The 57184-nt window shown below is 47.8% G+C and overlaps 1 long non-coding RNA gene and 2 pseudogenes across 2 annotated transcripts; all 3 read right to left on the bottom strand.

The window, feature by feature from the left end:
- Window positions 1–21692: 21692 nt before the first annotated feature.
- Window positions 21693–21794, bottom strand: LOC130277851 (U2 spliceosomal RNA; annotated as a pseudogene).
- Window positions 21795–22592: 798 nt separating this feature from the next.
- LOC130277929 (U2 spliceosomal RNA) lies at window positions 22593–22702 on the bottom strand (annotated as a pseudogene).
- A 5948-nt stretch (window positions 22703–28650) lies between these two features.
- LOC130275370 (uncharacterized) lies at window positions 28651–47976 on the bottom strand. Of its 2 annotated transcripts, none has more exons than XR_008844747.1 (4): window positions 47880–47976; window positions 32937–33008; window positions 32617–32831; window positions 28651–29039 (listed from the first exon to the last, which is right to left on the bottom strand). It is a non-coding gene; the product is annotated as an uncharacterized LOC130275370 (long non-coding RNA). The 2 variants fall into 2 exon arrangements; XR_008844746.1 differs by having other exon boundaries at window positions 32617–32801.
- Between the last annotated feature and the right edge of the window lie 9208 nt (window positions 47977–57184).

Genomic DNA, 57184 nt, shown 5'->3' with positions numbered 1-57184 from the left:
GACTTTAGGACAGCCACGCTGACTATAGACTTGACTTGACTGTAGGTAGTGACAACAGACAGAGATGACTTGACTTACTGACATGTGGCTGTAGGTTAGGCTTGAGGCCTCCAGATGTGCTGGATACTGACCCTGAGACGTCTGAATCACAAGAGAGAGATTGTAATGGCTGCCCCTCTTATAAAGTGGGGGCTGAGCCAGAAGCCCATAGGTCAAGCTGCAGGTCAGCTGGTTAGCTGGTGCTCCCTGGGTAACAAACATGTGACAACAACATCATGTGACTAACTCATAGGTCCTCAAAGGTCCTTTATACCTAATACAGCTAATATACAGATAGCACAATGGGGGGAAACACTGCAGGAGGGCCCCTAGGACACAGAGGGACTCAACCTGACAGGGTCTAAGTACTATACAGGACTATATCCCGTACTGGGACATCACAATTATTTTTCTATAGGTCTCTTTAAAAATGAAAGAAACAATCTGATTGGTTGCCATGGGCAACTGCACCACTCTTCCTCTGCACAGTTTCTGATAAATCTTCCCCTATTAGAGAATTTCAGAGGCAAAGATTTCCACCAAATTTCACCTTTGAATCAAATTGGAGAAGGTGATAAAATGAATTTTATGGCAGACAGGAGGCTCGTATCAAATGCATATTCTTCCTTTATTAAACTCAATAGCAGAAAGAAACATGCAATGTGAACTTTGCAAACTTAAAGAAAAAATGTGCAGGGCACATAGCAACCCCCTGCACCTCCCACTTCCAACTAGCCCCTAAATCCAGTGGAACAACGCACAGTACTAAAAGACTCTAAATGCTAAAGTTCCAACCTTTGTCAATCTCCAAGGAAAGCTGTTGTTATGCTCAGAGACTGTTGTATTATTGAAGCTTGCAGAAAACCTTCAGTAAAAGTTAATGCTGTTTCAGAAACTCTCCGGTTGTGGACAATCTATTCTTATTATCTATCTCCCTATCGCTCTTGGGAAGGGTGGTGGTAGGAAAAGCATTATTGAGGGGTCCTCACCCTAGTAAGGGTTAACAAGCACCCTTTAATTACTGCACAGCTACACTCCCCATACCGTACATCCCCCAGGCTATCACATAGCTTTTTGGCGTCTTACGAACAGGATACAGGTGTGTGCCTCCAGCTGCTGCCACCAAGTAAAGTGTACTCCCCCGTATTAAGGACTGTACCAATGTGTTACGGAGCACCATATAATTGTAAGGAAGATTGAGTATGGTGCCGCGTGCAGAGAGCACTCGCAAAAAGTAAGGGAGGAGGCGAAAATGTTATTGCTGCAGGAATATGTAAAGTAAGGAATGAATGTATGTTACGATCCTCTGGTCCGGTCAGCAGTGCAAGAGTTAACCCGCTGCCGGAAAAGCGCGCAAAGAAAGCCTGCACTGCGCCACGACCCGCCCCTGGGCGTGGCTATCAAGTGAGCGTGTCACAGCCGAAAGGGAACTTAAAATCACAGTTGTTGTTTCCGAGGGGGACAGGAAGTCGGGGCTGCACCGATGACGTTCTTCCGGCCGGCAGCCATTTTGGCGAAGCCCAGCATAAAAGGTACCCTGCACAGCGACCTCTTCAGTCTGTACAAAGGAGAGCCGGAAGGTACAGATATGGCGGATAGCAGTGTTCCATGTGGCATGCGCACAAAGATGGCACCGGAACAAAGGAAAGTTGCGGCGGTCGCAGCCCAACTGTTCCACGATCTTGCCGACCGTTTGCAGCGGTTGTCATTGGATGAAGAGGGGGCCTGCAATCTTCCCCCACTGCTCAATGATGATGACGACTGGCAGGATACCCCTCCAGGGGACACTGCAGGGAAACCTGGAACTCCTTCACCGGTGAGATTGTCCCCTCATCACCGCACTTGGGGTTCGTGGGCTGAGATCCTGACGGAGGAATCCTCTGTAAGCACCCCATCAGAGGCAGCTTTCTCTTCCTCCACCAGCCCTGAGCCAGAAATACCCCTGTCCACCCTGCAGAATGCACGACCGTGCTCACCAAAATTGCCCCAATGGGTCTTTGGGGATGAACCTGACTTCATTCAATACATGTATGATGTGCTTCAACCCCGGCCTGGGAAGCCCCTTCCATTGGTTCCTAAGGCACAGCAAGAAAGGGCCCGTCAGGAGGCCGAAATAGCCGACTTGATGGACAAACTAAAGGCCCGACACCGAGAACTTCATGCCACCAAGCATGTACATCTGCCTCTGGAGGAAAGGATCCGCTATCAAGAGAACACCAGAGAGTTGGAGGCACTCTTCAATCGCAAGTGGGATCATCCCCGAGAAGGGGAGAAGCCCTTGGAACGTCGCAGAGCAACAGTGGCCAAGTTCGACAAGGTCAGAGGTTATGGTACCCTCATTGATTGCCACACCTGCTATACCATCCTCGTAAACCGGCGAGCTGTACAGAGGTCATATCTTCACAAAAAGTTCCATTCCCTGGAGGTGGGTGAGATAGTGGAATACACCCCCATCCGTGGCCTGCGAGGAGAGTGGGCGGCCGCAGTAACCAGGCCAGCCGCTCCAACCCAGTTGCCCTTCAAGTACTTTCCCTCTGATGATTGGGAAGAGGACCCCTTCCAGCTGAGGCCGAAATGGCCTGCTCCTGATGCCTCCACCAACGTACCCAAGGAGGAGGAGTCTCTACAGCAGCCGCCACTTCCTTCTGCCTTCAACAAAGTACCCTGGCCTACTCCTATCCAGGAGGTTTGGCCTTGACCGCGGGTACCAACCAAAGCACCTGGGCCTACTCCCGACAAGGAGGTTTGGTCAGCCCACCAGGTACCCACGAAAGTGCTGTGGCCCACTCCTGACGAAGAGGTGGGGCCGAATCAACCAGCACCAACTGTTAATCTCAATCCTTCAGTGTCACACTCTACCCTTACTAATGTGGTGTGGGAGAATTCTTTGGCTGCTCGTGATCCTGAGAGGGGTAGAAGCTCTAAGCGAGGAGCAGGATGACATTGCGAGAGTTTCATCTGAACTGTGAAACCCATCTTGCTTTAAAGTTTTTTTTGTTTTTTTCACAGACTTTTCTGCAACAGTTCAAGAAGTGTGCCTAGGACTATGCTAAGACTGTTCAAGTTGTAACGTAACCGTCAAGCTTTTGTGAATGGTCCTTAGACCAAGAGACTCCTAGCGGTAGGAGATTCGTAAGTGTGTGCCCGGCTAGAACTGGTAGCCGTGAAGTTTAGATTCTTAGTGCAGGTGGACTGCTGATCCTTGCATGCTTGTTTACGTATATATATACCTCAATAGTAACGTGACATTCTTTGTGAAAGTTGCACTTATCTGGTGACTGTGCCTGAACCCTGTTGGAGTATTTAATAAATGCTTATGCTAGATTAACTAAATGCAAGTGGTTATTGTACCCAGAAAAATTAGCCTTGTACATGTGTACATAGAAAATGTAAATAATAGGTGTGTAGTAATTACTAGTAGGTGGCTTCCTCGGCTCCTCTGAGGAATCACAGTTTTGTCGCCCATCACTAACACCTTCTCAAAGGTCCACTCAAGGGAAACTACCCCTAAGGTATCAAGACTGACTTTGTACATAGTACTACACACATAGTACCTCACAAAACAATCACTTAAGTGTACTTACCTCACATAAACTTAGTACACCGTCAAATAAACAAACAAACAAAAATATCTCACACTAAAGTAAATGCTTTGGGAATTGTAGCTAATGTCATTTTCTAATTCCAGCCACTGTCACGTACACAATTATCTCTTCTCTTATACGTGTGCAAGATGTTCTGCCTGGCCAGTAGATACTCTTGCTAGCTAAAAGTAATACACATAATTAAAGGTAACCTAGGTAAGGTTTATCTGTTGTGTTCTAGGGGTAAGAGCGTATAGCCAATGGACCCTAGTAGCCAGTCTTATTGGTAGAAAGCCTCAGGCAAGTCAATATACCCTCAGTGTACTAAACAGGTATTTAACATGGCAAAAATGTATAGTGAGATTCAAAAATGTATAGTGAGATTTGAATTGTCTAGTGAGCTTAGGAAAAATGTTAAGTAGGATGTATCTCATGTGAATAATATTATCCTGTTACTAAATTCATGAACCAATCCTGTTCGTGAGTTTACCCAAACTAATGTATGTACAGCAAATAAAATGTTAAGTAGCTTTTTATTGTTGTACCCGACCTTCACTTCGTCCCTCTGTCTTAGGGGACTGACGTCGAGGCCGACTTATCTCAAGTAAGGGGGTTTGTGGGGTCCCAGTACCGTATTGCATACCGTACCTAGTGTAGAGGTCCCCAAAGTCAGAGTAACTATGTTCAGGTAGGGTTCCTCAGGTGGGACAGCCCCTAGAGCCTCTCCTAAACTCTATCTTTAATAATAATAAATTCAACAACTATTGTTAAAACAAAATCCCAACTAGAAACTTGACCACAACCTAGTATCCCACTACTGACAAATCATGTTAGTTTTGATGGTCATATCCCTAGTTGGTATTTTGTCACTGTTCATATTTGTTGAATAAAGGGAAGAATCTTAAAGAAGATCCTGGTGCTGAACCATAATTTCTGAATTAAAGACTTGACATAAAGATAAAGGAGGCCATCATGGAGAACTGGTCCACCACCACCCAGATAACGGAACAGTCAGAAGAACTGGGTAAACAGACCCAAAGGTGTTTGGTGGGAGTACTTGTTTTATTTATGAATTTTGGATCTTTTAGCCTATGGCTCAGGGATGGCTCCTACACAATGGCTCATCAAAGAAAAGTAGGTGAGCCGACAAGTGTGTTTTAGCATGTTTTCTTCCTTAAAGGAGTACTCGGGTGCTTAAACATCTTATCCCCTATCCAAAGGATAGGAAATAAGATGCCTGATCGCGGGAGTCCCACAGCTGGGGACCCCCGTGATCTTGCACGCGGCACCCCGTTTATAATCAGTCCCCGGAGCATGTTCGCTCCGGGTCTGATTACCGGCGACCACAGGGCCGACGGCATGTGACGTCACGCCTCCGCCCCCGTGTGACATCACGCTCGGCCCCTTAATGCAAGCCTATGGGACAGATTATAAACGGGGTGCCGGGTGCAAGATCACGGGGGTCCCCAGCGGCGGGACTCCCGCGATCAGGCATTTTATCCCCTATCCTTTGGAGAGGGGATAAAATGTTTAAGCACCGGAGTACCCCTTTAAGTCTGTTTGGTTTCCTGGTTTATCAAGTATATCTTCTGTCTACATGGATTTCATCATCTCAGACTAGAGGTACGTTCACATGAGCAGATCTACAACATATTTTACGCTGAGGATCCGCCGCTGAAGGACCGCTGTATGGTGCCTTTACATGTGCCTGCTCGGAGCGGCAATATGCCACTACGAGCAGACACATGGCGATGTGCGAGTCGCAGCGCGCATGCGCAGATTACTCACACATCGCGGCAGCTCTCGGCCTAGCTCATAAAGCAGGGGGAGGCAGCTGCGATGCGTGCAAGTACACTGCGCATGCGCGGCGACTCGCACATCGCTTCAGTGTGTCTGCTCCTAGCAGCGTATTGCTGCTCCGATCAGGCACATGTGAAGGCACCATACATCGGTCCTTTAGCGGCGGATCCGCAGCGTAAAATATGCTGTGGATCCGCTCGTGTGAACGTACCTTAACCTCCTGAGCGGTATTCCCGAGCGTGACTCGGGGTTAATTTTCCCTGCCAGGATTGGTAACCCCGAGTCACGCTCGGGGTAGAATTACAGAGTTCCCGGCCGGGCTGCACGATATATCGCAAAAGCAGTGCGATATAGCGATGCGGCCCCCGGGAAAACTTGCGATTATCTGCTCTGGTCGGCTCCCGTTGCGGGGGCCGGCCAGAGCAGGTGAAGAATAATACTAAAAGTCAGTGTTTCCCTACCAGGGGGCCTCCAGCTGTTGCAAAACTACAACTCTCAGCATGCCCGAACAGCCAAAGGCTGTCCGGGCATGCTGGGAGTAGTAGTTTCACAACAGCTGGAGGCACCCTGTCAAAAAAACACTGAGCTAAATGTAAAAGGAAAAAGAAGTAAAATAAAAAAACCTTTTGCTCACCTAGTCCCGGTCCCTGCAGATGTCGTTCCCCTCCGTGCGCTCTGGTCCCTGCTCTATTCATCTTACAGGACCTTTCACTTTTCAGCCAATCACAGGCCGCAGTGGTGTAAAGCCTGTGATTGGCTGAAGGGGAAAGGGCTTGTTCTGCAGCAAATACACTAGGTTTGAAATCTGCCCGGCAAACCCAGTGTATCCTGCTGCAGGACAAGAAAAGGTGACAGAGGGGGGAATGTGACAGAGGGGGGGGGGGGGGGGGGGGGAATGTGACAGGGGGGAATGTGACAAGGGGGGGGGGAATGTAACAAGAGGGGGGAATGTGACAAGGGGGGGGGGGGTTGGATGTGACAAGGGGGGGAATGTAACAAGGGGGGGGAATGTAACAAGAGGGGGGAATGTGACAAGGGGGGGGGGAATGTAACAAGAGGGGGGAATGTGACAAGAGGGGGGAATGTGACAAGGGGGGGGGGGGGAATGTAACAAGAGGGGGGAATGTGACAAGGGGGGGGGGAATGTAACAAGAGGGGGGAATGTGACAAGGGGGGGGGGGAATGTAACAAGAGGGGGGAATGTGACAAGGGGGGGGGGAATGTAACAAGAGGGGGGAATGTGACATGAAGGGGGGGGAATGTGACAAGGGGGGGGGGAGAATGTGACGGGGGATGTGACAAGGGGGGGGGGAATGTGATGGGGGAGATGTGAAATGGGCGGGGGGGGGGGGGGGGAGATGTGAGATTCAGTGCAAAAAATTGTACCGCTTTTGGTACAAATTTCCAGAAAGAATCATACCGCCAGGGAGGTTAAGGAGTCCAGTTTATGTTGAGCTTCAAGCATGCGCTCTGCAATTGGATGGATATCTCTCTGGCCTGTCATTCACAATCCAGTCTTCAAGTTGAACGTGGCGATGAAATTTTAGACACCCCCAGTTTCTGCCATGATGCAGGAAAGAAAGGTAATACACGCTCCCCTTCTTTATGAACGATGGATGCAGTCCTAATTGCTTGAAACTAAGGTTTATTTTTGCAACAATAAGTTTCAAGTCCGGCACAGACTGCATCCACCGTTCATAAAGAGGGGGAGCACCAAAATTAAGGTCCTGTTTTTTCCGTGTATTACCTCACTTTACTGCATCTTGGACTGATTGACTTCGGGTCATTCAGAAAGGACCTCTGCAGCAGCTGACCTCGACCTCTGCAGCGAGTCTATGTGCCAGGACAACGGCATGTGGTAAGCCTCTCTCTTTTACTGTGGGGTACATTGTTACCTGGATCCCCTACACTAGAAGCACAACTGCTTTTTTATATATTTTTTTATATTTCTTATACAGTTTCTGCCATGAGACCAGGTTTTGCTCTCCTCTAAGTAAATCCATACGCCTTGCTACAGACTGGTTTTTGGATCCCTGTGCAGTTCTGGGATCAAGCAAGTGTTGTAAATGCATTTAAAGGGTAGCTCCCACCATCCTTTTTTTTTTTCTTCTATCTCTGCCTATTACCCATCTATCCCTAACCCCCTTCCTGCTCCTGCTTTTATTTTTTATTACAATGTTAAAAATGACTTTTTGTCTGCCTGGTAGTGTGCTCACTACCAGGCAGACTTCCCCAGCAGGCACCACATCACTGATGCCTGCTGGGGAGGGTGACTTCCGCCCTTAGTTCATCTATATAGGGTGCCTCCAGCTGTTTCACCACTACAACTCCCAGCTTGCCCTGACATCTATTGGCTGTCAGGGCAAGCTGGGAGTTGTAGTGTTGAAACAGCTGGAGGCACCCTGTGCAGAAAACAATTAGTTAGGGCCATGGGCGCTACCCCATTCCCTCCGTCTGTTCCCCGATCCCCCCCCCCCGTGTTAAAATGCCGAACCCTGCTCTCCCCCAACCCCCGCTCTCCCCTAAAACAGATCCATACATACTGCCAGACAGTCCAGCATGCAGGGGCAGCAGCGGCGGCGTCATGTGCAGGAGGAGTGGTCGGACGGCCAGGGAGCCAATGCGCACTCTATCTGCCTGTCTGATTGACAGGCAGGGAGTGAGCGCAGGCTGAATGAATTAGGACCGATGCCCGGCTGGCATTGGTCCGAATTCGGGCGTGACGTCACGCCAGCCTGCAGCTGGCCGCTAGGAGGGAGACCCCTAGGGGCCAGTTTTCAAACATTAATTAAAGCATTTTAATAAAAAAAAAAAAATAATGAAAATGTATTAGAGATAAGTTGTAGTACATATGTATTACAACATATAAAAAAAAATTCATGACAGTGCCCATTTAAACACTCTTGTGAATACCTGATTTCTTCCATGTCTTTTTCCACAAACCACTCATTCTTTTTCCTGAAGCACTCGTGCTATCTTTTGAGTCTGTGCCTTTTTCTTTTGCTAAGTTTGAGCCCCTTCCCTTTGTTTAACCACTTAGACTTTGCCGTCAGCATTGGTTGTGACATCCAAATGGTAAACAGCCAAGAATAATTTGCCACGCTTTGCTGCAAAATGGTAACAATGCCTTTGTGCATCCCTCTACATCACCGAAAGTACCAAAAATGGCATCAACATTCATCTTTGGAAGGTGATCAGATATAATGAAATATTTGTATGGATGACTGCGTGCAAAGCCTTGGGTCCTGGCATGTGGATGTTTCTTTGCCAGATACTACCTACCTAAACAATGTACAGACCAAGTCCCCCTTCTACGTGGCAGTAGTTTCCCCTAATGGCAGTGGCCTCCTTTAGCAGCATAATGTGCCCTGCCACAACGCAAAAGATACAATGGGCAACTGCTGTTGGGTCAATTAAGGAACTTAAAGGGGTACTCGGCTGCCCCAGCGTTCGGAACATTTAGTTCCAAACGCTTGGAGTGGGCAGCAGGGGTCGTGATTTTACAGCCACGCCCCTCGTGACATCACATCACGCTCCCTCAATGCAAGTATATGGGAGGAGGCGTGACGGACGCAGCAGCGGCCACGCTCTACTCGTGATGTCACGGCCATTCTCCCCTCAATGCAAGTCTATGGGAGGGGGTGTGACGGCCGTCACACCCCCTCCCATAGACTTGCACTGAGGGGGCACGGCCTTGACCTCACAAGCCTCCGCCCCGCATCGCCAGTCATCCGGCATGGAGCGAGGGATGTCTGGGGTGCCGCAGGTGAGATCGCGAGGGTCCCCAGTGGTGGGACCCCCACGATCAGACAGCTTATCCTTCGGATAGAGGATCAGATGTCTAGGGGTGGAGTCTCCTATAATGGGGAGTTCGGCAAACTCCCAATGTTTGGAAATACCTTACGCTGTTTTCCATTAACCTCTATGGGAGTCTTAACATTCTGTTCAGCTGTTTTCAGTTTCCGGATAAGGAAAGGATGGGGGGGGGAGGAGGTCTTCATCTTGAGATAGGTCTAAGAGGTGGATATCCTGTGGCTATGCCATAAATATGTCCCAGATAGGACATGTATTGCTGGAATATTGGGGGGTTCATATACAGAGAACAGCTTGTAGTTGTGTGAAATAATTAATAATATAAGTAGTATAGCAATTTTTCCATGTCCACCTGTGAACTACTATAAATCTCCATGGCTTATACTCGACTGTCTCTGCTCGGCTTACACATATGTCTCATTGAACTTTCACACTTCAGATTAACTTTGGCTAAAATTATCTGGTTAGCTCATACGTGAGTTACGGTATTATGTTTGCATCTCTTCAGACCCCCCCCCCCCCCCTTGGAAAGTTTCACTGAAGTCTCCGTAGACATTGCATCAAAACAAGTATGTTAAATATCGGCAGCGTCCCCGAGGGCTTCGGGATAATGGAGTACTGAGATAGCGGTTTGTGTTACATGCCCAACATATTATTATGTATCTACATGAATAGACGGCTGCTCTGTAGGGATATTGTGTCTATAATTCATGTGATGCAACGGCAAATGTTTATTGTAAATCTGTCTATTTTCCCTCGTGAGCCGAGATGATGTACAGTGGAGTAATGGCTGATTATTCTATTATATCTATGAATATACGTTATACAGATATACATTACATGACCCAAACTATGTAGGTTCTAATACATGGTATTCTTATAGGGCAGTAGCGTTTGATGGGCCCAAAGGCATCTCTAATACCAGAATTATCAGGGACAGGACATGCACAGACATTTTGGGGGGGGCAGGGGCTGAACTTGTTGGATAAGAACAGTTTTACTGTTTTATTGTTGCTATATATGTAGTATAGATACTATGTATATTTACTGTTCATGTTATATTGTGTACATGGGATGTTATATTATGTGATGATTGTACACCTTTAGGTCCTGGTTTGCTGGGTGATGCAGCACACATTAGTGCCACCATGCCCTGTCATGGCAATGGACCAGAGAAAAATGGCAATGGACCAGAGAAAAACACTGCAGCGGCGCTGCAGCGCCGCTGCAGTGTTTTTCTCCGGTCCATTGCCATATTACATCTACGGTCCCTGCTACAGGATTCTGTCTTCCCATTGCTGGCTTGCAATCTTTTGGGTCTCAAGGACCCAAGTGTTCTCACAGGTGAGAGACCATCTGCTAAAGGGCACCGTGGTTCCCTTTGTGGTGGTCCAGTATGGGAGATGTTGCCCCGTACCCTTGCTGCCCTGTCAGGCAGCGTCCTTCAGTATCCCCAGGGCCCCTTGCACCTGTTCCCTCCCTGTACATATGTTCTGCAGTGTATTGTATTATAAAATGTGTTGTATCTTTAAGAGTTATGTCATGTGATTGTTACCCAGGAGGTTCCAGTGACCAGGTGATCCCAAGAGTGACCTATGGGCTCCCTGCTAGTCTCCCCCATATAACCCCTGGGTGGAGCTTCTCTCTCTCTTCTGCTGAGGTCCAGTGCAGTCGCCTAGTGTGTGTGTCCAGAGTGTTGGAGACCTCAAAGCAGGGCTGGACTGGGGATTAAAACCAGCCCTGGAAATAATTGCAGACCAGCCCCACGTCAGCCATCGGTAGCCACGCCTAGATTTATCCCTTTACAGTACACTAATTTATATATATATATATATATATATATTTTTATTTTTTTATTTTTATTTCCTCGATATATATTTCGAAGAAATAAATTGCTACTGTATTTCACTATGGTGAAGCAATTTATATATGTGTCAATTTTCCATGCATTATAATATTGAATATGTCGATATAAGTCATACATTTACCAAGTAACAATAGTATGGGAGGAAAAAAAATTTTTTCACGGGGCACCCTGACCGAAGTTGACGAGCAAAAAAAAAAAAAAAAAAAATGTTTAAATGTTTAAAAAAAAGCTGCAATGCACACAAATTCCATTATCTATTTATCAGTGGGTATGTAGTTTAAAGTGCTGCGTTATACAGCAACTCACATGTGACGTCTTCTCTGATCAGCGTCATTCATCAGGTCAGGACTGTCCAGACCATTTCTTCCAGCCACAACTCTTCACCGTTAAACCTGCAAAACAAATCTATTAGGCTCCGCACTTAGCATTAGCCTCCAGATTCCCCTTTTACAAGTGAAGAGGAAAACAGGGGCATATAGGTGTAAAGGGGTAACAGAGGGGGTGTACATGGGAGACAGGTGTGTAGAGGAGTATACGGGGGAGACAGAGGGGTGTACATGGGAGACAGGTGTGTAGGAGTATATGGGGGTGACAGAGGGGTGTGGGGGGGGGTTTACAGTGGTGGCAGAGGGGTGTAGAAGAGTGTACAAGGGTGACAGAGGGGTGTACATGGGTGACAGGGGTGTAGAGGAGTGTATATGGGTGACAGAGGGGTGTACATGGGAGACAGGTGTGTAGAGGAGTATACGGGGGAGACAGAGGGGTGTACATAGGAGACAGGTGTGTAGAGGAGTATACGGGGGAGACAGAGGGGTGTACATAGGAGACAGGTGTGTAGGAGTATATGGGGGTGACAGAGGGGTGTAGGGGGGGGGGTTTACAGTGGTGGCAGAGGGGTGTAGAGGAGTGTACATGGGAGACAGAGGGGTGTACATGGGTGACAGGGGTGTAGAGGAGTGTATATGGGTGACAGATGGGTGTACATGGGAGACAGGTGTGTAGGAGTATATGGGGGTGACAGAGGGGTGTAGAGGAGTGTACATGGTTGACAGAGGGGTGTAGGAGTGTACATGGGTGACAGAGGGGTGTACATGGGAGACAGGTGTGTAGGAGTATATGGGGGTGACAGAGGGGTGTAGGGGGGGTTTACAGTGGTGGCAGAGGAGTGTACATGGGTGACAGTGGGGTGTACATGGGTGACAGGGGTGTAGAGGAGTGCACATGGGTGACAGAGGGGTGTACATGGGTGACAGGGGTGTAGAGGAGTGCACATGGGTGACAGAGGGGTGTAGAGGAGTTGACAGTGGTGACAGAGGATGTGTACAGTGGTAGCAGAGGGTGTATTAGTGTACATGGATGACAGAGGGGTGTAGAGGAGTGTACATGGGTTTCAGAGGGGTGTAGAGGAGTGTACAAGGGTGGCAGAGGGGTGTAGAGGAGTGTACATGGGTGGCAGAGGGGTGTAGGAGTGTACATGGGTGACAGAGGGGTGTACATGGGAGACAGGTGTGTAGGAGTATATGGGGGTGACAGAGGGGTGTAGGGGGGGGTTACAGTGGTGGCAGAGGAGTGTACATGGGTGACAGTGGGGTGTACATGGGTGACAGGGGTGTAGAGGAGTGCACATGGGTGACAGAGGGGTGTACATGGGTGACAGGGGTGTAGAGGAGTGCACATGGGTGACAGAGGGGTGTAGAGGAGTTGACAGTGGTGACAGAGGATGTGTACAGTGGTAGCAGAGGGTGTATTAGTGTACATGGATGACAGAGGGGTGTAGAGGAGTGTACATGGGTTTCAGAGGGGTGTAGAGGAGTGTACAAGGGTGGCAGAGGGGTGTAGAGGAGTGTACATGGGTGGCAGAGGGGTGTAGAAGAGTGTACATGGGTGGCAGAGGGGTGTAGAGGAGTGTACATGTGTTACAGAGGGGTGTAGAAGAGTGTACGTGGGTGATAGAGGGGTGTAGAGGAGTGTACATGGGTGACAGAGGGGTGTAGAGGAGTGTACATGGATGACAGAAGGGTGTAGAGGAGTGTACATGGGTGACAGAGGGGTGTAGAGGAGTGTATATGGATGACAGAGGGGTGTAGAGGAGTGTACATGGGTGACAGAGGGGTGTAGAGGAGTGTACATGGATGACAGAGGGGTGTAGAGGAGTGTACATGGGTGACAGAGGAGTGTACATGGGTGACAGAGGGGTGTAGAGGAGTGTACATGTGTGGCAGAGGGGTGTAGAGGAGTGTACATGGATGACAGAGGGGTATAGAGGAGTGTACATGGATGACAGAGGGGTGTAGAGGAGTGTATATGGATGACAGAGGGGTGTAGATGAGTGTACATGGATGACAGAGGGGTGTAGAGGAGTGTACATGGATGACAGAGGGGTGTAGAGGAGTGTACATGGATGACAGAGGGGTGTAGAGGAGTTTACATGGGTGACAGAGGGGTGTACATGGGTGACAGAGGGGTGTAGAGGAGTGTACATGTGTGGCAGAGGGGTGTAGAGGAGTGTACATGGATGACAGAGGGGTATAGAGGAGTGTACATGGGTGACAGGGGGGTGTACATGGGTGACAGAGGGGTGTAGAAGACTGTACATGGGTGACAGGGGGGCGTCAGGGATGACAAGGTGGTAACAGGGATGACAAAGGGACAGAGGGGTGTAAATGGGTGACAAGGATGTGGTCAGAGGGGTGGACAATGGGGGGTGAACATGGGTGACACAAGGATGGACAGGGATGACAGAGGGGTGGACAAGGGTGACAAGCAGTTAAAAGAGGGGTGGACAGGAGTGACAAAGAAGGGTGGACTGGGGTGACAGAGGGGTGAATGGGGGGGTGGACATAGGTGACAGGTGTAGAATGGGGTGTGGTCAGAGGGATGGAGAGGGGGGGGACATGGGTGACAGGGGGATGAACAGGGGTGACAGAGGGGTGGCCAAGGTGGACATGGATGACAGGAGGGTGGACACGGGAGATATGGGGGTAAACAGGGATGACAGAAGGGTGGACAAGGATAACAAGGGGGATAAAAGAGGGGGGGCAGAGGGGTGAATTGGGGGATGGACATGGGTGACAGGGATGGACAGGGGGTGGACAAAGTGGACATGAATGACAGGAGGATGGACATGGGTGGCGGGGGTGGACATGGGTGAGGGGGGGGTGGACATGGGTGAGGGGGGGGTGGACATGGGTGAGGGGGGGTGGACATGGGTGAGGGGGGGGTGGACATGGGTGAGGGGAGGAATGGACATGGGTGAGGGGGGGGATGGACATGGGTGAGGGGGGGATGGACATGGGTGAGGGAGGGGGGGTGGACATGTGATCAGTCACATGGAGGAGTCGGAGTCACATGATCAGGGGCTGCTGACGGTGACATCATCGCAGGTCCTGTGGCGCCGGGGAGGGAAATAAAAAAATCAGGGTTGGAAATCACTGCGCTCTGGATGAGCAGGTACTGCTGGGGTGAGTGGCGGGGCTGGGAGCCTACAGCTCATAGCTCCGCCTCTCTGTGGCCGCTTCACACAAGGTCCTGACTTAGTGTCAGCACCTTGTGTGAGTGAGCAGCCACTGTGTGGCCGCACACGGGCCGGCCTGTGTAGTGCAGAAAACCGGCCCACTGTGCGGTCGGCCCATCGGGAATCTTCCCGGTATGCCGCTAGGCCAGTCCGGCCCTGCCTCAAAGTCCAGTCCTGCAGCCACCATCAATTCAAGTAAGATAAAATCACAGCTTTGTGAGTCAAGTCAGTCCCTGTCATCTGTCAAGTCAGCGTGGTCTGCATTCAATTGTCCAGTCCTACTACAAGTCCCAGCAAGCCCTTAAGGTCTCTGTGTCACTGGTCACCTCCTTGGGCCCTGGCTGAACTGTACAGACTTTACCAACTGTCTACCCTCAATAAAGCTACCGTTGTCCGTAACTTGGCTTCAGAGTCTTTATTGCCCCCGAGCCTAGCCCAGGATCCAGCGGTATACCTTCGGATGATTTTAGGCTAAACCACACCCTGGTGTAACGAATACAAGGGGTTAATGCAATCTGCCCCTAGGATACAACATCTGCCCTCATCACACCCAGCTAACACAACTTTTGGCATCCTACGAACAGAATATGGGTGTGCGCCTTAAGCCACAAGTCCTCCCCTAGTCTGAACTGTGTCCAATATTGTCTGCAAAAACCGCATGCCAATGCGATTTAAGTCTGTGCCAGAAAGTGTATGGGACTTTGCAAATGAAAAGTGGTTTACTCGTGGCACTTGTGAAATAGAGGGGGAGGTAAAGAAAAGACTGTTATCTGCTAATGTCAACTGTATAGAGGTGGTACCTGAAAGGGTTAAGTTGGTCTGGTGTTTCCCGCGTCTACTATACCTAAAAGTGTTTTCTATCAGCATTGGGATGCTAGTTTATTGTGTGAGCCTGATGATGTTAACTTCCGTGTAGTTGTGGGTAATGGGCAACCAGTCCCCAGACATGGATACTGGGAGCCAACTATTCAGTTGGGAGAGCAAGTACTTACCGGTCAGGGAGTGATTGTAACTAATGTGACAGATAAGGGGTCTACTGAGTTTATATTGAGGATGAGCATGCCTCTCTTCCCCATATGTCCCCTTCAGGCCAGCGGGCGGCACAGCACCACTTGAAAGTCCTACAGGCGGAGCAGAAGTTTGCCAACAAGCAAGGTGAAATCTGCAGAGTACGAGTTCAAGACATCAGGTCGGTGACCTGACAACCCAACATGGAGACCATCATCTGGTGTTGCGCACGTCCCGGAGTCAAGAATAGGGACTATCAAGCCCTGCTGGAACCTATGCAATTGGAAGATCATCCTCTTGTTCGAGCTGCAAGAAGCCTTGTCACTGTCACCAACGGGAGAGTCCTGGTGCAGTTAGTAAGCCTGTCTGATTCTGCTACTGTCTTGCCCAAATACACTCCTGTATCCCAGCTGTACCTCCTAGAGTCGAAAGACATTGTGACAGAATATCTGGTGGCCCGACAGCATGCAGCTCAAGTGGCCGAAGAATCCAGTGTGAGCCCTCCAGAGCCCTGGTGGGCGCAACTCCAGGTTGGAGACGACACTACCCCAAGGGACCAAGTTAATGGAATCATCAATGTTGCCAAGAAGTACCATGAGGCTTTCAGCAAGCACCCCACAGACTTCAGGCAGACTTCAATGATTCAGCACCAAATCCTCACAGGTGACAGCCCACCTATCAAGGAAAGACACCGTCCAGTCGCACCTGGCATGTATCAAACTGTCAAGAAGATGCTGGCTGACATGAAAGAGGCAGACGTAATCCAGGAAAGTCAGAGCCCCTGGGCGGCACCACTTGTCTTAGTCAAGAAAAAGGACGGGACCATCCGCTTCTGTGTCGACTACAGGAAATTGAACAATGTCACACATAAGGAAGCTTATCCATTGCCAAGGATCGAGGAGTCACTCACCGCCCTCGAGTTAGCTGCTTACTTCTCCCGCCTGGACTTAACCAGTGGATATTGGCAAGTGCCCATGGCCATGGAGGATCGTGAAAAGACCACCTTCGTGACACCCACCTACTACCGCCGCTTCTTTCCCTACTTTGCCCAGATTGCGGAACCCCTCACAGCTCTCATACGGGGTACGGCGAAGGAGAACTACAATGGAAGACTACCTGTTGAATGGACCGAAGAGCAAGAGATAGTGTTTTGAGCTCTCAAAAGTCTGCTGACAGAACCACCCATCTTGGCATATCCAGACTACAGTCAGCCGTCCTGGCTGTATACTGATGCCAGTATTAAAGTTCTGGGAGCTGTCTTGTCCCAAGTCCAGGAAGGGCAAGAGCGAGTAATTGCCTATTCCAGTCATAACCTGCAAGGAGCAGAGAAGAACGATGCGAATTACAGCTCATTCAAGTTGGAACTTCTCGCCCTGGTATGGGCCGTGACCGAAAAGTTCAAAGACTATTTGTCCGCCACAACATTTACTGTCTACACTGATAATAACCCGTTGGCCAACCTGAGCATTGCCAAGTTGGGTGCCATCGAGTAACGTTGGGCTTCAAATACAGTTTCACTTACAGTTTCACCATCATGTACAGAAGCGGCAAGTCGAATTTAAGTGCCGACGTACTGTCTAGGATGACCCCCAGCGAAGGACCCCCTGTCGAAGACATGGAGATGCCCCCATTCTACCAACGGTTTGTGAACCAGAATGTTGTGACTGCCCTCATGGATGTTGAACCCAGGTCCGAAAAGGTTAAAGAACCTATACACCTGGAAGACTCTTCAGGATGAAAGTAGAGTCATGGGGGATCTGTTGGACTACCTTCTGGCGAAAAAGGTACCAACCCATCTACGCCAGACCCAGTGTGACTACGAGCTGAAACGTCTGTGGTGACAGAGGAAGCGACTGTTTGTGCACAAAGGACTGTTGGACCGAAATTCTTTGGATCCGACCTCTGGTGATCGACTTCATCAGATTCTGGTTCCGCAAAAGGGATGCAGCGATGGTCCTCAACGCATACCATGATCAGTCTGGACACTTTTTAGTCCACCAGACCGAAGCTAGGCGAAGATTTTATTGGATCGGAATGCGGCGCAACATTGAGAAATGGTGCAGTGAATGTGCAGTCTGCAACGTCACCAAGGACGCAAGAGCACCCCTCCATTCCATCCAGAGTTAAAGGCCTAACCAGTTGGTCATACTAGACCATGTCAAGTTGTCTCCTACCTGGTCCGGGTACACCTATGCTCTCACCATGGTGGATCACTACTCTAAATGGGGTGTTGTTGTCCCTGTCAAAGATCTCGCAGCCAAGACAGCGGCCCAGATGTTCTACTCCAATTGGGTGCAAACTCTTGGGTGTCCAGAGTTTGTCCTAACGGACTGCAGAATGGCCTTCGAGGCCCAACTCTTACAAGAGCTGTGTCAATTCCATGCCTGCAAGAAACTCTGGACTACTGCCTATCACCTCCAGGGGAACAGGCTCCGTGAGCGCATCAATCAAGTCTTTATCCACATGTTGCGAGCAGCCTCTGTGTCAAGACAAGAAGAGTGGCCCCAACTGCTGCCCGAACTATTGGAGATCTATAATAACACAGTCCACTGTTCTATCGGGTACAACCCTTTCTACTTGATGATGGGGCGACATGGACAGCTGCCTAAAGACTGAACATTTTGGCTCCAAGCCCCATACAACAACTCTCCACAAGCCTCCCTTGAGTGGGTCTCTGACCACCAGAGAAGCCAAAGAAATTCTCGGCAAGAAGATGAGCGAGGCTCAGCAAAGACAACGACAGAACTATAATCATCATGCCTCTGCCAAACCACTTCAATTGGGCGAAACATTGTGGCTGCGGAAGTTTCCAAGAACCCATAAGTTAGACTCTATCTGGGAGACAGAACCATACATGGTGACGGCCATACCCTATCCAGATTCTGATGTGTAGAAGTACAAAAGCCTGGGTATGAGCTGCAAGTTGTTCACCAAAACCGGATCAAGTTGTGTCTAAAGAAAGATCTGCCAGTGCTCCCAGCACCATCTCTTCCAGTCATCAGACCTGCAAGAGAGTACGTCCCAGGGAAGGAATCCATCCATCTATGGATTTCCCCATGTTTTCTCTGAGTCAGCCGGTGATCTTCTGTGTCTCACCAACCCCGATGCCAGTCCAACCGACACTAATCTCCATACCAGTCCCAGTCTTGTCACTGTTGGCTCCAGCTTATATCCCTGTCTCTAGAGTGCCGACCCTGTCACCAGTCTCTCCACCACTGCTGCCAGCGTCTCCGAATCCAACTAGTCCTGGACTAATATCAACTTGTGTGTATTATGGTCTAAAATGTGTTCCTAGAGCAGTTGCAAAGCTTGTTAATCCCACATGTTTACCAAACCAAAGAGCATGTATGGACATTTACAGTGCTACATCGACCTGTTACTACCTTGTTCTATAACCAGACCTGTGAAGGACATTTTGCATAATGCCCCAGGAACTGTCACCAGGCCCCAGTGGCCACTTGAGTCCTCCTACCTCCAGGACTGGGCGTCGAGGACGGCTGTATTTAAGAGGGGGAGTTTGGGTGGCCCAGTATGGGAGATGTTGCCCCATACCCTTGATGCCCTGTTAGGCAGCCTCCTTCAGTGTCCCCAGGGCCCCTTGGACCTGTTCCCCCCCAGTACATATGTTCTGCAGTGTATTGTATTATAAAATGTGTTGTATCTTTAAGAGTTATGTCATGTGATTGTTCCCCAGGAGGTACCAGTGACCAGGTGATCCCAAGAGTGACCTATGGGCTCTCTGCTAGTCTCCCCCATATAAGCCCTGGGTGGAGCTATCTTCTCTCTCTTGGAGCTTCTCTCTCTCTCTTCTGCTGAGGTCCAGTGCAGTCGCCTAGTGTGTGTGTCCAGAGTGTTGGAGGCCTCAAAGTCCAGTCCTGCAGCCACCATCAATTCAAGTAAGCTACAGTCACAGCTTTATGAGTCAAGTCAGTCCCTGTCATCTGTCAAGTCAGTGTGGTCTGCATTCAATTACCCAGTCCTACTACAAGTCCCAGCAAGCCCTTAAGGTCTCTGTGTCACTGGTCACCTCCTTGGGCCCTGGCTGAACTGTATAGACTTTACCAACTGTCTACCCTCAGTAAAGCTACCGTTATCCGTAACTTGGCGTTGGAGTCTTTATTGCCCCCCTTGCCTTGCCCAGGATCCAGCGGTATACCTTTGGGTGGTTTTATGCTAAACCACACCCTGGCATCACGAATGCAAGAGGTTAATGCCATCTGCCCCTAGGGTAACAACATCTGCCCTCATCACACCCCGCTACCACACCTTTATCTCTCAGGATTACACGGGGCGCCGACATCTTCTCTGTTTTTTCGTATCTGTTTCTTTTACTTTGTCATGTTAGATGGCAGTGAGAATGTTTGACTTTTTGGCACTCAGCAAATAGAATAGGAGGAGATGCCAGCTCCAGAGTAGGCCCAGGAAGAAGCTAATATGGGTATGCGGAACTCTGGGGGGCAGAGAGGAGCAAATATAGGGATGCATTTTGCCACCAAGGGGCTGGGTGTGAATAGTCCACACGTGGTATAAAGTAGACCTGAGATTGTCCTGTAAAAACTATTAGACCTGGGAACTATGGGGGAGATTTATCAAAACCAGTCTAGAGAAAAAGTTGCCCAGTTGCCCATAGCAACCAATCAGATCGCTTCTTTCATTTTTCACGGGCCTTTTAAAAAAATGAAAGTAGTAATCTGATTGGTTGCTATGGGCGACTCAGCAACTTTTCCTCTTCACAGGTTTTGATAATCTTCCCCTATGCCTCTAATTCAAGTCAGTAAAGTGGAGGCCAGAGTTGTTGTTTTTTTTTGTCAGGAAGCATTAGAGGCCGGAGGGGCAGAAAGTTCTGTTTGGGCTTATTCACTTCGGAGGAGTTGGTGGGATGGAGGCCCAGAATATAGTGTAATGTGGGGCCTGTGCAGATACTGCATAGAGGGGCACCCAGTGTGTTCTTGGGAACCCATTAGATGACATAATCTAGATAATGCCAAACATGACTTATTGCTTTTCATGGAATCCAGATGGCAAATTATTTTAGAAATTTAGCACGGAAGAGAAACTGATATCTGGCACTTCACTCGGAAGCACAATTCCCTTTAACATGCTCCATCAGTGGACACAGGCACCATAACTCTGGATGCAGTGGTGCGTCCCATAGAGGCGCCCCCTCATCTAAGACCGATGTACCTGCCGAACATGTTCCAATAAAGCAAGACTGGCATCAAGTGGTAAGTGCGGCTTTCTGTGATTTGCTTCAAAATTTACAGAAATCTATTGCAACTTGAGTGTAGTGGGTTGATCTAGTGTAGCTGCAGAAGAGGATAGCTTGCAGATTGCTTTATGGATGTAGCCCAAGCAGCATGGTCCAAGCACATGGGGGAGATTTATCAAAACCTGTCCAGAGGAAAAGTTTCCCAGTTTCCCATAGCAACCAATCAGATCGCTTCTTTAATTTTTAGCAAGGCCTCTAAAAAAATGAAAGAATCCATCCGATTTTTTATCTATGGGCAACTTAGCAACTTTTCCTCCGGACAGGTTTCAAATCTCCCCCATTGTCTTCCAGGGGAAGGGTCATTTCTAGGGAATTTGTTTCTCTGTGTTTACAGGGGCTGTAGGAGATTGAACTGAGCGGTGTTTTTGCAGGGAGGTGCCGAACCTAATGGCCACACACACCTCCCCTAGACCGCTAGGAGGGACACCCAGAAGGGCTACCGCATCCTGACAAATCCTGTGGACACAAAACACGCAAAAAGTGACACAGTGAACAAAAATAAATAAGTGAATGTGTGCAGGTTTACTGCCCCGATCTATAAAAAATTCTCTGATCCTAGCCAGAAGGCCGGGAATCAAGAGGTGAGTGCCACATTGTGTAGAGATATGGTTCAAGTGCTTCCCATCCTCTCAGTGAGTTTTGGCACCTCAGGGTCACCACTCCCCGAGGCACAAAAGTACCTCAGCTCTAGACCATCCCAGCCTCATGGCGAGAGCTGAAGGAAACAGGACACATTAGGGCAACCGTTCAGCTGATTCCTTTGAAAACCAGCCCCGGAACTCCTGCCCCCTCCACGCAGCACCATCCTCACCAGTCATACATCGATGGTGTCTGAGCCACCGATAAAACTGATAAGAACAGATACTACACTTGATCTTAGCCAAAAGGCAGAGAAGCGATAAGATTTTTATTTTCTTTAAAGCCGAGGAACGTGCTTTCGATTCACCCAAAGTGCAAGAAAAAGTGCAAACGTGTTACACTAAAAAAACGTGCACAAAGGATGCGGTCTATCGCTAGCCCTTCTCCGATAGGAGAGAGGCCCCCCAACAAACCTTACCCTTCGCCTCCGGACCAAAAGGTACCTGCGAGGTTCCAGGTTCGATGTCCCTTTTCGCCGAAGCTACTAGGGGACCACAAATGCTCCCGGCATCCCCCTTGGCGTTAGCCAAGGTATCTGCCCGCAGAGCCGATTACGGTAGGTACCCTGCCAAGCAGGAGTACCCGGGGTGTTTGCAGGGAGGTGCGGAACCTAATGGCCACACACACCTCCCCTAGACCGCCAGGAGGGACACCCAGAAGGGCTACCGCATCCTGACAAATCCTGTGAACACACAACACGCAAAAAGTGACACAGTGAGACAAAAAAATAAATAAATAAGTGAATGTGTGCAGATATACTGCCCGGACATCCGGCCGGATCTATAAAAATTTCTCTGATCCTAGCCAGAAGGCCGGGAATCAAGAGGTGAGTGCCACAAGGTGAAGAGATTATGGTGCCCGTGCTTCAACTCAGTGAGTCTATCCTCCCAGTGAGTTTCGGCACCTCGGGGTCACCACTCCCCGAGGCACAAAAGTACCTCGGCTCTAGACCCTCTCAGCCTCATGGCGAGACCCGGAGGGAACAGGTCACATCGGGGCAGCCGTCGAGCTGATTCCTCAGAACCAGCCCCGGAAAGCCCTGGTACACCTGCATCCTCCATGCAGCACCCATCCCCACCAGCCCCATACCGGCGTTACGGTACACCGGCATGAAAAACTGATAAGAACAGATACTACACTTGATCTTAACCAAAAGGCCGAGAAGCGATAAGATGTCTAGGGGGCGGAATACCCCTACCCCTACCCCTACCCCTACCCCTACCCCTACCCCTACCCCCCCCTTTAAGTCCTACTCCTTAAGTCAGAAAGGTCTTATGTTGAATGTTACATGAAGTCTTGTGGAGACTTCCAGCTGACATAGAGAGATTTATAACCCCGGCAATGCTCTCTGGGAAAAACAGTATGCAAATGAGATCTTCAGGAGGAAGAAAGTTCTCTAACGCCACCTATAGGTAACTATCCTGTAAGTCAATGTCTGACCCAGTAAAGAGCCTTGAAACAAGACAAGACATTTTAGTCAAACCAGCATTACCTCCAGAAGGAAGAGTACCCATCTGTAGTCAGACGTTTCTGGGGTTTCTGACGTGTTTGCTCTTTTGTTTCCTTTTACCAGATTGCTGACTTTTTATTTAATTTTTTTTTTTTTTTTTTTTTTACCACATCACGCCCTGGTGGACAATGTGCAGCTTCTCTTTTAAAAGTTTGTTTATGGTCTGATGATGCCGCTCTGCCAGTGGGTCGTTCCCCCTGTGGGCACTGGTGTCACGGCGGTGGTGGTCGCCGCCCAGTGCTACGTCATTTTATGCTAGGGACGTTAGGGACCCACTCTAAATATGTGGCCTTGACGTGGCGAGTGGGCTTTGTACTTTTTGATCAAAACGTATATACTAACAACCTGTTGGTTTTTGAAATTATGCTGAGAAGCAATCAGATCATTATACAAGATTGTAGATGTGCGACCATGTCTGTTTCTTCTACCCGAATTCACGGTCTGATGATGTGTGCTGAAGTTGTCCAGAAGCAGCTAAGCATGACTTGTGATAGCTTCACCAGTAGCTTCACCGATGTGTTGGAAAAAAGACGCACAAAGGCCAAGAATATTTCCACTTTATTTTCCACTTTTTTTTTTTTCGTAGGTCCCAGCAGGAAACAGAAATATATTTCACGGGATTCAATTGTAGGAACATCTGGTACAATCCTTATCTAGCAATATTAAAAACAGCCCCTTGTCCTGTACACAACATGAGGGATCTACGGGGAAACACATGTCCAGCAGAAGAAGTCATGTGGTTTCACAGTTACAGATCTGATGTTTAGATCAGTGATCTTCAAACTGTGGCCCTGCAGATGTTGCAAAACTACAACTCCCAACATGCCCGGACAGCCAATGGCTGTCCGGGCATGTTGGGAGTTGTACTTTTGCAACATCTAGAGGGTCACAGTTTGGAGAACATTAGAACGTTGTGCTCTGGGGTGAATTAAAGATGACCACCCAATATCAACATATCCTATGTTAAAGGAGTACTCCGGGATGCCAAAACTTCTCCCCTATCCTAAGGTGGGGAACTACTTATATAAGGCCACTACCTACCACTGGGGGCATAACTTACCTTGGACCGCTACCAACATTGGGGTACTACCTTCCAGTGTCGCACTACCTACCTAAGGCCATTACCTACCGCTGGGGGGGGCATGACTTACCTTGGACCGCTACCAACATTGGGGCACTACCTACCTGCCCTGGGGACACTACCTACCTAAGGCCACTACCTATCACTGGGGGCACGAATTACCTTGGACCACTACCAATATTGGGGCTCTACCTACCAGGGTCATGCCACCTACCTACCTGGGGGGCATTACCTATTGGGGGCATTACCTACTACCTACCAGAGGCACTACCTACCTACTAGGAGCATTGCCTATGACCGACCTGGGGGCTCAGAGAGGCCTAGGCCATGAGCTGTGTAAGGGGCCCCAACATTTTTGATGCCAACCCATTTGTACCTTGTGGTTTGAACAACAACAACTGGAGACTTACAGGTTGGGAGACAAGTTGCCATAGTAGGAGAGCCAGGGGGTGCCAGCGATTGGACCCCCCGTGATCAGACACTTATCCTATATCCTTTGCATAGGGGATAAGTTTTTGTATCCCGAAGTACCACTTTAGGTGAAATATAACTTCAAGGACGTAACACATACCAACTCTCCTTTTTTGCCCATACAACTATGCCTGCTACCCTCCTAGTTAGATCCATGTTTAACAATGTCAAACGATACGTTACACGGGATATATTGATGTTTAGTTCCACTACCACTCAACTTTGCAATGATAAATGGCTTCCGAAAACAAGTACCATAGTGCATAGGATATACCAGATACGTTCCTTCCTCACCTTTCCTCTTGGAAATGAAAGTCCTTAATGAAATGTACGAAACGGTAAAGGGCGACACATCTGTAGGCGAATTGAGAACAGGTCCTGGAAAAAGAGGTGGACTTTTGGAGATATGTACAGCCGTAAACAGTGGTCTTCAACTCATGGCTTCCCAGCTGTTTTGAAACTATCAATAGTCAGCATGCACGAAAACATGATGTTCAGGCCCCCTGTCAGGGGGGTAAATCCAGTACCACAGTAAGGGGCCCAGGCCCCTTCCCGCACCCCCTGCGGCAGCCGCAGCACAGAAGCAGAAGACCACTGTTTATACAGAGATCTCCTGCTTCTGTACATACAGTGTGCCAATAGCGTACGTAATATACGTAATGAGCATAGAAGTGCACATACCTGGGGTCACTACCTAGTGCTGGAGGCATAGCCTACATGGGGACACTATCTACCTAAGGCCACTGCCTACTGGGAGCACTACCTACCTCTGGGGGCATGACCTGCCTAGGACCACTACCAACGTGGGGGGCACTACCTACCAATGGAGGCATGACCTACCTGAAGCCACGACCAATATGAGGGCACTACCTACCTAAGGCCACTATCTACTGGGGGCACTACCTACTGCTGGGGGCATCAATTACCTTGGACCACTACCAACATTACCTACCTACCTACTAGGGGCATTCTGACCTACCTGGGGACATTACCAACCTACTCGGGGATTCTACTTTATAGGGGGATTCCCTACCTACTGGGGGAGGAGAAATGACCATACCCACCACCACCCAATCCCCCTACCCTTTCCCCTCAACACACTAAATTACTCCCTCATATTATGCAGGGCACCAAGGTGGCATTATTTGGGGGCACTGAGAGAAGAAGACAGGTGGAAAATGTACTGAAAAAGTATGTTGTCTGGCAGACTCTGTGGAGACGAGTCATGGTTGGAAGATAGCAGGAGGACCCTGAGCGTGGGCTTGGGGTGGGCCACAGGTTGAGGGGGTGAGGAGCCAGGCCTTGAGCTGTGTAAGGGGCCCCAAAATTTCTGATGGCAGCCGTATGTACATTGTGGTTTGAACAACAACAACAACTGGAGAACTACAAGTTGGGAGATAATTTACCATAGGCGCAGACCTTTGATATATGAACATGGCTATGATTTGAGAGGTCAGAGGACTGGTTTGAACAACCATTATGATGAATACAGATACCTGCTTCTTAACCTTTGTTTTTATGGGTTTTTCCAATCAAATAAATTTATATTGAAAAACCGATAACAAAACATTATACAGATGTCATAAAGGGTATAACATCTGTCAAATGCAACAGGAAAGGAATCAAGGGCACTTGGGGCATCGTGCATCACTTGTTTTTTGTAGAACCAGTGGGGTTCTGTTTACCCTATGTACAAGTGTGGTAGCCACGGCGGTGCTAGGAGAAATACCTTATTACTTTGTGACGCCAGGGCACCGTTATCCTATACACGGTCCGAGGTTGGGGACAGCTTCTCCTGGGCCAGACACTGGGAGTAAATGAACACACCAACGTCAGGTTACGGTTAACTGTCTTTACTGAGCAGGGTGCAGATGATATTACACGTACAGCTGATTTTGGGTGAGAGGATGCAGCGTAAGACTATCCAAAATGTCTTAAATGTTACCTACCATATCCACCATCTGGGTCTGTGTTTGGAACTCATGTTGTCATTGTCATGGCTGCGGGGGTCTTTACGTCATGGCCACGCCCCCTCAATGCAAGTCTATGTGAGGGGGCGTGGTGGCCACCACGCCCCCTCCCATAGACTTGCATTGAGGGGACATGGCGTGATGTCACGAGGGGCGTGGCCATAACATCACAACCCCCGCTACCCACATCCAGTACTCTAAATGAACGCCGGGTGCTGCACAGAGATCAAGGGAGTCCCCAGCTGCAGGACCCTCACGATCAGACATCTTATCCCCTATCCTTTGGATATGGGGATAAGATTTCTAGGGGCGGAGCAGCCCTTTAAAAGGATTTAAGAACCCCATTGCTACATAAGTAAGGGGAAACTGACAGATGGATCTAACACACTAATCTGAATTTACAGGAGGTTAGTGTAAGTGATCTTGAGTAAGGCTGGGTTCACACTACGTTTTCTCCCATACGGGAGCGCATACGGCAGGGGGGAGCTAAAACCTCGCGCTCCCGTATGCCTTCGTATGCGCTCCCGTGTGTCATTCATTTCAATGAGCCGGCCGGAGTGAAACGTTCGGTCCGGTCGGCTCATTTTTGCGCCGTATGCGCTTTTCCCCCGGACCTAAAACTGTGGTCAACCACGGTTTGAGGTCCGGTCGTAAAAGCACATACGGCGCAAAAATGAGCCGACCGGACCAAACGTTTCACTCCGGGAGCGCATAGAAAGGCATACGGGAGCGCAAGGTTTTAGCTCCCCCCTGCCGTATGCGCTCCCGTATGGGAGAAAACGTAGTGTGAACCCAGCCTAAGGCTGGGTTCACACTACGTTTTTGCCATACTGTTTTCAATCCGTTTTTCTAAAGAAAACCGTATGGCAAAAAACCGGATGGAACAGTATGGAAAAAAGTAAACCGTATGCGTTTTTAAACAGTATACTGTTTTTAAAAGTGCATACAGTTCCGTCAGATTTTATGGAAAAAAAACCCATAAGTTTTTGAAAATTTTGTCCATTTTTAATGGGAGGGGTCTTGGGTGGGGACTTTAGGATGCAAATGCGCATGTGCAAAGTAAAAACGTATACGTTTTTCCCGTATGGAACCGTATACATGTGCGTTTCCCATTGACGTCAATGTTAAAAAAAAACGTATGCAGTTGCAGTACGGTTTTTAAACCGGAGACAAAATTGTGGTCAACCACGGTTTTGAGTCCGTTTTAAAAACCGTACTGCAACCGCATACGTTTTTTTTTTTTATAAAAACGGACGGAACTGTATGCACTTTTAAAAACAGTATACTGTTTAAAAATGCATACGGTTTACTTTTGTCCATACTGTTCCATCCGTTTTTTTGCCATACGGTTTTCTTTAGAAAAACGGATTGAAAACAGTATGACAAAAACGTAGTGTGAACCCAGCCTAAAACAGTTTCTTCCTTACTCCAATCCGTTCAGCCACTCCTGAGATTTAGCCCAATCTTGTAATATGCAAATGAACTATTAACTGCACTGGAGGAGGAGACTATCTGCACCAATGACCCTGCCCCTTAGTCCCATTGGCTCTGCCCTGCTCACTAATATTAATCTCCATGATGAGCGGGATGGCTGTATTCCGGGCGGAAATTCTGTAGGGTTAAAGGGGTCATCCAGGAAAAAGTTTTTTATATATATATCAACTGGCTCCAGAAAGTTAAACAGATTTGTAAATTACTTCTATTAAAAAATCTTAATCCTTTCAGTACTTATGAGCTGCTGAAGTTGAGTTGTTCTTTTCTAAGTGCTCTCTGTCTCAGGAACTGTCCAGAGTAGAAGCAAATCCCCATAGCAAACCTCTTCTACCCATTCCCGAGACAAGCAGAGATGTCAGCAGAGAGCACTGTTGTCAGAAAAGAACAACTTAACTTCAGCAGCTGATAATTATTAGAAGGATTAAGATTTTTTAATAGAAGCAATTTACAAATCTGTTTAACTTTCTGGAGCCAGTTGATGTATAAAAATAAATTTTTCCCTGGAATACCCCTTTAATTGGCCCTTATAGTGACCCTAGAAACAGCTATTTGCATCTAAACAACCTGTTATCCATAAGTACATCACTTCCTCATATGACATTATCATCCTTACTAACTAATAGAAGAACATGGAAGGATTTCAGACCCTATTCTGTTCTTTATCAAACATCTCAGATTGAAAAGAAACGTAAACACGTGAAAAGTATTTATTTGATTTTCTGTGATTTTTCGAGGGGCCCGACAACAGTTTCCCATTAAATATACAACTATAGTCCCTTGTGCGAATCCCGTCTTGTGGAACCAATTTGGGAATGTGCTGTAAAGAGTTGTGTAAAAGTCTGACATAAGACGCACATTCCCGCGGTGTGTAAATAATCTCCGCGCACGCTCGGCTGCATCCCTCCGACTGTTACTTCTGATTAAAGCCGAGGCCGAATGACATCATGACGTTCCTCTAACTCAATAATACACAAAGCGTCCTGGAACAGAAAAACATCAATTACTTGGATAAATGGTGTCAGATGAGAAGAGGGATTTCTCCATTTCCGTGGTACATGCTTTACTTCCATAGTCGCTCGTAAATAAGAACGATCGCAAATATTAAGGACAGAGAAGAACTGCGGAGGTCGTGAGCAAAGGGAGGTCATCAATATTAGATCAGTAGGTGTCCGAGTCCGATTCCTGACACCCCCACTAATTGTTAACTTACACTCACCCTCACATTTCTGTACTTTTAGTAGTCGATCTCCTCCCTGCTTTTTGTAGTGGGTAAGAGATTTGGCCTCTATACCATGATATACGTGCACCATTACTTTTTTAAATGCTGCTGTCAGTTTTGACAGCTGCATCTAAACAGTTAAAATAGCCTCTGTGTCAGCTATTAGTGGCGGCACCCGGCTGCTAGGTATGAACGTGCACAAGTCCCTAGCCCTCTTCATACACTGTTGACAGCTGCTGGATGAGCTTACTCATACTTGTCCTGTGGCGACAACAGGTTAAAGGGGTACTCCCCCCCCCCCTAGTTTGATTGCTGTCACGCCCCCTCCCATAGACTTGCATGGAGGGGGGCGGGCTATGAGGTCACAAGCTCCCGGCGCCAGCTCCAGCTTTCGGAACAGTTAGTTCCAAACGCTGAGCAGTGGAGTACCCCTTTAAATTCCTCTTTCTGGATAGAATGAGACATCACGTGGATCTTTGCTTTGTCGGGTCCAATCCTTAGACACCTAGTTCTTAGCTATGTGCAACCAAGCAGAGGGATCCTGTCCCATCAACAACAGAGAACTCCGTCCACAAGGCAGATCCAGTCTCATGTGTTTGGATGTAGAAGCTGCATTGTATTATTAAAGGGGTTCTCCCATATTTGTAAATTACTTCTATTAAAAAATCTTAATCCTTCCAGTACTTATTAGCTGCTGAATGCTACAGAGGAAATTCCTTTCTTTTTGGAACACTGATGACATCACGAGCACAGTGCTCTCTGCTGACATCTCTGTCCATTTTAGCAACCATGCACAGCAGATGTATGCTAAGGGCAGCATGGTGGCTCAGTGGTTAGCACTGCTGCCTTGCAGTGCTGGGGACTTGGGTTCAAATCTTACTAAGGACAACAATAAATAAATAGAGCATTCCAAAAAGAAAAGAATTTCCTCTGTAGTATTCAGCAGCTAATAAGTACAGGAAAGATTAATATTTTTTAATAGAAGTAATTTACAAATATGTTTAACCTTCTGCCACCAGTTGATTTAAAAGAAAAAAGGTTTTCACCGGAGTACCCCATTAAAGCCTTGTGTGTAAATCTGCTTGTTGGTGTTACACAAATTAAGGTGCTTTTCTCTGCTTTTTCAAATGTCCCAAAAAGCCAAGTCCGTAATGTTGCCAGAACCAAATTGTATTTGGTGCCACAGTGCGATCCGGCCTCATATAGGCCTTTTATGTCCTGGACTTCTGGTCCTGTTAGCTGCCACAGCAGTAAGCTCATTACTGAGCAGATCACTATGGTACTTAAAGGGGAACTCCAGTGGAAAACATTTTTTTTCAAATCAACTGGTGCATGAAAGTTAAACAGATTTGTAAATAACTTCTATTTAAAAATCTCAACCCTTCTAGTACTTATCAGCTGCTGTATACTACAGATATACTACAGAGAAATTTGTGAAGTTCTTTCCAGCCTGACCACAGTGCTCTCTACTGACACCTCTGTCCGTGTCAGGAACTGTCCAGAGTAGGAGAGGTTTTCTATGGGGATTTACTTCTAATCAGGACAGTTCCTGACTAGTGTTGCTCGCGAATATTCGCAATACAAATTTTATTTGCGAATATCGCATATTCGCGAATTCGCGAATATAGCACTATATATTCATAATCACGAATATTCGTTATTTTTTTTTCCACAGTACACATCACAGTGATCATCATATGCGAATTTTTGCTCATGCTAATTCTTTATATGCAAATTTACGCATATGCAAATTTTCGCATACACGATTTTTTCGCATATGCGAAAATAAAACGCGAATATTACGAATATGCGAATTTAGCGAATATATGACGAATATTCGTCCATATATTCGCGAATATTCGCGAATTCGAATATGGCCTATGCCTATTCCTGACATGGACAGAGGTGTCAGCAGAGAGCACTGTGGTCGGGCTGGAAAGAAATTCACAAATTCTCAAGTTTTTTACAGCAGCTAATAATTACTGGAAAGATCTTTTTTTTTTTTATAGAAGTCATTTACAAATCTGTAAATAATGTAACTTTCAGGCACCAGTTGATTTGAAAACATTTGTTTTCTACTTGTTTCTACCGGAGTTCCCCTTAAAATGATGAGTTTTTGAGAAATCTTATTAGAAATATGCAAATAGGGTCTTTGGAGCACTGGGGTCGTTACCCTGCATCATAGAACTAGTTCTGCTATAATATACACAAAAAAAAGTTTTCAGCAGCACTCCATATTTGATTACACTTTTTGATCAAAACATTCCCCATGTAGTAGGATCAGGTAACAGCTTACCCTCTCTAATGCACACACCTGTGCTCCGACCCACCGGCACCGCCCGCGGCTTTAACTAAGATGCAACAGAGGAGAAAGCTGTCCAGAACCATCGATGTGTAGAAAAAAACAATTCAGGCTTTATTGAAGGTTGTCTACAAAGGTTCAGAAATGCAGGATAAAAATCTCTAACTCGTTTTACGCCATTGGAGTGAAACGCGTTAGAGACTTTTCTACATCGATGTGTCGAAAAAACAATTCCGGCTTTATTGAAGGTTGCGTACAAAGGTTTAGAAATGCAGGATAGAAGTCAGTGGCGTGAAACGCGTTAGAAACTTTTATCCTGTATTTCTGAACCTTTTTATGCAACCTTCAATAAAGCCGGAATTTTTTTTTTTTGGGGGGAGTGGGTTCTACCCATCGATGGTGCTGGACAGCTTTCTTCTCTAAAACGTTCCCCATACACCACGCAGAGGTGGTCTCATTTAGGATGGGACCCTAACACGCTTACTCCACTCACCTCTTTTGGGCATAAAGCCCCTAACTGTTTTTTTTTTTTTTTTTTGCATTACTCCTCTTTATAAATATTTATAGGCCTCCACTGCCTCCAGAGATCAGTCAACTCCCGAGCTAAGGCATTCAACAACTTTTATCAAAGCAAGTAACAGTTACATCACAACTGATAAGTGGGTAATGCTGTCAGCTCATTGGTCAAGAACTTTAGTGTCTGCTCTGCAAACCAGCACATTCAGGCTTCAGTACCTTCACGGCCACTTGCTAGTTTCGATTTTAATAGGGCGTGTCACAAGAAGCAAGTGCCATATTGCCATTTATAACTACGCAGTGAGAAAATAGAAACTTAAAACTAATAAAAGTAAGTACATCTCATTACTCTACTATCCAAGGTCAGTTTGCAGAGTTCCAAGCATCACTGGGCGCTGGCCGGAGCTAAGATGAAAGTTAATTGAAGCTAGGAATAAAAACCACCTGACACCATCATTAGTTAGACAATATATAGATATATAAGAATACAGGGAACAAAGATAGCAAAATATAATTTTACCAACACTTCCGCAGTGACATCTTTGGCATGGTGGACTTGCAGTGTTACTTTGCAAGAGTGAGGGTTCTGAGTAGGATTGAGCTAAGTGCAGGGAAGACTTATGAATAGGTATGAGGAGGCGTAGTTACATCTTTAAAGTCTTGGCCACTAGGTGTATTACTTCTTTGCAATCTTCTGTCCACTCCCTGTCAGGGGAAATCGGTCACTAGTAACAGCTAAATCAAGACAGAACACGGGAAGTGAGGGAGGGGCTTAGCATGTGCTCTGTGCAGGTGAGAAAGAAAGACTTGACTGTGTCCTTACAGGCTGAGCTTGTTTACCTTCTAAAGATGATTCACACTGTTCCTCAAAGGTAAATCAAGACTTTCCTTTAAAGAAGAACTGTGGCTGATCTAAAAAAAAATAATAATATTATTGGCATTGAATAGTTTATGGTGCCCTGATCACAGACCTTTTTACAGTTTCTCGAAATGGCCTTCTATTATGAAATATGAGGGTTTATAATTTGTCTGGAAATTCAGTAAATCAAGTATACTGGTAGGTCCGCACTTCCGTTATAGGTTGTGCACATGGCGGGTGAGGTCCAAAGAACAATATAGAGAAGAGTCATAGCATTCACCAATCAAGATGAAGTATAAGGAGCTTTATTTCATAACCTTGGATCAAACAGGATGCTCTTCGGCAGTAGCCTTTCTCTGCTGTCTCCCTGAGACACCCCCTGACTGTATAATGCCACCCATGACTCCCATTATTAAAATTAAGTCCACCTCCATCTGACACGGTTGAGGAAGAAGACTGGAATCAGGAAGTGGTGTCCACGCTGCTAGCAGTAGGTAGGATCAGCAAAGATCGGGAACCATAGGTCCAATTCCAGTCTTCTTCCTCACCCGTTTTCAACGCCGATGCCTTCGGTGTGGGAAGCCGCAGCAGCTCATTTCTCCTTGAAATGCCCTTGTAAGTGTTTTTGTGCCTGAATCTGCACAACCTCCCCAGGTGAACACGTTTCCTTATCCACGTACCTCTACCTGATAATGGTGATCCCGCACAAGGAAGCGCTTGTTGTCTGTTTGTTTTTACCTCCATCTGATGGATTCTTAATTACCTTGTTATGATCCTGCAGCTGTTTCTTACTTTCTACTCAAAGAGCATCGTGCAAACTTAGTGCATCAGTCGCCTATTCACCCTCCACATGCTTTCTAGTTCTGTAATGTGTAAAGCATCAGCCCAGCACTGTGCCATAGTATAGCAGAGAAGAGCCTGTCCTGGGCTGAGATTGACCACAGAAGTACGGAAAAGAACTACCTGTGTGTGTAGTACTGGCACACAGCCCAACTCTGGTCCCACCCCTTGATATGAATAGAACGAAAAATAGCTGTACACCATGCAGGGGACTCTCATGGGCTCAATGACTGCAGTGAGAGCCCAAAAATCTTGTTGTCACCACTCTAAAGGGTTAATGTAAAAAATCTTTTGAAAGGACAGGTACACTTTAAGTATCGTAAACACAACGTATCATTCCATTAATATATGTTCATTGTCACATATGGTATTTTTGCTCTTAGCTCACTGTGTGTTATGGCTTTGGTCCAGGATGTCCATTGGTTTTCCATTAGTCCGCTCTGCAATATTAGTAATCACAAAACCATACCACAGTAATGTACACACATATATGATGATGTCATCCAGAAATGTCTCCTGAATGCATTACATTACCATGGCGTGAAATGTCAAAAGGATGCCAATGGAGCAGAAGTCAACAAAGTCCAATCTATGAAGAGAGCCGATCTGTTATTTATATGGCGGTGTACCAAATGACCATACGTCTGCTATTGGATCTGGTGTGGAGCTGTCACTTTGGCAGCTACAAGCATAGTGCCAGCACATGGTAATGGAAGTGTATGCAGCTGTTACATGAATAATGAGCTGTCCAAATATTATATGTCTTCAATAGAAATAACTTATTTTTATAGATGAAGGTCAACATTTATCATTGTCTTTAGAGTGTTTTTTGTGTGTAGAAAAGGCGCTGAAAAGGCGCAAGCAGGGTTTATTTTCGCCTTTTGGTTTACAAATTTCTGCTGATTTTGAGTTGCAATCCACTGATTTTGGCAATACACATGATATGGAAGGGTTTTATGAACTGCGCCTTTTTACACCAAAAAGGTGCAAAACCACTGAAAAGTCTCTAAAACTACACAAGCCCCAACTTTTTGGTGTATGTGAAGAGAGAAATTTCAGAAAATGTGACCTGCACAAAATTTATCAAATGCTCTGTGACCATTTAACAAATTTGGTGCTCCTACACATTATCAGCACACAAAAAAAGGTGTAGAAAAATACATCACTTACACTACAATGATAAATGCCAGACAAAGTCTTCAATATATTTGAGTAGTGTTGAGCAAGCTTTTCGAAAGTTCGGCTCATTGGACTTTTGGAGACAGTTTGGTTCGCGGCGAACTACCGGCAGTAAAACTTAACTCTTTTGTTATAGTAAACTAGTGAATTTGCTGGTTTACTGTAACATCTTGGTGAGCTGAGTGAAAGGAATTAGTTAGTAAGCGCTGCTGAGCAGCGCTAGTTAACTCCTTGGGGGGAGGGGTGTATACATTATACAGCCATTTATATGTCTGTATAATATATATAGTAAAGAAATTGATACTTACCATCCGGTCGCTGCTCCTGGCTACTTTTATAGCCCCACCTCAAGAGATGACATCACAAGAGGGTGGAGCTACACAAGAAGAGGCCTGGACCAGTGACAAGATAGCAAGAATCACTCATTTCACACTATACATTATACAGCGGCTGTCTAATATATACACCCCTGTCCCCCCCAAGGAGTTAATTAGTGCTGACCCCAGGATCGGGGGCTTGACTTGCTCAACTTTATTTTTGTCAATATTATCAATACAGTATTGCCCGACTTAAGTTTCAGGCCATGTAACAAAGACATAAATCCAACAAAGATCATATGCTCAAAAGTTGCAATAATCCACTACAAATGGAGGTGGCTACAATGTTATGGCCCTTGTATTAGACCCTGATACATGGATTTTCTTCTCTAGCTTTTATTCTTTCTGTATTTCTACAGTTTTTGTATGTTTTTGATCCTTTGTGGGGAATTTCAGATTTCAGAAGACGTTTCCCCGGGCGCCATCATGACACGATGATTATATGTTCTCTCAGTTCTTGATATACATACAGAAATAATACAACAAACCCCAGACTTCTGGAACAACATGATGTTATCATTGACTATAAAAACACAAACACCGAAGATCAAGTGGGCTCCTTCAGAACATGTCCGAGCAAATCCGGTGCTGACGGAGATTTGTGCTGCAGTTAACGTGCAATTTCCTCCAAGACCTTAGGACTTGACCTGATGGTATTTACAGAAAGATCTAAGTCTTAGCATTCTCCTAGTAGAATCCTGCCTGATCCCTAGAGGAGCAACAGCCATGTGGGTGGTCGTGTAGACATCTGAGGAGCCTGTGAAGCTCATCAGGAATCCAAACAATAAACCCTGGAGAGAGAGAGACAATTCCTCAGAGTATTGATAGAGTCCCTTCACCCTCACCCTTCACCCTTCACCCTCCCTTCACAGCCATGTCATTCTTTACAACTGAGCATCACAAAGAGTTAACAAGTATTTAAGAAAAAAAGGTGTTCTGAAATATACAGATTTTTTTCTAAGAATGTGCTCAGCCTGGGGGGGGGGGGGGGGGGGGGAATAAAAAAAACTCTATACTTACCTTCCATGTACCCCCTGCCACAGCCTTTCTCCCGAAGCCAATCCCATGGCACAGCGCTTCTTCTGTTTGAGGTAGGCTATGGGCAACTGCTCCACTCTTCCTCTACACAGGTTTTGATAAATCTCCCCCAGTGTGTGTATTACCCACTCAGCATGGGTATTTGTACCATATGAGACCATGTAGCTGCTGTGGGTCCCTGTCCTGGTTGGTCCCATTCATTTTTCTATTGGTAAGAAACTGTGTAGAACTTTTCTCTCCAAGGAACTGCACTGCCAGAAAATTTATGTAGGGGGGGAATGACCAATGTTTTATGGGAAAAATGGAAATAAATACCAGACCTTTCTGCCCTGGGGCGGTAAATCAGGCACCATAATAGGAAGCCAATTTTGGCATTTGCTATGGTGCCCCCTTTCATCTATGTATGCCATTCCTGCTTAGGCTAGAGTCACATATATCCGGCTTTGGCGAAACTGGAAGAAAATTGCCACAACTGATGCCAGAAGTGCATTAGTTGGCATCAGTTGTGCATCATCCAATGTCCATTGTTTGTGATCTCCGGACAGGGGAACGCAGCAAGATGCATTCCCCTGTCTTTGCCGGTCCAATCATCCGGTGTTCATTTTCCCTCCAGTGCATTATCTGCAGCGCCGGTGGGAAAAAAGCCAATCGTGGGTGGTTGGTGTATGCTTTGCCCCAGTCTAAAGGTGCAGGGGTTCAGTCTGGGGTTCAGTGGATGTGTTGGTTACTCAAGACAGCTGTGGGACTGGGCTTCACAGGAAGAAAGGCCTGGCTAAGCAGAGGCAGTAGCTGACATAGTTGCATTGGCACGCCTGGTCGAAACTTGGGGGTGACCACTCAGAGACTGTTCTATGTATGAACAGCCTCCCATTGTGAGAAGGAGAGAGCGAGCAAGAGAGCTGCAGGGTCCAGCGTGGTGATACTTTAGACAACAGTTGGCCTGTCACCCGTCTTTGGTGCATGAGTTCCTCAAGTTTCCCATTGTTGGAATGTTTTAAGAGAGAGCCTCTTCCAACAGGGAGACAGCAAAGTAAAAAGATGCAGCTCTTTGCAGCACCAGTCTCTATTGCCATATTCCAATGGACTCCCCAAAAACCAGATGTGACCGTCCTGTCTCATGGTCAGGTGACTCCCCCTTGTTCCGTGCCTGCAATTTCTGGCAGCCACCATGAAACCTGAAGTATATAGGTCATATCTTTAGATTTTCCATTCCTTGTGTATCTTTGGCAGTTCTGTAGCAAGTGGATAGAGAATTGGCTGCTTTTTCATTATTTTAACCCAGTGGTCTCAAACTGTGGCCCTTCAGATGGGGCAAAACTTCAACTCTCAGCATGCCCGGACAGCCGTTGGCTGTCCGGGCATGCTGGGAGTTGAAGTTTAGCACCATCTAAAGGGCCAAAGTTTGAGACCACTGCTTTAATGTCACTAGATACCCCATTATCTTGTTGTATTTCTTCATTTTGCTTGCAGCTGGTCCTTACGAGAACCATCCTCTATTGGGTTTAACAACAGTACTTGTTTGTAGTGGAGCAGATCACGTTGGTCCAGCGTAAATAACACCCCACATGTGATGTCACTATTTCTCTACTCTTTGTTATACGTGTTGTTCTTGGTAGAGCTCACATACATCTGTGTCCACTACTAAACAATGTTCTTCTCTTTACAGTGGCCTATGTTATGACCTATGTATTGACCAAAAACTGACATCACATATGTGCAACATGTGCACAGGGGCCCTGGTGGAATGGGGTCCCCTACCATCATGACCTTCAGTACTGGTTTCATGGGGCCAGAAAAAAATACATTAATGAACAACTGGATAGTGAATTAAAGTGCCGCCATAGTGTGCATAGAAAAAAAAAAACTGTTCTATGAAACATTAACTCACTTTCTGCTGCTCCCCTGGTTCCACCGATATTGTTGTCTCATCCTCTGGCCCCAGTCTTCTTCCTGCTTTTGGTGCCCGTCATGTCACTCTGGAAGGTGATAGGCTGAATGGCAATGTCATGTAATTGGCACCAGAAAGAAGGCCGGGCCCAGGGTCTGTTACTTGACACTGCCGCTCAGCCTATCACTGGCTTAGCGGGACATCCCTACAGCCAGCCATTAGCCTCAGTGTGATTTGTAGGGCAACAAAGCCAGAAGAAGACCGAGCTTGAGGACAGGACAATATCGGCGGCACCAGGACAACAGCGGAAGGTAAATTAAAGTTCTCCTTTAATCAGAAGCATGTTGTAGCCACTTTCCCCCTTAAGGGTCCCAAAGGTGGTAAAAAGTAAACTTCAGTACAGTATATATAAAAGGTGAGGGGGAGGAGAGGAGGTGTATGGCGTTGCCGCTTCCTACATATGCTCCAAGTAACAGTGCTGCGGCTGATGCTCGTGAGAGGTGGTGGGAAGGCTGGTCCCATGATAATGCAGGTAGTGATGTGGCCAGCACCATCACCATTTACATAATCTTCTTAGGGAAGTACCAGCCCTATACTATTCAAGTAGGACAATGCTATCTATTTTTTATTTTAATTTTTAAGAGCCGGGGAACTTTCTCTCGTATCACCCAAAATGCAAAACATGTTACACACAAAGGTGCACAAAGGATGCGGTCTATCACAAGCTCTTCTCTGACATCAAACCTTACCCTTCGCCTCCGGACCAAAAGTTACCTGAAAGGTTCCAGGTTCGATGTCCCTTTTCGCCAAAGCTACTAAGGGACAACAAATGCTCCCGGCATCCCCCTAGATGTTAGCCAAGGTATCTGCCCATGCAGGTGAACCCGGGCTTTTTGCAGGGAGGCACAGAACCTGATAGCCACACACACCTCCCCTAGACTGCCAGAGGGACACCCAGAAGGGCTACCGCATGCTGACAAATCCTGTGAACACACAACATGCAAAAAGTGACACAGTGAGACAAAAATAAATAAATAAGTGTATGTACACAGATATACTGCCGGGACATCCGGCCGGATCTATAAAAATTTCTCTGATCCTAGCCAGAAGGCCGGGAATCAAGAGGTGAGTGGCACAAGGTGAAGAGTTCATGGTGCCAGTGCTTCAACTCAGTAAGCCAGTACACCCAGTGAGTTTCGGCACCTTGGGGTCACTACTCCCCGAGGCACTAAAGTACCTTGGCTCTAGACCCTCCCAGCCTCATGGCGAGACCTGGAGGGAACAGGTCACATTGGGGCAGCCGTTGAGCTGATTCCTCAGAACCAGCCCCGGAATGCCCTGGTACACCTGCATCCTCCATGCAGCACCCATCTTCACCAGTCCCACATCAATGGTGCCCGATCCACTGATATGAACTGATAAGAACAGATACTTCACTTGATCTTAGCCAAAAGGCAATACTAACATGTCACCCCTCTGTGTGGGATGGTGGCCATAAATTAGTGCAGGGCAGGCACCATTGCATGGAGTGCGGCACAAGCCACGAGTCCAGGCGTCCCTGTGCTACGATGGTGGAAATGAAAAAATAAAAAGGAGCAGCATGTAGAAAGTTGCAGACTGTAAAGAGTTAAAGATACTGCCATTCTGGATAGCAAGGGTGTACATAACATTACGGCAGACCATGTGGTTGCTATAAGGCCCTCGGTTTTATTCCTATTGTCCTAATATTCTATTGTCTATTATCTGTGGTGTCAACAAATTTAAAGGGGTATTCCGGGCATCTGGGACCCCCCGCGATCTCCCTGCAGCACCCACATTCCATGCGGGGCTGCGTCTCCAGTTTTGGAGACCTCCGGGTTTCCTGGACTGGGGACGTGATGCAACGCCCCCTCCATTCATGTCTATGGGAGGGGGCGTGACGGCTGTCACGTCCCCTCCCATAGACATGAATGGAGGGGGCGTGGAGTCACGTCCCCAGTCCCGGAAACCTGGAGGTTTCTGAAACTGGAGATGCAGCCCCGCATGGAATGTGGGTGCTGCAGGGAGATCGCAGGCCCCCTACGATCAGACATCTTATCCCCTATCCTCTGGATAGGGGATAAGATGTTTTTGCCCGGAATAACCCTTTAAGGGGAAATCGACTATTGGGTAATGAAACACAAAGGTTCTAGGGGGGGAGGGGGTCAAGGTCAGACACCAAATTAGGAGGCCCTTTTGACCTTTGCTATATGGCCCCCTCTCTTCTACATACGCCACTGCTGGATAGACTGTTCTTGTGTTGCCCTTCCCATGGTAAAACTATTGAACTGTAACTATCAAGTAATGTGTGCCCTCCTGCTGAGGCTCTGTGAAGGTCTATTATTTTGGATGTGCAGTCAAGTTTTTATTTTTTATTTTGCTGTATTCCTCCCATGTGTCCACCTGCCATCCTTTTCCCTTTACATCTATATCGTTACCTCCTTTTATTTAGCTGTCTCTTCTGTTTTACGCTTTGCGCTGTTTTTCCCCTGCATACCTTTGGGATAGTAGTAAAGTACAAATGACTCATTCTACAGCGGAACAGTCAGCGTAATACAAAACAGAGCGATGAATACATACATAATATGGAGAGAAAAAACTAAACAACCATGACTCTAGTTATAATAAATCCTGTCGTGTTGGGACTATAAACCTTCCCCGCTCTCTGCTTTCCTGTATACAGATCATTTACAGCAGCCGCTATGTAAAAATGGCCCACGTGACCTCCATAGCCGGTTACGGTGGATTTAAAAACAAGAGGCCCCCGACCTCCGCTCATAATGGAGAGGATAGGATTCCTCATTCTCATGTGTGTTCAAGCATAGCGAAGGTCATTTACAATACTGAGAAGTTTATTTTACGACGCCACAAACCTCTATGTGTGTAAATGCCGCCAACTGTGAGAAAACGCCACACGGTCACATATGGAGTTGTATGGAATAGGTTATAGAATGTTATGGGAATCTTGTGGTACCTGCATGGCCACCACAGATTTCTGAGTGGGGTTCAGGCTAACATTGTTATCCAGATAGAAGTCACCAAATTCGGATACCGGTCTATCTGATAATTATGGCATATCCAGCCATTTTAACATTGCCCAGTGCCTGCTGCTTAGTACTTTCTGGTCCGGTGCCCCGGGGTGGGCATGGTAGTAGGGAAGGTTCCTCTGGTACTCCTAGTCCCACCAATTCAGCGGGTGTCACAGTGGCTGGAGTGGGCAGTTGGACCAGCGGCGGATTTAGAGTCTAATCTCGGGAGGGGAACTATCAGGCTATATTTGCACGGGGAATGTCAGCATGGAAAATCTCAGCACTTGGAATGGTGGCAGGGAGGGCCCTTGGGGAGGGGGGGGGGGCAATTGCCCCATGACTGAGGGTGGGGTTAGGGGCATAGTTGAGGGTATGGTTAGGGGCATGGCTGAGGGTGTGGTTAGGCGCATGGTTGAGGGTGTGGTTAGGGGCATGGTTGAGGGTGTGGTTAGGGGCATAGTTGAGCGTATGGTTAGGGGCATGACTGAGGGTGTGGTTAGGGGCATAGTTGAGCGTATGGTTAGGGGCATGGCTGAGGGTGTGATTAGGTGCATGGCTGAGGGTGTGGTTAGGGGCATGGTTGAGGGTGTGGTTAGGGACATGGCTGAGGGTGTGTTTAGGGGCATGGCTGAGGGTGTGATTAGGGGTATGGTTGAGGGTGTGGTTAGGGGCATGGCTGAGGGTGTGGTTAGGGGCATGGCTGAGGGTGTGGTTAGGGGCATGGTTGAGGGTGTGATTAGGGGCATGGTTGAGGGTGTGGTTAGGGACATGGCTGAGGGTGTGGTTAGGTGCATGACTGAGGGTGTGGTTAGGGGCATGGCTGAGGGTGTGATTAGGTGCATAGCTGAGGGTGTGGTTAGGGGCATGGCTGAGGGTGTGGTTAGGGGCATGGCTGAGGGTGTGATTAGGGGCATGGTTGAGGGTGTGGTTAGGGGCATGGCTGAGGGTGTGGTTAGGTGCATGACTGAGGGTGTGGTTAGGGGCATGGTTGAGGGTGTGGTTAGGGGCATGGTTGAGGGTGTGATGAGGTGCATGGCTGAGGGTGTGGTTAGGTGCATGGCTGAGGGTGTGATTAGGTGCATGGCTGAGGGTGTGATTAGGGGCATTGTTGAGGGTGTGGTTAGGGGCATGGCTGAGGGTGTGGTTAGGGGCATGGCTGAGGGTGTGGTTAGGGGCATGGCTGAGGGTGTGGTTAGATGCATGGCTGAGGGTGTGGTTAGGGGCATGGCTGAGGGTGTGGTTAGGGGCATGGCTGAGGGTGTGGTTAGATGCATGGCTGAGGGTGTGATTAGGGGCATGGCTGAGGGTGTGGTTAGGGGCATGGCTGAGGGTGTGGTTAGATGCATGGCTGAGGGTGTGATTAGGGGCATGGCTGAGGGTGTGGTTAGATGCATGGCTGAGGGTGTGGTTAGGGGCATGGCGTGTCCCTTTGCTCTTACAAAAGTTTGGAGTATACTCTTCCCTCGTATGTCTGTGCCTGAGCAGTAAGATCCTCTAGGCTCCTGAAAAATCTGTTTTCCTAGTTACTGCATGATGTCATTTTTTATTTCCGTGTATAAATAGTATGCAATTGTGGTGGCCCAGTACAGAAGTTGCACCCCTGTACCCTTGCTGTCCTGTCTGGCGGACTCTATTGCAGTGTCCCCTGAGTCCTCCCTTAAGCTGAGTATGTTAAATGGTTAATAAGTGCCTATATTATCTAATGTAATGTATATATGATGTTATGTACTTTTAAATGCTGTTACTAAGTGTTGTAACCAAGGAATGTACCAGTGATCAGGTGACTTATAGGGTGACCTATGGAACCCCTCCAAAGTCTCCCCCATATAAACCCTCTGATGAATGGGTGTAGAAAATCCACGAGGTCTCGGCGCAATCCGTTAGGTAAAATCACAATGTGTGATGTATAAATAAAAAGTCGATTTATTGTAGTGGCAGACAAACAGACGCATTTTGAGGCCTAACCAGCCTCTTTCTCACTGTTACAATGGCATATAACTGGCCTATGACATTGTAACATTGAGAAAGAGGCTGGTTAGGCCTCAAAATGCGTTTTTTTTGTCTGGCACTACATTAAATGGACTTTTTATTTATACATCACACATTGTGATTTTACCTAACAGATTGCGCCGAGACCTTGTGGATTTTCTACACCCATTCATCTGATGCTTCTACAATCGGCCAAGGCTTCCTGACTGCCGATACCGGGGTGGCTGCACTGTTACCATATGCTGTCATAGGTGGTTGTGTCTTGCACACAACCACAAAAGGTGAGGGAGATTGCCCCTATTGTCCCACCAGCACTTAAGAATAGATCCATATCTTAAGGACTACTATCCCATGAGAAGCTCTGCTGTTTTTTTCTCTATATAGATACATTGCATATAAACCATGGGATGAGCTAGCTAGTCAGTTGAGTCTTAGCTGAGCTACAGTGAAGTCAATACCTGTCAGGTGTCCTGAGGAGACCCAAGGCCTACCATACAACCACGCTTCTACCAATCCAGTGCCCCACAGGTGAAAGTCAAAACCCGGTAAGCTACATATGGGGGGAAGTCTGTCTAGTCAGTCCTAGTCCAGTCAGTCAAGATCAGTCTGTATAAAGTCAGCATGAGCCTGCCGCAAATTGTCCAAAATCCACTACAAGTCCTAGCGAGCCCTACAGTCTCTGAAGTCACTGGTCACCTCCTTGGGCCTAACTGAGCTGTAAAGACTATTCCATCTGTCTGCCTCAGTAAAGCTGCCGTTGTTCCATAACTTGGCGTCGGAGTCATTATTTGCCCCGTGCCTAGACCAGGATCCAGCGGCCATACGGTGGTGTAGAGGTAAAGCAATGCCCTGGCGTCACAAACACAAGGGGTTAATGCCTTCTGCCCATACAGTAATAACATCTGCCCTCATCACACTATCCCCACACAATGGGCTCCTAAGAACCTCCTAGTGGTGGCCAAAGGCTGCTAGATTATCATCATCTTACTCTCAATCTATACAGGTAATAGGAAACTCCCATATCAATTTGAAATATGAATATGAATTTCCAATACTTCTAGACATTTTTATAACTATTTTTGCAGGTAAAAACCTTTTAGATAAATAAGGTGGATGGCAAAGTATTTCAACAAAAAAGCTTGAATACCCCTCAATCTACTGTTTTCTATATATGAAGATACACAGTTGTACCGTGGTGTAGCACAAGGTTCTTATGACACCAGGTCGATTTTCATCGGCGCTACTATTACTCTTTATTCCTCCTCAGCTATCCTTACTTCCTCGCTATCCTTACTTCCTCGCTATCCTTACTTCCTCGCTATCCTTACTTCCTTACTTTCATCGGCGCTACTATTACTCTTTATTCCTCCTCAGCTATCCTTACTTCCTCGCTATCCTTACTTCCTCGCTATCCTTACTTCCTTACTTTCATCGGCGCTACTATTACTCTTTATTCCTCCTCAGCTATCCTCACTTCCTCGCTTCCTGTATTTTCCACTTGCAGCTTACATTAAAAGGTTAATCCCCTAATCACAGGATAGGATATAAGTGCCTGATCACGGTGGGGTCTGTCCGCTGCGATCCCCTGTGATATCCTGAACAGGTCCCGGCTCTAAATACTTAAAGGGGTACTCCGCCTCTAGCCATCTTATCCCATATCCAAATATAATGTCTGATCGCGGGGGTCCCGCTGCTGGGAACTACCGCGATCTCTCCTGCAGCACCCCCTGTCATCTGGTGCACGGAGCGAGCTGATGACTGGCGATGCAGGGGCCAGAGAATTGTGACATAACAGCCCCACCCCCTCGTGACGTCACACAATGTCCCCTTAATGCAAGTCTATGGGAGGGGCGTGGCGGTCAGACATCTTATCCCCTATCCTCTGGATAGGGGATAAGATGTCTAGGGGCGGAGTACCCCTTTAAATCACCAGTCTGCTGCTACTCCTCTGAGCACTCCAGCCATCACCTGGGCTCATGGGGTTCCATCTTAGCCAAAGATTAGCAGAGTGGGCCATCACTGTTCAGCACGACCACACCATCTTCAAAGTCGAGGGCCAGAGTGCTCAGGGGAGTAGCAGCGGACTGGTGAGTTGAGCATCGAGAGCCGGACCCGCTCAGGATATCACAGGGGATTGCAGTGGACAGACCCCACCGTGATCGGGCCATCACTGTTAAGCACAAGCTGGCCATCTTGGCTGGTGGGGGCCAGTGTTGTGGAGAAGCAGACAGTGCTCCATTTAAGGGATCATGAGGGTTCACATAGGTCGTCCCCACCTGTGATAAGACACTTATCCCCTATCCTGTGACTAGGGGATATGATATTTGCACCGGATAACACCTTTAAAGGGCTTATCAAGAATAAAAAAAACAGAACTTGCAACGCTCAGTTCTATTGAAAGCAATGGAGCCAAGTGGTAATACAATACACAACTCAAGGACAGGTGTGGCGCTGTTTTTGGAAAAAAATTAGCTCTGTTTTTCTAAGTATATGGTTACACACAAGGCTAAATGTTCTGTATAGTAAGTAATGGAGACATTTCTAGGCAATAAGAATTATTTCCCCTATAGAGCAGCAGTTAGCCAGTCTCTGTAGTATCTTAACACTCTGGAATGAACACGTGCGTCTACGGTAATAGGCGCCATAACAAACTCTACACACTATGCCAACAAGCCCCCTCCGAGACCTGCAGCCCAGTGTCAAGTGTATACGGCAAATGAAGCAGAAACCTGGAGAGATCCAAGAAAGAAAGAGACTGGAATGTAATGATGGGCAAAAGTCAGACACACAAAGTGCCGCACGTGGGGAGAGTCGGGGAAAACAAGATCTGTTTTATAACTTAATTTAAGGTGTTTTTTTGCATGTATTTCAACAGAATATAAAAACATGTAAAAAAAAAAAAAATTTGATGTCACGCCCAATACGAAGCAATAATATAAAAAGGGACAAAAAAGTCTGGAACCTGAGTCATACAATAAACCTATAAAACCATAGAAAAACTTTGCAAAACAGTAGTGTTTATATGTGCACCTGCCAAGGCTAAGGACTTAGAAATACAGTGCCTTGGACACAGCTCAGGACCTGGACCAATATCCCCCAATAAACGCCCATGGGGTAGATTTATCAATACCTGTCCTGAGGAACCAATCAGATCGCTGCTTTCATTTTTGAAAGGCCTCTGAAAAAATCAAAGAAGCGATCTGATTGGTTGCTATGGACAACTGGTCAACTTTTCCTCTGCACAGGTTTTGATAAATCTCACCCCATATAAAGCGGTGACCCTGGCTCTAAACAAGCGCTGCAGACTGTATAAGGCTGGGTTCACAACACGTTTCCTACATACGGGGATCGGATCCAGCCGGGAGATGGGAAAACCGGGCGCTCCCGTATCCCAGCCGGACCCGGCCCGTATCTCATTCATTTGAATGAGCCAACCAGAGTCAGATAGTGATTCCGGTCGGCTCATTTTTGCCCCATATTTGGTTTTGTGACCGGACTTAAAACGGAGGTATACTATGGTTTTCAGTCCGGTCACAAAACCGGACTATCAGACTCCGGTCGGCTCATTCAAATGAATGAGATGGGGGCTGGGATACGGCAGTGGCCGGTTTTTCCATCTCCTGGCCGGACTCGGTCACCGTATGTAGGAAACGTGATGTTAACCCAGCCGAAGTAATTACAGTGCAGTTACATCTACTGACTCCCAGGGGGCGTCTTCTTGTAGTCAGTCACCATATTTTCTCTGACTTGCTCAGACCACCATGAAGTCTTCTTCCAACCATGACTCGTTTCCACAGAATCTGCAAGATAACAAACATATTAGGCTCCACACTTTTTCGGCAGATTCCCCTACTTGTACCCTACCCTCAGTGCTCCAAATAATGCCCCCCTTGTATGGTTCCCTGCATAGTGTGAGGGAGTAGGTAAGTATGTTGGGAGGAAAGGTTTGGGGGATTGGGTGATGGTTGGTAGGTAATTTCCCATGCCCTATAAGGCCCCAGTAGGTAGGGAATCCCCCGGTAAGGTAGAACTAAGTGGGACTTCACACCAAACTGTGACACACCTGCAGACAAGGGGCGGCGCTGTTGGCAGCCAATAATAGGCCCAGATACATGAAGTGGGGGAGATTTATCAAAACCTGGTCAGAGGAAAAGTTGCCTAGTTGCCCAAAGCAACCAATCAGATCGCTTCTTTCATTTTTAACAAGGGCTCTGCAAAATGAAAGAAGCCATCTGATTGGTTGCTATGGGCAACCGGGCAACTTTTACTCTGCGCAGGTCAGCTCATTCAAATGAATGAGATGGGGGCTCCACACTTTTTCGTCAGATTCCCCCTACTTGTTCCCTACCCTCAGTGCCCCAAATAATGCCCCCCACCTTGGCTGGTGCCCTGCATAGTATGAGGGAGTAGGTAAGTATGTTGGGAGGAAAGGGTTGGGGGATTGGGTGATGGTTCCTAGGTCATTTCCCATCTCCTATTAGGTAAGGCCCCAGTAGGTAGGTAGGGAATCCACCGGTAAGGTAGAACTAAGTGGGCCTTCACACCAAACTGCGGTGCAATACTCACGTGTTACCTGCAGACAAGGTGCGGCGCTGTTGGCAGCCCATAATAGGCCCAGATACATAAAGTGGGGCAGATTTATCAAAACCTGTGAAGAGAAAAAGTTGCCCAGTTGCCCATAGCAACCAATCAGATCGCTTCTTTCATTTTCAACAAGGCCTCTGCAAAATGAAAGAAGCCATCTGATTGGTTGCTATGGGCAACCGGGCAACTTTTACTCTTCGCAGGTTTTACTAAATCTCCCCCTTGTGCTTAGAGCAGAGTTTCCCAACCAGGGTGCCTCCAGCTGTTGCAAAACTACAACTCCCAGCATGCCCGGACAGCCTTCGGCTGTCCGGGCATGCTGGGAGTTGCAGTTTTGCAACACTCCATTCTAACACAGTGTAAACAAGACCCAATAGACCAAAACTGAGGAAGGATGAGAAGGTTCCTCAGCGCTGACACTTGGACTGACAGACTTATTACCGCCTGGAGTGTTTCCATTACAGAATTAATGCCGCCTCCAGTGCCAGTTGTATGTATTGGACCAACACCAGTGTCTGATGCCAAATAAAATGTGTCAGGATGAAAACGGTGACCGAAATGAAGGTTTATTTTTTCAGTTGGGAAGACGTTGTGACGGGTCGGAAGATTATTTACAGTGGAAAAACACAACGATTATATATATACTATATAATAAATAATAAAAATTACATTTTACGTCAGAAAATTAGAGCTGAATGTTATAGATCTTAGATGTTCTCCATCCCAAAAAAAGATATCCCCCTATCCACGGAATAGGGGAATAGTGTCTGATTGCAGGGACCAGGGCCGGATCATCATTGGTGCTCATGGAGCACCTGCTCCGGGCCCCGCGCCCGCAGGGGGCCCCGTCACATTCAGGACATCCCTGCGGGCTGCTTAGTAGCGGATCGGGGCCCCCGATAGCCCGGCCGCGGCCACTTTAAAACAGTGACCAGCGGCGGCTCCTGCAGTAATAATGGATGACACTGTATATGAGGCTCCAGCTGTTACAAAACTACAACTCCTATAATGCCTGAAGCTCTCCAGACATAATGGGAGTTGTAGCTTTGCAACAGCTGCAAAGAGTGACCTGAACTAAAGTGATTTTAGACCATGCAGCCCGTTTTATTTTAACGGGGGCCTGACTCCTGTTCCACTCAGTGGAAGGGAAGGGGGACTGTCGGGGGGGGGGGGGGGGGGGGGGAGGGGCATCATAATGAAGTGCTCCATCTTCCAGGCAGCCTTAATCTGGCCCTGGCAGGGACCCCACGCGATCTCAAGAATGGGTCCCAATTCTCCGTACATCATGTAGCTGCAGACATCACATCATCCCATTCTCCATTTCTATATATACATCCTGGTTCATTACCCCTGATGAATCGTATCTTTATTTGTACATGGGGAAACGCGTCGGGATTAAAATTTGCGGATTGACCCACTGGAGTACTCCGTTCTGTTGTTGGAGACCCTTTAACCTGAATGGTTTGCTGTTTTTAATATTTTGGACTCTTTTGTAATTTTGTTATTTAGTAAATACATTTTTAGCAATTTTTTTGTGGATATTTGTGAGACATCACATCGTCCTGAAATTTCTATGGGAGCTTCGGAGATACCTAAATGCAGTGCAAAGTTTAAGTTTTTTTTTCTTCTGGCTGGATAACCCCTTGTTCACACAGTGGAATGTCTGCCCAGAATTCGGGGGGAAAAAATTTCACACGGACATTCCGCTGCAGCAGAGTCCCATTGATTTCAATAGAATTCTGCTGCACTGTGCCACCCGGCGGAGTTTCTGCTGTGTAAATCCCGATTCTGGCGCCCGCAATAAGAATAGACATGTACATTTTTTCTACAGAGTCTGCTTGAAAAATGCGATGCCGTCTATGACGCATCTATACAACGCATTTCCGGGCAGTCCTAGCCCCTGCTGGATCATTCAAATGTGTGAAATGTCCGCCCGGGTGGACATTCCGCACATTTATGGCCTTAGGCAGTGTTTCACATAATTGTAGAACAGATTTAATTTTGTATCCCTATTACAGCTGGAAATCCCAGCCTGACTGGGGAGCTTAAAGGGGTACTCCACTGGGAAAAAAAAAGAATTTTTATTTTTTTTAATCAACTGGTGTCACGGTGCCGGCTGGCAGGTAGTGGATCCTCTGTGCCAGAGAGGGATAGGCGTGGACCGTGCTAGTGGACCGGTTCTAAGCCACTACTGGTTTTCACCAGAGCCCGCCGCAAAGCGGGATGGTCTTGCTGCGGCGGTAGTGACCAGGTCGTATCCACTAGCAACGGCTCACCTCTCTGGCTGCTGAAGATAGGCGCGGTACAAGGGAGTAGGCAGAAGCAAGGTCGGACGTAGCAGAAGGTCGGGGCAGGCAGCAAGGATCGTAGTCAGGGGCAACGGCAGAAGGTCTGGAACACAGGCTAGGAACACACAAGGAACGCTTTCACTGGCACAATGGCAACAAGATCCGGCAAGGGAGTGCAGGGGAAGTGAGGTGATATAGGGAAGTGCACAGGTGAACACACTAATTGGAACCACTGCGCCAATCAGCGGCGCAGTGGCCCTTTAAATCGCAGAGACCCGGCGCGCGCGCGCCCTAGGGAGCGGGGCCGCGCGCGCCGGGACAGAACAGACGGAGAGCGAGTAAGGTACGGGAGCCGGGGTGCGCATCGCGAGCGGGCGCTACCCGCATCGCGAATCGCATCCCGGCTGGCAGCGGAATCGCAGCGCCCCGGGTCAGAGGATGTGACCGGAGCGCTGCAGCGGGGAGAGTGAAGCGAGCGCTCCGGGGAGGAGCGGGGACCCGGAGCGCTCGGCGTAACAGTACCCCCCCCCTTGGGTCTCCCCCTCTTCTTAGAGCCTGAGAACCTGAGGAGCAGACTTTTGTCTAGGATGTTGTCCTCAGGTTCCCAGGATCTCTCTTCAGGACCACAACCCTCCCAGTCCACTAAAAAAAAAGTTTTCCCTCTGACCTTTTTGGAAGCTAAGATCTCTTTGACAGAGAAGATGTCCGAGGAGCCGGAAACAGGAGTGGGAGGAACAGATTTGGGAGAAAAACGGTTGAGGATGAGTGGTTTGAGAAGAGAGACGTGAAAGGCATTAGGGATACGAAGAGAAGGAGGAAGAAGAAGTTTATAAGAGACAGGATTAATTTGACACAAAATTTTGAAAGGACCAAGATAGCGTGGTCCCAACTTGTAGCTAGGGACACGGAAGCGGACATATTTAGCGGAGAGCCATACCTTGTCTCCAGGGGAAAAAACGGGAGGAGCTCTTCTTTTCTTATCCGCGAACTTCTTCATGCGTGATGAAGCCTGTAAGAGAGAATTTTGGGTCTCTCTCCATATGATGGAAAGGTCACGAGAAATTTCATCCACAGCGGGCAGACCAGAGGGCAAGGGAGTAGGGAGGGGGGGAAGAGGGTGACGGCCGTACACCACGAAAAATGGGGATTTGGAGGAAGATTCAGAGACCCTGAAGTTATACGAGAATTCGGCCCATGGGAGGAGATCTGCCCAGTCATCCTGGCGGGAGGAAACAAAATGTCGCAAATAATCACCCAAGATCTGGTTAATTCTTTCTACTTGTCCATTGGACTGGGGATGATATGCAGAAGAAAAATTTAATTTAATCTTGAGTTGTTTACAGAGAGCCCTCCAGAATTTAGACACGAATTGGACACCTCTATCCGAGACAATCTGCATAGGCAACCCGTGAAGACGAAAAATGTGTACAAAAAATTGTTTAGCCAACTGAGGCGCAGAAGGAAGACCAGGAAGAGGGATGAAATGTGCCATTTTGGAGAATCGATCAACGACCACCCAAATAACAGTGTTGCCACGGGAAGGGGGTAAATCAGTAATAAAATCCATACCAATCAGAGACCAAGGCTGTTCGGGGACAGGCAGAGGATGAAGAAAACCAGCGGGCTTCTGGCGAGGAGTCTTATCCCGGGCACAGATAGTGCAGGCTCGCACAAAGTCCACAACATCCGTCTCCAGAGTCGGCCACCAATAGAAGCGGGAGATGAGTTGCACAGATTTCTTGATGCCCGCATGACCTGCGAGATGGGAGGAGTGACCCCATTTGAGGATTCCGAGGCGTTGGCGTGGAGAAACAAAGGTCTTTCCTGGAGGAGTCTGCCTGATGGAGGCAGGAGAAGTGGAGATCAGGCAGTCAGGTGGAATGATGTGTTGCGGAGAGAGTTCAACTTCTGAGGCATCCGAGGAACGAGAGAGAGCATCGGCCCTAATGTTCTTATCGGCAGGACGAAAGTGAATCTCAAAATTAAATCGGGCAAAGAACAGAGACCACCGGGCCTGGCGAGGATTCAGCCGTTGGGCAGACTGGAGGTAGGAGAGGTTCTTGTGGTCGGTGTAGATAATAACAGGAAAACTTGATCCCTCCAGCAGATGCCTCCATTCCTCAAGTGCTAATTTAATGGCTAGAAGCTCTCGATCCCCGATGGAGTAGTTCCTCTCCGCTGGAGAGAAGGTCCTAGAGAAAAAACCACAAGTGACAGCATGCCCGGAGGAATTTTTTTGTAGAAGAACAGCTCCAGCTCCCACTGAGGAGGCATCAACCTCCAATAGGAAGGGTTTGGAAGGGTCAGGTCTGGAGAGGACGGGAGCCGAAGAAAAGGCAGACTTGAGTCGTTTAAAGGCGTCTTCTGCTTGAGGAGACCAGGACTTGGGATCAGCATTTTTTTTGGTTAAAGCCACGATAGGAGCCACAATGGTAGAAAAATGTGGAATAAATTGCCTGTAATAATTGGCGAACCCCAAAAAGCGTTGGATAGCACGGAGTCCGGAGGGGCGTGGCCAATCTAAGACGGCAGAGAGTTTGTCAGGATCCATCTGTAGTCCCTGGCCAGAGACCAAATATCCTAGAAAAGGAAGAGATTGGCATTCAAACAGACATTTCTCAATTTTGGCATAGAGTTGATTGTCACGAAGTCTCTGAAGAACCATACGGACATGCTGGCGGTGTTCTTCTAGATTGGCAGAAAAAATTAGGATATCGTCCAGATATACAACAACACAGGAGTATAACAGATCACGAAAAATTTCATTGACAAAGTCTTGGAAGACGGCAGGGGCGTTGCACAGGCCAAAGGGCATGACCAGATACTCAAAGTGTCCATCTCTGGTGTTAAATGCCGTTTTCCACTCATCCCCCTCTCTGATGCGGATGAGGTTATAGGCGCCTCTTAAGTCCAATTTAGTAAAGATGTGGGCACCTTGGAGGCGATCAAAGAGTTCAGAGATGAGGGGTAAGGGGTAGCGGTTCTTAACCGTGATCTTATTAAGACCGCGGTAGTCAATGCAAGGACGTAGGGAGCCATCTTTTTTGGATACAAAGAAAAATCCGGCTCCGGCAGGAGAGGAGGATTTACGGATAAAGCCCTTTTTTAGATTCTCCTGGACGTATTCAGACATGGCAAGAGTCTCTGGGGCAGAGAGAGGATAATTTCTGCCCCGGGGTGGAGTAGTGCCCGGGAGGAGGTCGATAGGACAATCATAAGGCCTGTGAGGAGGTAGAGTCTCAGCTTGTTTTTTGCAGAAAACATCCGCGAAGTCCATATAGGCCTTAGGGAGACCGGTTACTGGAGGAACCACAGAGTTACGGCAAGGGTTACTGGGAACCGGTTTTAGACAGTTCTTGGAACAAGAGGACCCCCAACTCTTGATCTCCCCAGTGGACCAATCCAGGGTTGGGGAATGAAGTTGAAGCCAGGGAAGTCCAAGGAGAATTTCCGAGGTGCAATTGGGGAGGACCAAAAGTTCAATCCTCTCGTGATGAGATCCGATGCTCATAAGAAGGGGCTCCGTGCGGAAACGTATGGTACAGTCCAATCTTTCATTATTTACACAATTGATGTAGAGGGGTCTGGCGAGACTGGTCACCGGGATGTTGAACCTGTTGACGAGAGAGGCCAAAATAAAATTTCCTGCAGATCCAGAGTCCAAGAAGGCCACCGTAGAGAAGGAGAAGGCAGAGGCAGACATCCGCACAGGCACAGTAAGACGTGGAGAAGCAGAGTAGACATCAAGGACTGTCTCACCTTTGTGCGGAGTCAGCGTACGTCTTTCCAGGCGGGGAGGACGGATAGGACAATCCCTCAGGAAGTGTTCGGTACTAGCACAGTACAGGCAGAGGTTCTCCATACGGCGTCGTGTCCTCTCTTGAGGTGTCAGACGAGACCGGTCGACCTGCATAGCCTCCACGGCGGGAGGCACAGGAACAGATTGCAGGGGACCAGAGGAGAGAGGAGCCGAGGAGAAGAAACGCCTCGTGCGAACAGAGTCCATATCTTGGCGGAGTTCCTGACGCCTTTCGGAAAAACGCATGTCAATGCGAGTGGCTAGGTGAATAAGTTCATGTAGATTAGCAGGAATTTCTCGTGCGGCCAGAACATCTTTAATGTTGCTGGATAGGCCTTTTTTGAAGGTCGCGCAGAGGGCCTCATTATTCCAGGACAATTCTGAAGCAAGAGTACGGAATTGTACGGCATACTCGCCAACGGAAGAATTACCCTGGACCAGGTTCAACAGGGCAGTCTCAGCAGAAGAGGCTCGGGCAGGTTCCTCAAAGACACTTCGGATTTCCGAGAAGAAGGAGTGTACAGAGGCAGTGACGGGGTCATTGCGGTCCCAGAGCGGTGTGGCCCATGACAGGGCTTTTCCGGACAGAAGGCTGACTACGAAAGCCACCTTAGACCTTTCAGTGGGAAACAGGTCCGACATCATCTCCAGATGCAGGGAACATTGGGAAAGAAAGCCACGGCAAAACTTAGAGTCCCCATCAAATTTATCCGGCAAGGATAGGCGTAGCCCAGGAGCGGCCACTCGCTGCGAAGGAGGTGCAGGAGCTGGCGGAGGAGATGACTGCTGAAGCTGTGGTAGTAACTGTTGTAGCATAACGGTCAGTTGAGACAGCTGTTGGCCTTGTTGCGCTATCTGTTGTGACTGCTGGGCGACCACCGTGGTGAGGTCAGCGACAACTGGCAGAGGAACTTCAGCGGGATCCATGGCCGGATCTACTGTCACGGTGCCGGCTGGCAGGTAGTGGATCCTCTGTGCCAGAGAGGGATAGGCGTGGACCGTGCTAGTGGACCGGTTCTAAGCCACTACTGGTTTTCACCAGAGCCCGCCGCAAAGCGGGATGGTCTTGCTGCGGCGGTAGTGACCAGGTCGTATCCACTAGCAACGGCTCACCTCTCTGGCTGCTGAAGATAGGCGCGGTACAAGGGAGTAGGCAGAAGCAAGGTCGGACGTAGCAGAAGGTCGGGGCAGGCAGCAAGGATCGTAGTCAGGGGCAACGGCAGAAGGTCTGGAACACAGGCTAGGAACACACAAGGAACGCTTTCACTGGCACAATGGCAACAAGATCCGGCAAGGGAGTGCAGGGGAAGTGAGGTGATATAGGGAAGTGCACAGGTGAACACACTAATTGGAACCACTGCGCCAATCAGCGGCGCAGTGGCCCTTTAAATCGCAGAGACCCGGCGCGCGCGCGCCCTAGGGAGCGGGGCCGCGCGCGCCGGGACAGAACAGACGGAGAGCGAGTAAGGTACGGGAGCCGGGGTGCGCATCGCGAGCGGGCGCTACCCGCATCGCGAATCGCATCCCGGCTGGCAGCGGAATCGCAGCGCCCCGGGTCAGAGGATGTGACCGGAGCGCTGCAGCGGGGAGAGTGAAGCGAGCGCTCCGGGGAGGAGCGGGGACCCGGAGCGCTCGGCGTAACAACTGGTGCCAGAAAGTTAAACATATTTGTAAATTACTTCTATTTAAAAATATTAATCCTTCCAGTACTTATCAGCTGCTGTAAGCTCCAGAGGAAGTTCTTTTCTTTTTGAATTTCCTTTCTGTCTGACCACAGTGCTCTCTGCTGACACCTCTGTCCATTTTTGGAACTGTCCAGAGTAGGAGCAAATCCCCATAGTAAACCTCTCCTGCCCTGGACAGTTCCTAAAATGGACAGAGGTGTCAACAGAGAAAACTGTAGTCAGACAGAAAGGAAATTCAAAAAGAAAAGAACTTCCTGTGGATCATACAGCAGCTGATAAATACTGGAAGGATTGAGATTTTTAAATAGAAGTAATGTACAAATCTGTTTAACTTTCTGGCAGCAGTTGATTAAAATATTTTTTTTTTCCAGCAGAGTACCCCTTTAAGACCCGAACAGTTCATATATCAGTCGGGCTAGGACTTGTGGCTGTAATATTGGTATAGCTGAGAGGGAGTGCAGATGTCACAGCAGGGAAGAATACCTAGGGGATGGCCGGTCCTGTAGTCGTCAGCTGGTTTCTGGAACCTTGGTCACACTAGCATGACTTCTTCCACAGGGTTATCCCATGCTCTATGGGCTGGCACAGTAAAGAGGGGGCTACACTGGGGCCCACCTTATATAATGTCTGGCCCATGATGGTGTAGTGCAGAAAGGAGGCCAGACAATTAAATAAGCAAGAAAAAGGCTTAGCTTTTACTGTAGGCCCTTAAACTTTTCCACAAGTGGGGGCAGTTTCTTACACGGTCCAATAAGCAGAATTAGGTAGAAGCTAGGGGAATTCACAAGCAGAAGTGTAATGAGGTGTTTGTCACTTGTATACTCCATGTTATCCCATGTTGTGTCACTATCCCCCTGTCTCTCCTTCTCGAGGTGATTACTGATTGTTTGGCTCCCAGCATTTCTCAGCAAGCCTCTACTTACACTAAAGCTGCAATTCCCAACTGTAGGGCGCAGGTCTCTGAAGTTATGTAGCTTGGCATCCACCTGGTCCAAGACTGACCTCTAGGATATTGTATTAGGATACTCTAATAGTACCATGCTTGTGAGTGTATCCATCATCCACCTCAAGTCCTGTGTACATGCTGCCTGCATGTGAGACCAAAATAATAGATGGCGGAGGGGCAGTAGACATCGCATATCTAGATTTTAGTAAGGCTTTTGACACTGTCCCACATAGAAGACTTATCAATAAACTACAATCATTGAGCTTGGACTCCCATATTGTTGAGTGGATTAGGCGAGTGGCTGAGTGACGGACAACAGAGGTTTGTAGTCAATGGAGAATATTCAGAGCAAGGTCTTGTCACCAGTGGGGACCTCAGGGATCTGTACTGGGACCAATATTGTTTAATATCTTCATAAGTGATATTGCAGAAGGTCTCGATGGTTCGGCATTGGTATTTTTGCTGATGACACAAATATATGTAACAGGGTTGATGTTCCTGGAGGGATTCCCCAAATGGAAAAGGATTTAGGCAAACTAGAAGAATGGTCAGAACTCTGGCAACTGAAA

The sequence above is a fragment of the Hyla sarda genome, chromosome 6 (genome assembly GCF_029499605.1).
Source record: "Hyla sarda isolate aHylSar1 chromosome 6, aHylSar1.hap1, whole genome shotgun sequence".
Classification (NCBI taxonomy): Eukaryota; Metazoa; Chordata; class Amphibia; order Anura; family Hylidae; genus Hyla; species Hyla sarda.
This window is presented reverse-complemented; position numbering and strand designations above follow the sequence as displayed.